The sequence below is a fragment of the Epinephelus lanceolatus genome, chromosome 23 (genome assembly GCF_041903045.1).
Source record: "Epinephelus lanceolatus isolate andai-2023 chromosome 23, ASM4190304v1, whole genome shotgun sequence".
In the NCBI taxonomy this organism is placed as follows: domain Eukaryota; kingdom Metazoa; phylum Chordata; class Actinopteri; order Perciformes; family Serranidae; genus Epinephelus; species Epinephelus lanceolatus.
In genome coordinates this window covers 6162429-6234517 of record NC_135756.1, presented here as the reverse complement: position 1 = coordinate 6234517, position 72089 = coordinate 6162429, and positions in this window count along the sequence as shown.

The following is a 72089-nucleotide window of genomic DNA, read 5'->3' as shown; positions in this document are numbered from 1 at the left end:
TTGGAGCGCTGTTGGAAAGTACAGTTCGTTTATCCAGAGAACCGCACTCTCGGAGTGGCAGAGTGCACTCTGGGCACTCTCTCTGTGGAGACGGAGCAGCAGAACAAAATGTTTCTGAGGGCCACCATTGGCCCGCAAGGCCGCACTTTGAGCAACAATGCCTTATACTCAAAAAAAAAAAAAAAAACCTACCCTGAACTTAAGATTCAAAAAATTCACTTTGGAGCACAACAACCTTCAGGTCTTTGCAGGGACACGAGATTATAGAAATTTAAGGCTTAATTTAAGGGTATTTTAAAAGGTATACTATGCAGGGATTGTCAGCTACTGTGTGTAAACAGTATCACCTGGAAAAGTGAAAGTAAAAGCAAACTCCAGCTTAGTCTGTTTGGCATTTCCCTTCACTATATTCGCCTATTTTCAGCACTTCGTCTGCAATTTTTGTAGCTTCGTAATGGAAGTGTGCTGCTTACAGTCTGGCACCTGGTCACGACCTTTTATAAACCTCAAACGTCCCAAATTACAAGAAAATAGAAACTACAGGCAGAGGGCAGAGTCTCTGCAGATAAATGCACCATCAAACACAGAGTGGGTCACAAGTGTTGATTGAGAGGGATTACTTGTGTATGAGTTTATTGTTTTTTAGGAAAATCCTGTATTTTTACGCTCCATAGTGAGCTAGCAGTGACTTTATTGGTATCTTTATTGTCTTCTGATATCACTTTGATACCCACACAAGATACAGTTTACTGTTTATATAGCATCCTCCACATATATTACAGGATTACTATCGTCCTTTTTGAAAGTAAATGGCTGTTGTTGCTCTTATCCTTTTCCCTTTGTTTCGAAAGACCTGAAGCCTGAAACATGAGGGATGAGCTGCCGCGGCATTGTGGGAGTTCTCTCACTTGTTCGAGACCCCCTCGCCACTTTGAAAAGAGCAGCCTCGCGCTGCATTGTCTCCTTAACAATCGTAAATTTGAACCATAATCTCCCGTCACAACATAGCAGATAAAAGATAATTATCTCTTTTACTGAGGTGCCCTGGGGCTTCTTGGACGGCCTAGCAGACAACGTGCCTAAACCCTCATCCCACACACACATACACACACACACACACACACACACACACACTCTCACAGACTTGCAACAGGCTTGGGAGCCTGCTGCTGCTATGATGAGAGATTCATCAACAGATGAGTTTGAATGCTTGTGTTCGTGTGAATGAGTGCACAAATGTCAAACTGCATCTGAATCTTCTCTAATGTCTCTGGATAAACTGATTTCTGTCTAATTTATGCAACACGGTTGTGAAAAACACAGTGTTTTTCACCTGTCGTAGATTCAGAAATAGCTTTGATGGACTAAGAGTAATGGAGGTGGCACGAAGTTCACAGGTTCACTTAGGGAGGTACAAACCTCAGTCTATGACAGAAAGTGTCAGAGCAGAATGAATGACGACCTGAGAGGGCCAGGAAGTGTGTGAGGTGATGTGTTTAAGGTGAAGAGTTGAGGCATGACACGAAGGATTTGGGTTAAACAGAAGTGGAGAGGAAAGAAAAGGCTGCATGAGTTAGAAATGTTACCAGTAGGGGACTGAGTACCAAATGGTCCTACCTGTACCTAGAGTTGTCTTGCTTTGGTCTGAATCAGGGACTAATTTTGTTTCAAAGTTGTATAATTGCCTAGAGTTGGTTCGTGTTCTCACAGCAGCATTTACAAGAGGACCAGATCAAATGCTTTGTGTGAGAAAGCTGCTCTTGATTGGTCAAAATTTCCATGTGGGGAAAAATCCAGGAAGTAAAGCAAACGTTGAAGAAGAGTACACTTGCAAGATAAATGTGACACTTTCTAATGTCACAATGGAGGGACAACTACGCAGGTTGATTTTAGCGCTGCTCATCGTGGACTATATTGCTGTCATTGTTCATTTTAGTCAAACCATACAGTTTGAAAACGAGGCGCGGCTCCAACTAGAAAACAATGTTTTGATGCATTGGATGTGCTGAATGTGCATATTAAGGCAGTACAGGAGGAGGTGCACATTAATAATCCTCCAGGACTGTAACACGCTCATGTTTAACCCAAACAATGTGTCATGTGACTGCAGTTGGTTCACATCCAGGTCGGAACACCTTCTCACCACAAATGAACCGCACCAGAGTTCGTTTGTAACCGGACTGAGACCACCTCTTCAAGAAGGTCTTAGTGTTGTTGTTCTGGTGCACACCTGAATGCGAATGCACCGCACTTGGGGGGCGAACAGACTTGAGTTTGATTGAACCAAACCAAACAGAGCAGATGTAAAAGCACCCTTAGAATGAGCTGTTGAAATCTACATAGGTAGCAGGTCCTCGTTCATGGAAATCGCCATGTTGCAACACGTTTCTACAGTAGCCCAGAACGGACAAACCAAACACTGGCTCAAAAACACTGACTTTTAATAAGAGACTACTTTAATCAGTGTTTTTACTGGTTTCAATCACCTGATCTGTTTGTTTTACAGAGACCTCTGTGGATAATTCAGCTCCCAGTAAAAACCTCCTGAACAATGAATGCTAAAGGAATCCCAACTGGGAGTTCATGCGTGGCACATGGGAAAAAATTCAGCCAGTTGCAATCTGTAGTCCTCACCGCATTTTGGTTCTTTCAGGAAAACAAAAAATAACTGTAGCAACTTGTTTGGAACCATATTTCCGAATAGAATACAAAGTGTGCCCCTAGTGTTCAACGCAAGGAAATGCATCCTAACGGATAGATGCAAACATTAACACCAAATTTCAGAAAAGTTCATTTTGAGTGTTATTAGCTATCCAGTCTCGTAGAATATGCACATGGACAGTACAGAGATAAAAACAGGACCAATAGCGCATGACGACCAACAAGTGAGGATGTTGGCTTGTCAGGTGTGTCGCCAATGTTGTGAAATATTTTGTTAAAAGTCATGTGATCCGCTAGACATGCACTCTAAATGTTACAGAGTTAGCATGCTACAAATATTAGCCAGCTAAACATGCCGTCAAACTTTTTACTTATAAAAAATGATCTTTTTATGCCAACTTCCTGTTGCGCATTCGGTCTGTCTGAAATCTGATGCAAAAGTAAACTGCTTCATTATACTTCAGGCAAGTTACAGACAACAACAGCAACAGAAGGAGGGCTTTCACAGGACATCGGGGATCATGAAGGTTCTTAGAGGAATGAATGAACTTCCCGCTGACTCGCATATGTGCACAGAGTTGTGGAAATGAGATTCTGAATCAGTTCCTTAAAGATAAAAAGAAAACAAAGTGTTTTTTCTCTTAATATGCAGAGTTACAGAGTCTGTGTTTCTGTCCTGAAAAACTGTAACAAAAAAATTGTAAATAAGCTAGGAGGAAGAGAGAGAAACAACTCCCACAATGCTTCAACCACTTTGTTTTCCCCTATCTGAGGCCTGATTAAACAGGCAAAACATCCTTGGAAATCCAATTTGATTTCTCAGAAGTCAAATGTTTTCCCTGGGATCCCCCTGCAGCACCTCTGGAGTTTATTTCCGTGTACTCTGCTGCACCACATGGCTCTCAGGACATGTTTTACAGCCATGTCTCCTGGTTGGCCCCGTGTAACGGACAGCCGTCTCTCCCAGGCCCGGGGCGAAACTGAACCTCACCTGTCAAAACCTCTGTGGCAGCAGCCCATTTGCATGGGCCTGCATCCACAAACTGTCACTGGGGTTTACCCAACGCGTATGAAGCCTTCACTGCTCTTCACAGCAAACGAGCACTCAGCCAAATCACCTGAGCCGCGCAACAAGCCAACTGATAGCTGACTGGCACCTCTTAGCCGCATCACAAATCCACAGAAAAGTAGAGCAGACAGGTGTTTGTATTCTGTTCATTTGGCTGCAGTGCCAGGGGACATGCATTAGCTAAGCTATGTTTGATGACGTGATCTTGGCACCATCTGCAAAGGTGTGTTTTTGAAGAGTGTGTGTTGAATACCACTCCTTTTATATCTGGGCCAAGTCATGCGTTAATCACCTTTTAATAAACTGAGCAAGAAGTTGATATCTCAGGACAGATGTTGCAGCTTTATATGTCTGCATACTTTTTTAGGGATGAGTTCGCTATTAATCTCTTTTAATTTCAGAGTTGTTTTCTTGTTTCTTCCACGATTACATACATAAAAATAAGTTATTTTTTCACTACATTACAATGAGGTTTAGACTTGCCATGCATGCCAAAAAACTGCATGAAAGAAACATCTGCCATGTTGAATTTCTTGGCAAGAAAAGTCACATTTAAAGATGTCGAATTTCACATCTCACCGCACACCCGATCTCCTGAAGTTATTCCTCATATCTGTGTTAGATACAATAATTTTCTGGAGAGAATGGTTTGTTTTGTATCCAGCTTCTTATAGTTCACCCATCAACTTGTCAACACATCACAGGCTCCACAGTGGGAACCACACGATCAACAAATATGTCTGATACAGCAAACAAAATGATCAAGATTTTTTGTTTTGGGAAAAGAAATGGTTTCACAGGCTTCAAAAAACTCATGCTGTAATAAGCAATAACTTCTAAAGATGAGGTGTGCAGTCAGATTTCAGATTTGCATGGATCCTGTGTGGGTGTTCTCATTTTTTTTCTTCAACAACACATGCACGTGGTTGGGTTTAGACAACAAAAGCATGTGGTCAGGTTTAGGAAAACAGGGTTTGGCTTTACTTTCATACAGGAAGCAAACACCAGCCTCCCAGGTGAAAGTCGCTGATTGTTGAACCCATCCAGCACCCCTTGCACCCACCCTACTTGGACTTTTTGCCCCCTTAATTTACATTGTTGTTTGGCCGCATTTCACCCTGGATGGCTTTTTTCATCGGTGTCTGGTGCAGTAGCTGCCCATGAGATTAGGTTGACCAATGTGATTTCACAGAAATACATGAAATAACCCCAATCTTTTAACACCACATTATGTTTTGGCGGCAGGGTTGGGTTAAGGCACCAAAACTATTTCATTAGGTTCAGAACAAGATCATGTTTTTGGTTGAAATAACTAAATTTGTTATGTATGGGGCAGCATGGTTGGATTTAGGCACCAGTACTAGGTGGTTAAATTCAGAAAAATAACTACATTTCTTATATACAAAGTGGCATGGTGGGGTTTAGGCGCCAAAAGTACTTGGTTAGATTCAGAAAAAGATCATGTTTTTGACTAAAATAACTATGTTTGTTATGTACGGAAGGCAAGTAAATCATAAAATAATGTAAGAACGTCATGCAACATAACTACGTAAAGGATTTAAGTACATTAAGTTAAAAGAAATCAACACCGACTCTTAGTTTAGCGTGCAACACAAACAGTGGTCTCCTGGGTGAAAGTCCTGTGTTTATTCGACCCATCCACCGTCCTGACCTCCTCCCTACATGAACTTTGGCGCTTTTTATATGATCTATGGCGTTGTAACTACGCAACATCATTGAACCAGGGAATTCGTGTGTCCACTTCAACAAAGGAGCCTATCCCATTGGCAATATTTCTGTGGTGGCGTCTTGTAATTTTGACAAAATATTTGCCACTTCCACGTAATGCACTGTTAAGAGGTCGTGGTCATTTCACATTTCTGTGAGACCAGGTTGGGGGAAGCACTTCTTGAATAAAAATGAAACAAATTTACTGCCACGCTCGCAGCTCTGTGAGGCATAATGTTACTTTGAGCTAAATGCTAACACTAGCATGCTAACATGCTCACAATGTCATTGCTAATATGCTGATGATGGCACTGTTTTATCATGTTCACATCTTATTAGCTTGTTAGCAAGCTAATATTTAGTAATTAGCACTAAATTTCACTGGATAAGTAAAAACTTTGACCTGCTGGTGGCGCTACAGGAAAGGTCAAGGGATCACCAAAGTCAATAGGATTCGTCCTTTGGGCAAAATTGAAGTCTGTCCCAAATTTAAAGGCAATCCACTTAGTAGTTGTTGAGATATGGTAGTCCAGACCAGTGGCTCCTAACTGGTGCAGCCACAGGGTCCAGATTTTTCCTTAGTTATTAGTTCAAGGTCCACACAGTTTAATATACACTTAGCGTCTTACTTATGTTTGGCCAACACAAACTGTACAATAAAACAGGTAGCTGGAGCATCACCAAAGAAATCACTCACCAATTTTTGAGATGGCTAGGCCATGTGCAAAGAACAGAGCAGAGCCGGATCATGAGATTCACCTTAAGATGGACACCACCAGGCAAAGAATACCTGGAGGGCCCAAAACCACCTGGCGCAGGACTGTGACACTGAAGTTGGAAAAGATGAACCTGTTATGGGGAGAGGCACAACATGTTGCCAAGGATTGGATGCAATGGAAAGAGCTCATTGAAGCCGTATGTCCCATAAGGGATGAAGAGGAGTAAGCAAGTAAGTTGGGTTTGGCCATGACGTTGAGCCATTTGCTGTCTCTGTCAAGTAACTGTCCGATAGTCAACCTGGCACGTTTTTGAGTCACTCACGGTCAATACAGAATGGACCCACCAGTTGGGAAACACCGGTCTAGACCAAAATGGTGGACTGACCAACCAACAGACCCTCGGGCCATGCTGCTATCATGGCTAAAAACTCCAGTTTAGAAAGGTTTTAAATAAATATACCTGCAGTTTACATGACGTTGGATGAAGGTTGTGTTGCCTGGAAGTTATAAATAAATATACCGCCAGTGAGCAAGACAAGCGCAACAAGGAGTTTTTTTGTCACAGATACAGCAAGACAATGAAATGCAATCCAGGAAGTCCAGTTTGAATAACAAACCCATGAGTTTGAAGGCGTATCAGATGCCAAAACACTACACGGTGGTTTCAAATATTACTGTCATGTTTTTATAGCTCTGAAAAGTTATCAAAGCCACTATCATTCTATCCATTAAATCAACAACCACAAGGTAAACACTTGGCTCATTACATGCCGGTTGAGTAATCCATTTGGTATGTTTGCTTGTTTGTTGTGGCAAAAGTTGATGGAACTTTGCAGTGACAATGTGGTGGTTTCATTGAAATGAATGGGTGGGCTGTATAATTTAATGCTGAGCTAATGTCAACACAACCTTTTGATCAGTAATGTGTCCTGTACACTACCAGCACTTATTATTATTCACAGTGTAGTGCAGGAATAACCTCTTGATACAGCTCACCTTTAAAGATGCTGAATATTGGCATAGGTAACTGGTTATTGGCAGCTTATACCACACAAAAAACCCCCCATGTAAGTCCAACTCTAACTGCAACCAGTGATTGCGTGTGTGATCATGCATGCGTCGACTGCGTAGTAGTAGCTACCTAACTAACAAAGGGACTGCTGTGTCGGTCGGCTGTCCAGAGCCCCGGGGCTGTTTACACATGCCATTGTCTCCCTTGGTCCAATCAGACAACCCTTACTAGGTAAATAAGCCCACTGCAGCCAATCTCTGGCAAGCTCACCGTGATCTGGGCTGGTTATCTGCAGCACCCCAGGAAGTGGGAGAGATGATGAGGGAAGTGACAAAACACATTAGTGCAACCTTGTATCTCCTCCCCTCTGACTATCTACCTCATATCTCATTAGAGGCTTAATTCATGTCTCTGTTCTCATTGGAGGGTTGGTATCTCCCTGCTCGCTCGTCGTCTGTGGCCGATGGATTTGATAGAGAGCCTTAAGCATCACTGATAATACATTAACTGTTGGGAGGAGTGTGAACATCTCCAGCTTTATCCAGATTTTGCAGACGCACTGACCAACACTGAGGAATGTTTGGTTCATGGACTGTTTTTATTTCAGTGTAATGCACTCGAGATGCCAGGCTCACATTTGCATAGGTGTTTTCATGTGTTGGTGGGAACTTCCAACATGTGGGGTTTCCAAGTTGGCTGATAGAGATCACTGCTTTTATACACTGTTGTATCAGAAAACTAAACTCGAAAGACAAAAGATAAACAAATGCTCGTCCTGCAGCTTAACAAGCTAATTTAATCTCAGTTATGATGTTTAGTCTGCAAACAAACATGAGATAAAGATGTGTTTGACTGTTTTCTCACTGTCAAAACACCAAAACCTGACTTTTATGCAACATTGATGCAAATTAAAGTAAAAAAAAAAACATCAAAACTTGATGCTTGTGAGAATATTTTCTATATTTCTGATATATCTGATGTGAAATAGAGAATACCAGACCATCCACATGACATATTTCAGAGTGTGTGTATCAAACATGACATCACACTATGCTTAATTTGTTCAGTAATAAAATGCTGGAAATAATCTCCTGTATTTTTTTCAATCTAACAAGAATCTCTCTTACATCACTTTAATATCTGTTTATTTATTGCAAGTAATATAGTTACCCAACGTATCCTCATACAACTGTTCGCCCGACTTCCTACGAGTTAGCAACCCACCAGTAACGTTACGAACTGAATAAGTTACGTAGGTTAGGTTTAGTAAAAGAAACTTGGTTAAGATGTACCTTCAGATCACTCAAAGTTAGCACTGTTCAGAACATCGTTCTCCTGGGAAAAGTCCTGTGTATTCTGACCCATCCACCACCCTAACCTACCTCCTGAATAGACCGCTTTTTCGTCCCGCCAGCACATTAGTCACATGATTGCAGCTTTCCCAAATACGTGGGTGAATTACTTTATCATTTTTATATGTAATATATGCAAATTTTGATGCATAACTTTTCCAAGGAGAACGTATAAACAGTGCATTCGAACAGCCTGTGTTGTCGCGGGATTCAGCAACGTTATGTATACTTTCCTCATATCATGTAGACCTTGGGTATATTGCCATTTTTCCAATAAAATTTGCTACATGAGCCCCGTTTCCACCAAACACTTTCGGTATGGTACCACTGAAAGCAAAAGTAACCCTTCAGACATGGTACCTAGACCCTAGGTCTGTTTAGTGTTGCCGAAGCCCACAGGAACAACGCTCCACAATGCTTTTTGTTTTTCTCTACGTGAGGATTATATGAAGTCCACATAAACTGCTTGAAATTAATATACATAAATGCTTCAAGATCTACTCATTACTAAAAATGTATGTCAGTCCAAGAGAGAAATAAAAACTAAAGTGATGGTCAAAGTTGTCAAAGTGAAATTTAAGGTGTGCTGATTGATTCACGTTGTCAGCTCATGCATTGAGTAACATTACAAGTAAACGTTCCACCTTAAAAGTCTCCGGCAGTCGGCCCAGTGAATGAAGTTATTTTTTCTCAGACTCCAGCTGCTGTGAGAGGCAGCAAAACATCCTTTCATTTTATAGTTACAGTTTACTGATAAAACTCTCCACAGTATGAACAGTGGTTACATGAGCCTCAAAACCAGACACAACTCAGCCCTGAGCAGAGTGACCGTCCTCTACTGACCAATCAGACTGCAGTGTTCACAGCTCCACCTTTTAGTACCAGATCTGTGTGCTAGGTACCCCAACAGAGGGGGGACCAAACATGGGGACGGTACGGAACGGTTCCATTGGTACCATCCACAACTTTGCACTGTGGAAACAGGAAAAAAGCGAACTGAACTGAACTGTACCGTGCTGCTTGGTGGAAATGGGGGTAAAGAGTCTAAAGTCCTTATCACATGTGCACCACTACCCTGAACTTTTCTAAAAATTACCCAGAGGAGCTGCATGTGAGAACCCAAATGTCTGAATCAGTTGGACCGGACATTAAACAGACCTTTGCCTGCCAGCTCCCGAGTACAAAGTTAATGTATTGTCCAATTTAGCCAATGTGTGAATGGAGGTGCTCATTGTCCTGAGAATTCCATAATTTGCACAAAGACACCAATGCACATGGCAAACTGAAGAGACAACGACACTCCAGAACTTCTGTCGGTAAGGACTGTCGCTGAATCGTCAGGTAAATTCAAAGATTGGCAAGAGGCTTGGTTGTTGATGACAAAATTATGACTGGCTTCATGAACAAACCTTTCCATAGTGTACTTTTTGCGTCATGTCCCTGCACACTCTACCCAGGTGCCTACCCTCGCCAAAACCCTGGTATTTCCAATAGGTGAGAACACACCAGACACAGACTATGACAAAACTGCTTAGTACTACTCCTGAAAAATACCTTGGTATTTCCAATAGTACAAAAGCAATGTTTCAGGTCATCATGCTGGACAAAAAATGTGTGAACAACCAGATAAGAGTGACAATCAGATGTCAGCAGATTAAGATTTACGCACTTCCTGGTTTCGAGACATTTCAAGCAACCAGACCACAATGACGATAGTGATTTATAAATACATGTCCACCAGCTTGTGTTCAGTTAGTAGTTGCAGCAGAGGTATGTTCATCAGATGATGTAATACTGAGAGGTGATGCCACAGCAGCAAAAAGACATCATTTGCCTGTTTAAAAGTTGCAGCACTTGCAGCTTCAGATCACCACAGTGATGCAATCTGAGCTTCTTGCACAATCAGCCCAATAGTGTGATGATCAACAATGTTTTTTGCCGTGCTCAATACCCTACAAGAAGTATGTTCACCCTCCCTGACCCAAACTGTCCGCCTCCCCCTGCCACTGTCCCATGTTCCCCGGTTCTATTAGCCCCTCTCTGCTCCCACAGCCACCCCCACCTCCCTCTGGGAGCCCTGGGAGTGTTTGTACTGGAGGCAGCCAGCGGAGACGGCTGGTGTTTTCATAGCGAAATCTCTTTCCTGAGGTAATGCTGGCCTGGGTTGACCGCTGCAGCACGTACAGACCAGCAGCGGCTCTGGCAAGAGGTCATGGATGGTCTGTGATCACATCACCATGGAGCCTACGGTTTAATGTTTAGCAGCCGATATTTGCGCTATGAAATTCACAAGCACAAGCTGTCTGGGAGGCTCACAGGCCTGAATATATGAACCAGGCACATAACATGTCAGGATAAGTTTAAAAAAGTATCATGCGAATGAATATGAAAATCATGGCATTAAAAAACCATTACAAAAGTCTGGTCAAATATCTTCTGCTCATTATCTGAATTAAAAGAAAAACGATTAATTATGTTTCAACTGACAATTCCAAAATATACAACCCATCTGCCAAGATTAAAAGAAAAATAATTTATGGATAAATAGCTGAACAGATTGCTTGCCTTCCCAGTGCGTATTGTTGCCTGAAGCAGCCTCAAATAGTTGAGTCAGTACCTGTCAGTCCTACCATTAGCTTTGGCAAGCTGAACAAGTCAAGTTAGTACGTGAGCTTAGAGTTAAAAACATCACGGCACTCAGGAGCAAATTCTGTGGTGCAAGATCAGAAATCTAACATAGAAAGTAAGAACCTGCACGCTTAGGTCCAATGCAAAAAAAATAGACTTCAGTCCCACAAGTTCAATAAAGTAATTTTACCTCACTGAACATGGGAGCTACTGTTCCAATGATTTTGGTGTTTTACAGGGTTAGTGTGGATTCACCAAAGTTATACAATAACACAAACTTGATTGAGGCAGTGACAGACCAGCAACTTCTGTGTTCAGCAAGGTAAAATTACAGGTTTTGTCAATGGAGTGTGACTTTAAAGAGAGCATTGAGAAGTTTAACTTTCAGTTCAGCTCCCTGTCTGAAAGGCCTGTCTGTTTGACAAGTGCATGAGATTTGTAAGAGATTGTAAACGGATGTTTTGATATCGGTTTTGCAGTTGTCAAACTTGGTTGCTTCTTCTATTTTTCATTCTTGAGAGAAAAAGTTTTCTTCACGAATTTGAGGTAACACACGGTGAGTAGCTGATATACAAATGGTCATTTGGGAGATGACGTATTCCCACTAAAGACCCGAGGAGATGAGGCCACCACTACAAGTACATAATGCAAATAAGAAAGATATAAGACATCAAAAAGGAAGAAGCAGCGCACCAAAAATCTCAAAGTGCTGCAGCTAAAACTTAAGAACATCAATCCACTCCATCTATAGCACGATGCGAATACGACACACTGCATTTAAACTAGGGCTGCCCACGATTAATTTTCCAAGTCGACCAATAGTCCTCATTTAGGGCCATTAGTCGACTAGTCACCCGCATGTTTATGATATTAATTAAATGATTAAATGATATATTTTGGTGGTTTGAGTTGAAGGTGTGAGAAAGAATAGTATCAGTAACATTGTTAACACTGTGCTACATTACAGAGAAATACAAAACCGTACTAATGAACCTTCATTAATATAGGCCTATATTTTATCTACAAGTGCACGTCATACACCGAGCGAGCCGCCTGTTAATGACGCTGTGGGCTAATGGGCATGTAGCTACTTCCATGTTTCAGATGATACGTCATGTTTGTAGTCGACCAATGAAGATGAGTTTACATATCACCTTGGGTTCGTCCTTCACCTTCTCAAAATGATCCCACACTTTGGATTTCCTGCCCGACATGTTATTAACTAGCCTGTGGAATAACCGCAGGTACCAGCCCTGGAAATTAACCTGACTCCTGTCTGACTGCTGAGCGTGGACACTTCCTACACTTTTTTTCTGCAACCAAGCGACCAGTGAAATCTTGCCGACTAATGACCTTTCTGCTCGACTAATGTTTGGTCGACTATTAGAAGGCAGCCCCAATTTAAACCCATAGGGTGTAAGAGGCCTTGTGTATGCATCCAGCTTTGTTTTTGACATAGTCTTTGACGTGGCTTTACTCTAGAGCAAAAACCGTTTGGCAGAAAATGGAACCAGGCACCCATGGCTGAAATGTTAAAGGGTAACTTTAGTACTTTTCAACCTGGACCCTATCTTCCTGTGTTTTTGTGTCTACATTGCTGATGAGAACAATCGTATTTGAAGTTGATCCAGTATTGAGAGACAGCACTGCAACCAACAGTGGCAAAACAGGCTGCAATGAAACCTCTCAGGGCATTTGTGCACAGTCAATTTACGTACACTAAAAGTGCTTGTTTTTGCCACTGACACGCTCAGATTGTTATTGTAAGCGTCTGAGTACATTTCTGAAAGGATCCCGACAGAGTAAGACCCTTTTTGTTGAAACAAAAACAGCCCCGAAATAGCTGTCACCAAACCCACCAGACTCCATTTAAAAAAAGAGTAATTTTGTCATGCTAAAAACACACTTAATACAAAGTTAATAGAAAGAAAACAAAACTCCCCAAAAACATCTTGGTTTGTCTTTTCACTGCCCAACTATCACCAAGTATGGTTTGGCTGAAATAAACCCTTAATTCACCCAGTTGGATGTGAATATATGCTGTCTCTATACACGCTAAAATTACTGATTACTTAAATGGAGTCTGGTGGTGTACGGACAGCTATTTTGGGGCTGTTTGTGGTTCAACAAAAAGGTCTATCTCTGTAGGGATCCTTTCCATAATGTTGTCAGACACTTCTGAACCTGTCAGTGGCAAAAAGGAACACTTTTAGCGGACAGACATCAACCGTGCACATTTCTTTCTTTAAGTTCTTTAAAACAGTCCTAAAACTTTTATTTAGTCTATAATGGCCATTATAAAAAGTGTAATTTCATTCTTGATATTAACGGATTATTTCTGAAATCAGTGCTAACTGCTGTGACATTAATGTATGTTACTTTTATTCATATAGCAGGAATGGAGGAACCATCAACCACAGATCATACAGCCTAAGCTGCTGCAGGCTTTACATTTCAAACTAAACCATGCACGACAAATTGTTTGATGCTCAGGCCTCGTGTTGTACAGAGCAGTGTGAAGGGGCTGGGACAGGAGGTAAACTTGAGGACGGATGGATTAGGCTGCAGCGGGAGTGTGCATTCACTGTGGCCTCTAATTTACTTAAGTGCAGCCTAAACGGTGAGGAAGAGATAAGAATGCTGCTAATAGACCTTGACCTCTAGTGACAGTCACACAAAGCAGGCAGACAAAGAAACCACCATAACTTCTTTTGACGATCCACTGGCTCAAATGTATCTCCTCCAGATTAAAGTGAGAGCTGAAAACACCAGCTCTGCTTTGGATCACGACAGACAGGCTTTAAAGTTATTAGTAATTTTGATTTGTGGGTTACCTGAGGCCCTCGGGTTCAAATGTCTTTGATGATTCACCTGAGCTACGGCGGCATTGTTTACTGAGTTTGGAGAAATTCTTCCATCAGGGCCTTACTCATGATAATATAAGAGTGGGTGTGGTTTCTACTGTAATAGACAGATAAACAGTTCATCTCACTCCTGCTCCAGGGAAGGCTCCGGAGCGCTGCACTTAATGGTGCCTGCGCAAGCAATTTTTAAGCTGCAGAATAAGCAAAGTAAAGCCACACAAAGACACACACACACACACAGACACACAGAAATATGCTTAACCCCAGCGAGGGAAAGCAATCTGTCAAAAAATGCATTGCAGAGCGCCAGCGCAGTGTGGGGTTGCGTAAGAGAAGAGCAGATGAAAAGCGGGAATGTGTCGCTGTCAACACCCGAACCAAACGAGACAGGGTTTGTTTATCTGAACGCCTCCCGATCACCAGCCGTGAACCAGGAAGCAGCAGGTGCCTCGCTCCAACGGCAGGCCCTGTATTGTTGACAGTGGATAAACAGGTTGGGGTTGGGATGGGGTAGTTTGAGAGAAAAAGGAAGGGGTTAGTGAGGGTTGGTGTTTTCCCCTAAACATTGGAGGAGGAATTAGCCCTGCCTAGTTCGGTGTAAAATTTGAAAGTGTAAGCTGTTTGTTGTTTTTCCCCCCAGTTGGCGTTTATTAGTGTTGTCTTATTGCGGCTCTGCTGAACAAGCCTGGCCCGCGTTGTCGCCTGGCAGGGGCGACAGCGGGATAAAAAACCCAGTGAGGGGAGATGGCTGGCGTTGGGGGAAGGAGAGTTTCCATTGTGTTTCCATTGTAGCTCTGTCACTCTCTGCTGCCCTGGCTCGCTGTCCCCTTTAAGCAGCCCGTCCATGTCAGCAGAAATGAGCTTTTTTCCTCCACTTTTCATCCCTTTCCCTTTTCTTTTCTTCCTCTGCAATTCACTCGGCTGTTTCTTCAAATGTCTTAAAAAGCCCGATCACACGGTCTTAGCACATTAACACATCTGCAGCTTAACCTTGAGAGCTGGCCTATTGTCGCCAAGCGCTGAGAGCAGCGGGACAAACAAAAGTTTGGATTGTCAAATTCATACATGGGTTCATTTTGGAACAATGTTGCTGTAAATCAACTGGAAAAAAAAGTTGTTTCATACAAAACTTTGGCGCAACAGTGAGGGTATTGTTTCCTGTAGTGTTTCATCAGTGCAGAATGCTGCGGATCATCCCGGTGGTTTCTCCTGTTCTTACTCACGGTGCCAGATGGAGGGGGGGGGGGGCTTGCCTCGGGGCAGGTGAGCAAAAGGGGAGATGGAGGTTGGGTAAGCTGAAGGGGAGGACTCGGGTGACCAGTTTTACCTGGGACTGACTCGAGCCCGTCCGGACATGCAAGAGAGAGATCAGCCCGAGGGGAGGAAAGAGAAAGAGAGGGAAGAGAAGGGCAGCAAGTGAGTCTTCAGAAAAGGAAAACACCTCTCATCACTTCTCATCAATCTTTTTCGCTTGGCCTCAATATTTTTTCCTCTCGCTCCCTTGCTCGCCTTTATCGTATCCATCTCCATCACTCCTTCTGTTTGCGTCTCCTCCCCGAAAGCAGGGCTTTTCCCTCACAACATGTTTCTCCATTATGTGCTCCTCTCCTCTCTGAGGCATTTTTTTTTAAATTCCAGGGAGATGAAAATGTTCCTGTAATTGTTGGCCCATGGGAAAGAAAAAGGAAAACTCCCACATACCAAGACATGTTGGATAAATAGAGGTCGGACAAGCCAGACGTTTTTAAAAGCGCTTTCTTTGAGTCGTCTGGCCGTGATGGCGGGTTGTATGTTTTTGTCGTATTATTCACACTTGGCCATTAATCAGGTGTGAAGGTTGAGCAGTGTGACAGTATCAATCAGTGGGAACCGGCGCCAATAAACTTGACTTAATGTGGCTTTTACTATTTCTTTAAACCCAACTGAGGAGTGCATACAGTTACCTGTGAGCTTCACTACAATTACAGCTGAGGAGGACCAATGAAACAGCTGACCAGGTGATGACGTGATTGTCAACAGTAAAAAACGTCCATGCCAGACCTCTGGAATTAGAAATGTATGGTTTCAATGATACAGCTCTTTACAGGACATTCAGAGCATTGAAATAGCAGCAAACAACTATTTGCTATGTAAAGATAGTCGATTAATGGCATCCTGACCAGATAATGAAGTCACGCTTCCTGTGTGTGAGCTGTAATCCAAGCTTTTGTGTAATTGTTGTAGCCAGTCCAGCAGTGTGTGCATGTTAGTGCATGCAAGTCCCTGAGTGTGTATCCCACTGGCTAGCTGAGTTACCGCTCTGCAATGTGCTCATACAGTGGTTTCTGTTGATAACCCCATCTCGACCCACGGTGGAATCATGGAAGTGTAGCGCCCACCCTCTTGATTCCCCTTAAGTTGACACCGTTAGCTCTTTCAGCATTGTTTCCATTGTTAGAACTGTTTATGCTGTTAGCACTGTTAGCTGCTAGCATGGGTGTATAAAGAGAATTGGATATAGTGTAGGAGATGGGGCCCTGTTCATTTTATGTTACACCTCCAAAACACTGGTCAGTGGCAGGATTTCTGTTAAGTGATTCAAAACACACATTAAACACACATCAAACATGGCTTAATAGAGACAATTTCAAACGCAAATACACAAATCAGCTTCACTATAACTCGCACCATTCACAGACAAACACTTGTGTTTATCTGGACACATTTTCCCCACAAATACAACATGCTTTCCAAACAAATATAACATGCTAACGTTATTAGCGCAAGCTTATGGTATTTTACATTGTATAAATTAGCCTAGCGGCTAGCAGACTTTTCCTCTACTCATATGAAGCCAGGGACAACAGCAACATTTAACAAAGGTAACGTTACAAAATTCAGCTCCATTACAACTCACAAGGTTCACTGACAAAACAACTGTCTTATACTAAACACGTTTTCCAAACAAATACAACATGCTAACGTTATTAGCACAAGCCTATTGCATTTTACATTGTATGAATTAGCCTAGCGCTGAGCGGCGATTTCCTCTGCTCATATGAAGCCAGGATAAATCACACACAAGACTTAAAATGCTATTTTTGTGGCGGCTTTATTGTCTTCACAATTTATTGTTTCTTATCTGTAAAATTAAAGTAAATAAAAGCTTAGTTTCCACTGAGGGAAATGGTTTCTGTGTTGCTGCGACATGTAGTTACATTTCTGGGGAGGTGCGTGTAAGGCTACCACGTCAATTCGACACAGAGGTATAAATTGCCAGTCCAAAATGGAGAAAACTATAATTTTAGCTAACACAGTTTGTGGTCAGGATTTTAGTAATTTTTCAAGTAAGTTGCAAAGCAAGCAAAGAGCATTCTGGAAACTCTATGCTCCAGTTTGTGTAAATGTCTTTTTGAGGACACATGCACATGTTCTAAATATTGAGGGGTGGTGTCCTCTGCCTGCCGCCCCTCCCCCCAAACTCTACACCTGTGAAGCTTCGCCACTTCTTTATCAGTCAGCCACTCAAATAAATCTGTTTGTCTTCTGAAGAGTTTTCAAGAGTTTGTTTAGTGACTCACGCAGCAGACTAAACACAAACACTGCAGCAAAACTATTCTAAAAATGGATCACCGCTTCTTGTACTGAACATCGTCCGACACATACTTTGGATTAAATGTATAAATGAGGTCTGCGTTCCCCATCCCACGTGTGTGTTCTTCGCATGCACTTTGTCAGTCAGGGAAAACGAACCTATCTGAACTTTTCTTCACCCGGACGTTGGTGCCTCGCAGCAAATATCTGTGCTGAAGGGTGAGAAGGGGACGGGGTGGGATATTTATGAGTTATTAACACATGTCATACAGAAACTCTACCAGGAGGTTTCTCCCCTCTGAAACCCCAGCAGCCCTTTCTTTGGCTTCTCTCTATATTCTTCTAAAAAATCCTCGTCCTTTTTTAATGTTCCTGCTCTCTTATACCTGTAAAGCAGGTTGAGACACCCACCATGGCTCAGTCACAGTTTAACTGAACGCTGTCAGAGGTTATGGTAATTACAGTGGCAACTGAAACTCGGGAAGACACCTCTACCTTTCCAGTAGTTTCTGATTATATCCCTCCCCCTTCTTTTCCTTTTCCTCCCTCTTTCACTGAAAACACGAAACTAAAATTGAGTCGAACTGTGACCAGGTGATCCAGCACCTGTCAGACTGTGTTTGTGTCAGACCGGATTTCCCCTAAATGGCAGTGCTTCTTGTCATAGAGAATGTCCCTTAGAGAATGTTCACTCACCCTGCTGTAAATGCCACAGTGTTCCTAATTTGTGTGTGATTTATCGATAATAAATGATTTAAATGTGGTGGATTCAAATATGAAAATATTTTCTATGTGTTCACACAGGTCTAAATTCGTCTTGAAAGGAAACAAAAAGTTGCAGCATCACCTCCACACCTCCCTCAGGTGAACGGCAGTTGTTTAAGCGTGCCTTTCTGTGGAAACATTACTCAATCGTAGCCTAATGAACCCCTGAGTGACTAACCACTCTCTCTGAAAGTACAGTTGAAGGCAGAACATGATGGATTGCTGACACGATGACAGGTAGACGAGACCACTTTAAGAGCATTTTTTGGAAGGGGGGGTTTAGGTCGTGTTGTGAAACCATTTTCAGGTTTCTCAGGCGTTCGTATTTGCTGAACTCCCTCGCAAAACACCGCTTGTAAAACATACGAGTCCTCCATGACCATAAGGGGACAATAATGACCTCTCAAATCAATGTCAGCGCCTGTTTAGATTTAATTAGTGGCCTCAGAACAGGTTCTCTGTGTGAGTGCATCCACTTAGAGGCCCCTCATTGGATTTTCACGTTCACAATGGAAAGACTGAAGCGTCAATTCTAGTAATCCTATATCTGCACTTGCTGGCCTGTCCCTCGAGGGCGATGCAATGTAGTGCTCTCCGTGCGCTCATGTTTTTCATTCATTTGTCATAAAACATATTTGGTGCATTTAAATGTGCCTTAAAGTGCGTGTGAGAGCGAGCGTGTGCGTCCGCTCGCACAGCGGTTAGATTGATTGAGCAGTGAATTGCGAGTCCCCTGGGTGTTTTTTGAGCGGCTTGTTGTTTCCGTTTTGTGGCTTCACAATGGGCCTGTGTGTATTGGGGTGGGATTTGTATGCATGTGGGTGGGAAGTGTGTGAGTTTCTGAATGTATGTATGTGTTTGCGTGAGTGGTGAAGGGTTGGAATGAAAGCGAAGCATGCTTTATACTTGCCAAGCTCTTGAGCAACAGGGAATCGAAAATAGATTTTTTTTTCTCTCTCTACCTCTGCTTTGGGTAATTCCAGTCTCAAAGAGACACAGCATGACTGTTTGAGATGATGTAGCAAGTCCTATATTTATTTTACACTCTTGCCTCACATGGACTTGTTGACAGATTGAAGATTCTGAAACGTCTCTGTACGTGCTGTTGACACGAGCGTAGATTCCTGACACATGACTTTCCCCTGAATGAGGATGAAATGCTGGTGAGGCTAATTATTTTCATAGACAGCCCCAATTTAAACAGATGACTTTTCATTGGTGTAAGAAACCAAATCACCAGAGAAAGTGTTGGCAAACCACAGATACTTTACATTTGTAAATTACTATGAAGCGGGTACGTTGAAACTTTATGCTTCAGCAATGCTGTGGTTAACAGGAACTGCCCATTGGTCTGACATCCCATTGTTCCGACCATATTAAACTCATTGTTCCGAAGTCTGTTCTGAAATCATCATGATGCCCTGTGGTTAAGGTCTGGTTAGGTTTAGGCACAAGTTATATTTAGGAAAAGATCATGTTTTGGTTTAAAATACCTGGTTTTGGGGGGCACAATCCCACCTGGAAATGCACTGATGACTTGTTAAGAACAACCACTTGCTGTGGCACTATGCCCCCTGGAAATGCAGCAATGTCTCTGTAAAAAACAATTGCTTTTCATGGCTCTATCCTGGCAGGAGACAGAGGTCTCCATGATAAACCATTGCCTTTTGTGGCTCAATCCTTGCAGGAAACGCAGCAACATCTTGGTGAAAAACAACCACTTGTTGTGGCACTATCCCCCCTGGAAATGCAGCAAAGTCTCTGTAAAAAACAACCACTTGTTGTGGCACTATCTCAGCAGGAAACACAGCGGTGTCTCTGTAAAAAACAACTGCTTTTCATGGCACTATCCTGGCACGAGACGCAGCAATGTCTGGGTAAAAACACTGCTTTCAATGGCACTATCCTGCCTGGAAAAGCAGCAATTGCTCGATGAGATACAATCACTTTTCGTTGCACTGTCCCGGCAGGAAATGCAGCAATGTTTGGGCAAAAAACAACCACTTATCATGGCACTATCCCAGCTGGAAAAGCAGCTATGGCTCGATGAAATACAATCACTTTCTGTGGCACTATCTCGGCAGTAAATGCAGCAATGTCTCTTTAACAAATAACCACTTTTCGTTGCACTGTCCCAGGAGGAAAGACAGCAAAGTCTCAGTAAAAAATAACCGCTTTTTGTCATGCTATCCTGGGAAGAAATATAGCAATGTCTCTGTTAAAGAAACACAAAACAGCAATGGGTTGCTCAAAAACACACGTTTCGGGGACTAAAATGGTGCTAAAACTCACTAAAACTGGTGGAACAGTGGTCTGCAGCTCGGAAAGCATCTCACCTAGGTCACGCCATCCAGCAGCCCCTCCACCTCCTAATGATAATGTCAGCTCATATACTACATCACTTTAAAAACTTTGATTTTCAATGGACAAATGTAATGTATTCATAGTCTGCAGAAACGTACAATGCCAACATTTTCTCCTAGTGACTCGGCTGGCATTAGAGGGAGATTCAAATCTTGTCAATGAAACATCTCCAGGGTCACCACTCCTCTTCCTCCTCTTCTCTTCGCTTGACCAGCCCTGTGTGACCACGAGGTCTGGGCCGGCGAAGGGCTGAGGTTTGCCGGGGATGAAAGCTGGGATTGTTGCAGGGTGGGACAGGTCCCTCTGTAGCACCTGGCCATCTGGACATTACATCCCCCAGAGCCGTAATGGATGCCCCCCCCGCCTCCTTTAACTCCTGGCTGAAGACCCATAACAGACGCCCTCACCAGCCCCTCAGGGGAGCCCCAGTGGGACTTCAGTTTGGGAGGTTTTGCAACTGGATAATGGTCTTCATTTAAAGCTCCATTCACGGCGAGGCAGAGGAGTCGCAAACTGCAGCGGAGGGGTCGCCGGAGGTCACACCAAGGTTCACACAGCCCTGACCACCGGTTGGTAGTTAAAACTCGATCACCACCGCCGACTCATACCATTACCTGCCTTCTGCAACTCTGGAGACAGGTGTAAAGGGGAGGGCCTTGTGGTGCAGGTGTGTGAGCCTGATTCAGGTTACCCGTGACCACGCTACAGCCTCGCTTGTCCATTTCAAAACCTGAGCAAACATGATTAAATCTGAGGGCCGCTGCATTGATCTGAACAAGAAAAAGGAAAGTAGCCGTGCCCTGTTGTGACCTTTTTTTTGTGAACAAAGAGACATGAACAGGTGGGGAAGGTAAAGACAGGTGTGTGTCAGTGTGTACCTGCGCTGGAGACCGAAGGGGACACGCTGCTGCATGAAGGAATGCTTAAATGCAACTGTTCATTAACAGAGAGAAGTCATTGGTTGATTTCGCTCCCTTCGCTGCGGGGCTACTCGCAACATTAACGTTCTTGATTTCCATTTCCATTTTTAAAGCTTGAAGTCACTTGTGTGCACGCAAGCATATAAGCACACACTCGTCCACTCGTATCTGAGCACACACGTGTGCAGAGTACGTGAAAGGTGAGTCACACTTGCTATAACTCACAGTGAGAGGTGAAATGAAGTGCATGAGGACAGGTTTTTGGCATGCGAAGACATATTGTGAGTGTGACTGGATGTACATTACAATTAGATATCTTTACACACCATTAGGCGTGTCTAATCCGCTATTCTGATGCATTCATGACAAGATCTGTCTTTGAAGTAATCAACTAATGTTTTAATCATTTAAACTGTTGAGTCTTACTTTGAAAATCTGAAAATCGGACACTCTCACACTCCTCACATTCCTCAAGTGGTGTAACACATGAGGCAAGATTTGACATGAACAACAGCAAGGCCGAGACTCAGGCTCGCCTCAGAACAGTTGAACTTTTGTCTCGGTTGTTCTCTCAGACGCAGACACTGCTAACTTCTTTAAGAGTTTTTAAGTTGCTCTTTTTTTCTCTCTCCCTCTCTCTCTCTCTCTCTGCCTCCCAATTTTCTCTGCCGCCGCTGGGGAGGTGGGGAAGGAAAGAGTTTGAGAGCAGCTCTCTATCGCCCAGGGGCCTCTTCATCTCATCACCTCACCCCTTTCCCCCCTCACGGGAACATGTCAGGTGTGATTGGAGAAGTGAGACAGAGATATTCCAATTAGCCGGAGCTGCTGCATTACAGTGCGCTGCTCTCGAGTCACGCTGACAGGAGGGCAGCTGGATGGAAGACTACTACTTTATTTAATGGGGCCTCGGTTAAGATGATGGAATGCAGCGCGGTGCAGCCTGCAGTGAAGTCGGAGTCTTTCAGGGAAGCCATTCAGCCTCGGTTACTTTTAAGTTGACCGACGTTTTGAAATCTCATCTGAGATTGTCATGTCAAAAGTAAAGTCTGAGCAGGTAGTATACCCAGTGTAGGATTTGTGCTAGCCCTGCCAGCTGGTAGCGACTGCATCTTACACCTTTCAGTCTGTAAGTGTGGCAATGTTTGTCCATTAGCTTTAACGTAGAGTTTGTCTTTACCATGTGCACTGTATGTTCAAGAGTACTTACACAAACAACCTCACACTTGATTATGTGCTTCCTTGAGTCCTGAGCAACACACCTAGCTCTAGACAGCTACAGATTTATTATGATGTTTAGATATGAAACTATGAAAATATTTAATCATGTTGCTATTCTTGCTCACTGTACCCCAAAATAACGTATAAAGGCCCCAAACGTACTTACAAAATATGCAACTCAACGATATACTAATTACTTACTGTGTACTTCTACTTAAGAGGAAAACTAAATATTTTGGCGGTGGTACATTATTAGTAGTGTTGAGCCGAATACTGAAATGAGTACTCTTGAAAATCTTAATGGTGGGGGAGAACTGGATGGAAGGAGGAAGAAATTCCAGAGGTTTGGGGCAACGATAGAGAAAGCCCTGTCCCCATAACACGTTATCCTGGATCTCGGGACAAACAGAAGTCTTTGCTCAGACGATCTCAGCTCTCACACAGTGTGATACAGGCAAAGAAGCTCTACGATGTAAGAGGGGGCGAGGTCATTTAACAGTTTGTAGACAAACATCAGAATCTTAAAATGTCTTAAAAACGAACGCTAATCCTGTTAGCGGTCACAGGGGGGCTGGAGCCTATCCCAGCTGACATTGGGCGAGAGGCAGGGTACACCCTGGACAGGTCTTCAGACCACCACAGTATGTATTCTGCAGCTAATAGGTAATCAGTGTAGGGTGACAAGAATGGGAATTACAGTACAGGCCAAAAGTTTGGACACACCTTCTCATTCAATGCGTTTTCTTTATTTTCATGACTATTTACATTGTAGATTCTCACTGAAGGCATCAAAACTATGAATGAACACATGTGGAGTTATGTACTTAACAAAAAAAGGTGAAATAACTGAAAACATGTTTTATATTCTAGTTTCTTCAAAATAGCCACCCTTTGCTCTGATTACTGCTTTGCACACTCTTGGCATTCTCTCGATGAGCTTCAAGAGGTAGTCACCTGAAATGGTTTTCCAACAGTCTTGAAGGAGTTCCCAGAGGTGTTTAGCACTTGTTGGCCCCTTTGCCTTCACTCTGCGGTCCAGCTCACCCCAAACCATCTCGATTGGGTTCAGGTCCAGTGACTGTGGAGGCCAGGTCATCTGCCGCAGCACTCCATCACTCTCCTTCTTGGTCAAATAGCCCTTACACAGCCTGGAGGTGTGTTTGGGGTCATTGTCCTGTTGAACAATAAATGATCGTCCAACTAAATGCAAACTGGATGGGATGGCATGTCGCTGCAGGATGCTGTGGTAGCCATGCTGGTTCAGTGTGCCTTCAATTTTGAATAAATCCCCAACAGTGTCACCAGCAAAACACCCCCACACCATCACACCTCCTCCTCCATGCTTCACAGTGGGAACCAGGCATGTGGAATCCATCCGTTCACCTTTTCTGCGTCTCACAAAGACACGGCGGTTGGAACCAAAGATCTCAAATTTGGACTCATCAGACCAAAGCACAGATTTCCACTGGTCTAATGTCCATTCCTTGTGTTTCTTGGCCCAAACAAATCTCTTCTGCTTGTTGCCTCTCATTAGCAGTGGTTTCCTAGCAGCTATTTGACCATGAAGGTCTGATTCGCGCAGTCTCCTCTTAACAGTTGTTCTAGAGATGGGTCTGCTGCTAGAACTCTGTGTGGCATTCATCTGGTCTCTGATCTGAGCTGCTGTTAACTTGCGATTTCTGAGGCTGGTGACTCGGATGAACTTATCCTCAGAAGCAGAGGTGACTCTTGGTCTTCCTTTCCTGGGTCGGTCCTCATGTGTGCCAGTTTCGTTGTAGCGCTTGATGGTTTTTGCGACTCCACTTGGGGACACATTTAAAGTTTTTGCAATTTTCCGGACTGACTGACCTTCATTTCTTAAAGTAATGATGGCCACTCGTTTTTCTTTAGTTAGCTGATTGGTTCTTGCCATAATATGAATTTTAACAGTTGTCCAATAGGGCTGTCGGCTGTGTATTAACCTGACTTCTGCACAACACAACTGATGGTCCCAACCCCATTGATAAAGCAAGAAATTCCACTAATTAACCCTGATAAGGCACACCTGTGAAGTGGAAACCATTTCAGGTGACTACCTCTTGAAGCTCATGGAGAGAATGCCAAGAGTGTGCAAAGCAGTAATCAGAGCAAAGGGTGGCTATTTTGAAGAAACTAGAATATAAAACATGTTTTCAGTTATTTCACCTTTTTTTGTTAAGTACATAACTCCACATGTGTTCATTCATAGTTTTGATGCCTTCAGTGAGAATCTACAATGTAAATAGTCATGAAAATAAAGAAAACGCATTGAATGAAAAGGTGTGTCCAAACTTTTGGCCTGTACTGTATGTGCTCCCTCTTTTTGGACCTTGTAAAAACTCTTGCTGCTGCATTTTTGACTAGTTGAAGATTGGGCCTGTCCCAATACCCGGGGGGGGGGGTATTGGGACAGGGGGCATTGGGTAGGGGGCATAATGAGGGGTAGTGGGTATGAAACTAGCCCTTCAGAGTGAGGGATTTCAGATGCTGACTTGCCAGTGAGGGGTAGACGTCGCCATGGCTACCACCGAGCAAGAGACGGGAAAAATGTTTATACACAGCTAATGTTACTGTTGTCAGGTTGCTTGTTGGCAAGCTAGCTAGCTCGCACTATCTGGTGTCTGTCATCTGTCCTGTTCTGCAAAATTGTCAGATTTTCCACGTTATGATAACACGCCAGCCAGTATAACTATGCTGCCTCGTAATGTTAGCTGGTTAGCTAGCTATCTAGCTAGCAGAAGTCCCCTGTCATCTGTCGTTCATCAAACGAAGCATGATGAATAATGCAAACGCGATCGGTAGGATGAACTCAATTGGAGACTCCATTGTGGATGCCCGGTGGAAATGTAGATGGCTTGCAGCTTCCTGTTTAAAATAGTTACGTATGTGTGAACGTAACCGACGCGGTGACGTAGTGAGTGGTGTCCCAATTCCTAGGGAAAGATTTCAACCCCTACCCCTCGTTGCTTCATTTCGAGGGCCAAGGGGTAGTGGGCAGGACCAAAGGCTAAGGGGTAGTGGACAAGGGGGGGTATTGGGATTGGGCCTTAGTAATTCCAAAATATAGTTGCTATAATCAAAGCGATGATCTGAAATGATTGAAAGCTCAATCCTGAGGCTGTTTTGTAAAAAGTTTTCTAATAATTAATAAGTACAGCAACTTCTGAACAACCCTTATCAATTTCAGACTTTAAATAACAACTTCTGGTATGCCCCGCCATTTCTGGTTTAAGACACCCCCAATTCAATTTTAAACCCCGCCAATTCTGAGTACAGCTACAGAAACACATGATTTAGTTGGCTGAACAGATCAGAGCCCTAGTTATTAGTGTTAAATGTTAGCGGGGGGAAAAGCATGCGACCAAATCACTGCTCCCTGCAGTCAGAAACACTGGTGAAACACACTTAGCACGCTTGACTCTCTGCAGAGCCTTGAAGCCCCGCCCTCATGGCTGCACAGAGCAACAGAGCACTGATGGTTTGTTTACTTAAAGCTCATTATCACTGAACGTGTCGCAAGTACAAAACTGCACCAACTTTGACAGAGCATGTACCCCAGCGATACAACCACCAGGTGTGAAGTAGATTGGATAAATTGTTCTTGAGATTTGCGAAAGGCAGATAAAGTGGTAGAAAATTGGTACAAGGTAAAGTTGATGGCCTTAAGAAGCATCAGTATTATCAATAATCAAAGTGTGATATATCGAACATATGCAAAAACATTTTGTGTTAAACAATATAAGACAAATGTGTCATTAATGCCATGATTAAACTTGGACATTAGACTGAATTTTTAAATGTACCTAATTTGTAGTAGCCTGATTCCAGTAAAATGTAACCAGCTGATCTGCTTCATAGAAGAAAGAAAAAACCTAATTGTCCTCTGTTTAATGACTCAGTCAGGAAAGCCTTCCGCAGCTGCAGAAAAACCATTAGTCCTCCTCCCTCCAACAGTCGAGCATGACGTGTCGGCATGTTTTAAAAACTCCCAGCTCGTGCTTTGATAGTTTTTCCCAAACACATTTTGTCGACCTTTTCTGGGGCAAGGTGACGCTATCAGCACCAGGGATCTTATCAGCTGTGTAATGTGTCATAAGTGGTAATGTAACTGAGGTGTGTGTCTGTGTGTGTGTTGGGTAGGGTAGATGTGTGGCGGAGTGATGGTGATGGTGATAGGTGTGATAAATGTGCCGATGTGTCAGTCATTTCTGATATGCCCGCTAGCCTGAGGGGGGGAACAGGGAAGAGGAGATGGGCTGTGTTTGATAAATATGGGAGAGATTCCATCTGCAAACAAGTGAAACGTTAGATTTCTGATTAGGCCTACATGTCTTGCATGCTCTTGCTTTGGAGGGCTGAGATTCATGATTTCTGCTCAGTGACAGCTCTGTAAAGTAGCAGAGATAGCAATGGGAACGGGATGTTGGGTTTATAACTGGTGTTAGCGAGTGGGCACTGAGAGGAAGATCCGCGGCGCTTGATAAATGAATAAACTACACCGGGTTACAGAGACGCAGATGTAGTGACTATATGGCATGTGAGCAGTGCTGTCTTCCACACACTCCCTGTTTTCTGTGTGTGTGGGTGTGTGTGTGTGTGTGTGTGTGGGGTCATGTGGAATGCTTCTCTACCTGCATCGACAGGTTGCTCAGCTCTTCTTCTTTACCTGTCAGACCCGCAGGGCCAGGTCACAGCTCGGTTTATGTGACTGCGTAGGGCTCTGTGTGTGTGTGTGTGTGTGTGTGTGTGTGTGTGTGTGTGTGTGTGCATGAGTGGGTGTGTTCCGGGGGTCTTAATGTTTACTGTATATACAGCTCAAAGCATGCATTGTTATGGGAATGTGTTTGAGTCCGTTGCTGTGTGTGAACTTTTATTTTCAGTCACTTAATACTGTTATTGAGCAACAAGCTACCTGGCATGCTACTGATTACTTTGCATGCTACTTTGTACGTTGCATTAGCTACTGAAGCTAACACTCCTCTGTCTAAACATAGCCTGGTTACAGATCTGTGAATTTCCACCCACATCTCTGATATGATCAGCGATTTCAAATGGCTGCTTCAGTCTTTACAGAATCAAACGCCCAAAAAACATCACCTCCTTAGCTGAACAGCAAAAAAGCTTTGAATACATGTAAATGATCTTCATCTTCAATCCTCATGATGTCATTGTGAACTAAAACGGGAGTATTCTGCAGTAAGCGCAGATACTAAGGCTGTGCCCGACTTTTTAATACAAATATTTGACTGTTTCTTACCTTTTTAATTTCTTTTTGAGATTTGAGAGTTTCAGCGAGATTCGGCGAGACCTTCAGGGTGACAGTGGCATTCACATAATAAAGTAACCAGTCAAGTTAGCCCTCAGAGCTAATGTATGCTAACTATGCTAACGACATAATTTTTTGCCCGCACTAGATATCAAACAAAAGCTCCATTACAACTCACAAGGTTCACTGACAAAACAATTGTCCAATACTCAACACATTTTCCCCACAAATACAACATGCTAACGTTATTAGCACAAGCCTATGGCATTTTACATTGTATAAATTAGCCTAGCAGCTAACAGACTTTTCCTCTACTCATATGAAGCCAGGGACAACAGCAACATTTAACAAAGGTAACGCTTCTCCATTACAACTCACAAGGTTCACTGACAAAACAACTGTCTTATACTAAACAAACATGTTTTCCAAACAAACACATGCTAACGTTATTAGCACAAGCCTATGGTATTTTACATTATATAAATTAGCCTAGCGATAACAGACTTTTCCTCTGCTCATATGAAGCCAGGATAAATCACACACAAGACTTAAAATGCTATTTCTGTGGAGGCTTTATTGTCTTCACAATGTATTGTTTCTTATCTTATTGCTTCTTCTTATCTTATTCTTATCGCAAAGTATAGTTACATTTCTGGGGAGGTGCAAATAAGGCTATGGCGTAGACTCTGCGTGGACGTAGGTATGGTGTTGATTTGACGCAGAAGTATAAAACCTGCATAACATGTGGTCCAACTCAACATAAAATGGGTAAGTTATAGAGCTTCTAGTGCACTGACACCAAGACAACCTCTACACCCTGCACCCATGACATAGTTCTCCCATCAGGATGCATTTGTATTTACACGACAAAAGATATGTGGTCAAATGCGTCCCAGACCACCTAAGCAAGTGGTTTGAGTGATCAGATGACAATGCGTCTTGGTGGTCGTTCAGGCCATTTGTGGTCACATCACCCAAAACACATGTCAATACCAGGTCTAAGAAGGCTCTTTGAGTTTCTTCAGCAAATGTCCTAACTGGCCTAATGCTGCCTCATCGTTGTCTGTAAATGGCATCAGAGCTGCTTGATACATTAGTCACAAAGTTTAAAGAAATGAAAAATAAAATCTACTGAGACCATAAATGACACAAAAGCAAAGTCAGAGTGAATAATTCGGCAGTAGGCCACTCAGAGTGAAATACCATAGACTTCCCAAATGTTGTCATCATCCTGTGGGTCATTGTTGAGGCTCTGACTGTGTTAGGCCAGAATCCCCACAATGTTTTGCTTTTTCAAATCAAAGTAAAGGCAACAGCTACACATGATAAAGCTGATTGGTTTCCTGATTACACAGAGTGAAAGTGAACTGACTCACCCCACCTGATTTCAGAAAGAGAAGAGGGTGACCACCAGTTTGGAGGGTGTAACTAAAGTGTAAGAAATTAAAAAGTGTAACAATTTCAATGTGGGGTAAAATAATACCACTGGCTTTCAAAGGAGTAACAGGTAGAGAGTAAAGTGGTGGAGGGGTAGAAATTAGCTTTCTATTTCTGTTTCAGCTGCCCTGCGTTTTGGAGTGTTTCTCTTTCAGGGATAGTGTGTCGCTCGCTCTATAGAGGGCCTTGTTCCTGGGCCTGTATTGTTTTACCGGATCGCCCATTGTGCTCTCAGACAGAGTGGGGAGGGAGGGTAGAGGGGTGGCCCGGTGCCAGCCATGGCTACACCGGCTGCCAGCCTCCCGCCAGGACACACACACACACACACAAAGCGGAATCGAGAAGCTCTGGATGCGAATGCCGGCCATGGATGGATCAGAACCACTCAGGCCCAACCAGGGCTCCGTTACACAGGCATGCAAAGACACACACAGACACTCATACACACACAAAGTCGCAGTGAGTATTGAGTTGCAGAAGTAACTATAAGCAGCCATTCACACACACTTGGATACAGACATGTAAAAATATAGATTACATGGCCATGTTCTTACAATTACAGGGGCGAATCCTTCTCATGCTGGTGGACCACCATGAGACCTGAGGGTGCTTTCACACCTGCCCTGTTTGGTTCGGTTCAATCAAACTCAAGTTCGTTTGCCTGTGAATGCGGTTAGTTTGGGCACATGTGAACACAGCAATCACATTCAGGTGTGCACCAAAACAACCGGACCGAGACCTTCTTGAAGAGGTGGTCTCAGTCCGGTTACAAATGAACTCTGGTGCGGTTGGTTTGTGGATCTGAACCAACTGCAGTCACATGACACATTGTTTGGGTTAAACATGAGCATGTTACAGTCCTGGAGGATTATTAATGTGCACCTCCTCCTGTACTGCCTTAATATGCACATTCAGCACATCCAATGCATCAAAACATTGTTTTCTAGTTGGAGCTGCGCCTCGTTTTCAAACTGTATGGTTTGACTAAAATGAACAATGACAGCAATATAGTGTGTGTTTTGTACTGGGATGTATTCACCTGAGCAACAGGTCTTGCTCATTTTTCACTTCCTGGTGGATTAAAAGACCAAGAGTTGCTGGACAAAACATATATGAGACTTTATCATCTTCTGACTGAAGACGTCCCTCTCCCCAGCAATGCTTTCCAGCTCCTCCTGTGGGACCCCAATGTGTTCCCAGGCCAGATGAGATATGTATCCCTCCAGTGTGTTCTGGGTCTGCCCTGGGGAGGCCTTACCAGTTAGACTTGCCTGTAACACCTCTAACAGGAGGAGCCCAGAAGGCATGCTAATGAGATGTCCGAACCACCTCAACTGACCCCTTTCGATGCGATGGAGCAGTGACTCGACTCCGATCTTCCCCCAGGTGTCCGAGCTCCTCCCCCTATCTCTAAAGCCGAGCCAAGCCACCCTCCGGTTGAAACTCATTTCGGCCGCTTGTATCCGCAATCTCATTCTTTTGGTCAGAGCTCATGACCATAGGTGAGGGTTGGGATGTAGATGGACCAGTAAATTGAGACCTTTGCCTTCTGGCTCAGCTCCCTCTTCACCATGATGGTCCGGTGCAACGCCCACATCCCTGCTGATGCCACACCAAACCATCTCGCAGTCCATTTTATCCTGACTCATTAACAACACTCCAAGATACTTGCCCAACCCAGAGGGGGCAATCAAATGTTTTCTGGCGGAGAACAATGACTTCAGATTTGAAGGTACTGACTTATCCTGACTGCTTTACACTCAGCTTCAAACCATGCCAGTGCATTTTGGAGGTCATGGTGTGATGGTGTGTACTATACTTTTTTATCATTTCTACTATTTTATAAGCCTTTTTTTCACTATTTTAACTTGCACTCATACACCTTCGGTATGCAGCCCCAGGTACTGTATTGTGCCATTTAAATGTTGTGACATTTATGTTGCACCTTGATCCTAGAAAAAAGGTCTCTCGCTCTGCTTTGCACAGGGATGTGTTGTAAAATGACAATAAACTGGACTGACTGACTGGTAAGATAATGTTTGTGCCAGGTAAAAACCACAGTGGTAACGAGAGATGTAGGCTAGTATACTAAAGCACAAAATTGATTGATACCACGACAAACCTAACACACATAGCAGCCTGTTCTCATACATTCTTCATATGTTTTCTTATGAAAAATAGAGCAAAAAACTGAAAGCCAGTAATTTGTGTATAATTCCCGTATTTGGGAGGACTATTGCGCTGACAGGAGTAAAGGAAGGAAGGAGGCAGGTCTGGGTGGTGGATGGGTCACAAAAAAATTTCTTTCTCCTGGAGACCGGTATTTGGAACTTCATGAACTTTGATTAAACTTGAGTCCTACTTGAGGCCTAAACCTAACCTCCGTAACTTCACGTTGAGTACAGTACAGTTTGTGGGACACCAATCTGGAAATCCATCAGTAAAAAAAACAACTTTTTTTTTTTCTTCCTTTACCTCTGGAGGCAGAGCCCGGAGTTTTTCAACTAACGGAAGTGCAGGGGCCTCGGCAATCGCTCACGCCCTTCACTTCCGGCGGTGCCCCCAGGGAATCGGCGTGTTGTTTACAAATACTTCGGGATATATCACATTTTTCACGTCACTATATCACCATGTAGACTAATCTGATGTTTGTTAAGTCTATAAACACAATGACTGAACAGATGTTACTATTTCTGTGTGAACGTTTTGTAATTAATAACATGGTTATCGTAGATTAGCTGGGCTAACCGTTAGCTGTTAACGTTAGCCATTAGCTGTTAGCCGTTACCGGTGTCTGTAATAACGATAGACTGTATAAAAATAAGGTAATAACTCAATAAACGCTCCGTGAATAAAATATTTTTTCCAGCGGATATCTTAGTTACAACATGATTGAGCTAGCAAAGCAGTTTTGTGTTGCTATGTGTGGTATTTATTCAGTTATGGGAAATCACGATGTCTAGAAAGCATCAGTGGCTGCAGCTGACAGGGACAGTTACCAAAGCTAACATCAGGATGTCATCTGTTAAAAGCCTCCCGTTGTCGGAAACGACGTGAAACTACTCCAGTTAGCTCAATCATGTTGTAACTAAGACATCCACTGGAATTTTTTTTTTTTTCACGTTGACGAGACGGCGTTTTGGGTGGAGCGGTCGCTATGGACACGGAGCTTGCTGTTTCTGTAGGTACACATTTCCTGGGGACACCTGCACGTCTCGGCGATGCCCCCTCCATTGTGATTGGCTAAAGCGCAGCATCGTTCAAACTCAAAGCCCCGCCCTCCCCCCCTCTCTAGTCATCTTTCACACAGGGCTGCCGACAGATTCTACAACGTAAATTGCAGAATCTGTCTTGAGAGATTAGTGGGGCACTAATTTGTAGGATATCATCTGAACTGTTGCATGAGGATATGTTGCAAGTAGGGACTTTCTTGAATTGAAAAATGATCTTTTAAATTGAGGAACTTCTTATGTGTAATTCATGGCACAATTAAAACGGAATCAAAAAATTATTTGTCTGTCGCTATCGATTACTGTACTTATTTTTTCTGAAATAAGGCCCCATGTGGGACATCGAAAAGGGAGGGACTTTGCCTCTTTATTACTGTTTTAAAGCTTCCAGTTCCATAAAAATCTTTTCAACAAGCAACAGCGCCACGATCTTCGGTATACACATTTGTCTCTCTCACTGACTGAGTTGGATTGCTTGGGCAAGTTTTATTCTCTCATAAAACATTGCAAGTAAAGAACAAAGATTCTACAGAGAATGGGATATGTGCAAGAAATAAGCTCATATGTTGATAATACGCAAAGAATGTATGGTCAACACTTAAAATATAAACACCGAGTTAATGATTAAAATGGAAATTCACATTTTCTTCATTCAAAAGTTTCAGTATAAACATAATATCATTTACTTTTTATCATTAGATTTTATCAGCAACGATGGCGGTCTGTAGTCTTAAACTAAGCTTTTCTGGAACTGTCTTTCATTAATCGATCCTGGAGCAAGTCCATCTCCAGCAGGTCTATTGGTAACTATTCTTGTTCATACTGTGGAAACTGTTACTGATTTCATTCACGCTGCTATAAATATCTTGGAGCTCATGGTTGCTGAGGGCTAATTTTGGATTGTGGTTAGTGAACACAGCTGTCTATACGACACCTTTCACTAGGTGTAACATGTTGTTTATGGCGACAAAGACCTGAGAAGTGTCAGAGAAGAAGGCAGCTAAAGGAAGTCTTCACCGAGCAGCAGAAGCCACCAGCTCAGTTATCACGTCTGATGCATCAAACAACCAGCTCTCATCAAACATTTGTCTCGGTATCTGTAATCAAAGCTGGGAGTAAATATGCTTTAATGCACTGTAAAGCTAATATAGATATGTTATTTTGTAAATTTGATAACTATTATTATGTAACATAACCACTCTCTGCCAAGGCACCCTTTATAAAGCATTTATAGCTTGTAAGTAGTTAATTGTTGATTAAACATTTATTGTAAAAACCTTACTCTAATGTTAGAAAACAATAACCCTTTACTGATGACTTAATTGACGTGTAAATTCAGATTTAAAGGTCCAGTGTGTAGGATTTAGGGAGGTATAGTTGCAGAAATATACTATAATATAGCAAGTATATTTTCTTTAGTGTATTATCACGTGAAAATGAGAAGCAGTTGTATTTTCGTTACCTTACAATGAGCAGATTATATCTACATAGGGAGCAGATCCTCATCTGTGGCAATTGCCATGTTGTACCGCCATGTTTCGGACAAACCAAACACTGGCTCTAGATAGGGTCATTCGCGTTTCCGCGTCAGCCACTGTATTTTCACCGGTTTAAATCACCTGGTCTGTTTGTTTTGGAAAGGAAGAGAAATCTGCGAATAATTTGTCTCCCGGTAAAAACCTCCTGAACTTCTGGATTTTAAGTTATCAGAAAAAAAGTTGAGCACACATTAGCAGGCGCTAGGCTAACAGCCTGCCTGCGACACTTCAAACAGCATGAAAAGAACCTCCATTTTTGTGACGAAAAACAGCTGTAATCAGTGTTTTTACCTGTTTAAATCACCAGGCCTGTTCGTTTTGAGGAAGGAAGAGACCTCTGTGGATAATGTGGCTCCTGAAAACCATTTCCAGAATGTCGAGATCAGAAATAAGTTGAGTGCACATTAGGTTATCAGAGAAAAAACGTTGAGCACACATTAGCAGGTACTGGGCGAGTGGCCTGTCATGACGTGCCAAACAGCATTTAAAAACCAGTGATTTAAAACACTAAAGTGCTTGATTCAATGTTCTCGCCACGTTCAATCCCATGGTCTGTTTGTTTAGGAAAGATGGAGACCTCTATGGATTATTCGTCTTCCGGTAAAAACCTCCTGAAAGTCTGGATCGTAAGTTATCAGAGAAAAAAAGGTGAGCTGCTTGTCTGGGACATGCCAAACAGGGTTTAGAAAAAGCAATTATTTGTGACGTGTTATTCAGTGTTTTAAATGACCTGGTCCAATTGTGTTGGAGAGGAAGAGTCACCTGCATGTCTTTGGACTGTGGGAGGAAGCTGGAGTACCTGGAGAAAACCCACGCTGACACGGGGAGAACATGCAAACTCCACACAATAGGACTCCCCCACCATGGGTTCAAACCAAAACCCTCTTGCTGTGAGGCAACAACACTAACCACTGCACCACCATGCTGCCACAAATGCACACACAGTGTAAAAACAGACACTATAAATAGACACACAAACTAAAGTGCCTACATGATCGATTCACTAAAAGACGCACATATCTACATATCGTGCAGGTGAGTACAAAAACACACACTTGGAGACACAGAGGGCACCCAAGGTAGAGTTCTCCACCCAAAACAGTTTCACGGTTTCTATTTTGATTGACTTTTACAAGAAAAATGATAGACTGTGTGTCTGACTGAACGTGGGAGGTCTGACTCATCCAATCGCTCTTGCCAGGTTTTATTTGAATTATTAAAGATGTAATGATAGTCCTCCTGTGATTGTAAAATACCCAAACTTGGCAACGCTCCAGAGGGAATTGCTTCCTCTGACAAATTATTGTTGAATTTACAGGCAGCAATCTGTCTGTCTCCCCTCATTTTCTACAGCTTCACTTTTTTCTAAATGACTTTGATCTGCCTGTCATTTCTGCTTTGCGATTATTGTCTCATGGTGAGGCCATCGTCGTTACCGAACTGGATTTCTGCAAATAAATTAACAAGTGAAACTATGAAAATATCCTGTGTATTATATCGAGTTCTCACCCCTCCCTGCATGACATCTGCTCTCTTTTCGCTGTCTGTTCTCAGCCACAAAGATCAAGTTGTCAGTTTTTACAGTCTCTTTTTAGCAGCTGTAACTGTGCTACTAGGAAATGTAGTTAAACTGTCATCACCCAACACTGTTCATAGGTTAGTCTAAAATATAACAGACACAGATACATTTACAGTGAAATGTAAAACATTACCTGATCTACAGAGGTGGATTTTTCAGTCTTGAAGGAGGCTAGCAGTCACCCCATGTTTACAGGTGCTGTGCTAAGCTAGGCTAAGCAAATCTCATCTCTCTTTTGGTAAGTCGGCATATACATGCTCAAAAATGGAGTATTGTAAGTCAGATAAAGTTCAGCTGAGTGCACAGACACTTTGGCAGAAGTCATGTAATCACTCGGGGTGTAACAATCCATTGATTCAATGGTCGGTGATCTAAAATCATCGATGCAAAGTGAAAGCATTAATCAATCTTTAAGATACAACTTTATTTTGAAATTCAAATGGCACGTCTATGTCAATGCCAAACAGCAGCAGGCAGATAATGGCAAGCAGCCACGATAAGATGACGAGGATATTTAGTACCAGGAATAAATCAGAAAATATTTTGGATTTTGGAGAAAAGGCAGGTCAACACACAAAGCACATGCTGTACTCAAACGATGCCATTACGTGATGAAATACTCAGGAAACATGGCAAACACCTTGCCTTACATCTCATTTCGCTAACTTGTCACTCTCTGTTTCAACGTAAGCCTGAAAACATCAGCACTGACGCTGAAATTCCACCGTGATTTTCTGTCGGGAGACTCAAACCCTTGGTGAGTAAAACAAAGTAGAAATAATGCACATAAGTTATTAGCTACAAGTAGAGGAAAACCCGGCTAGCCACAAGGCTAATGTATACAACGTAAAAGTGCTTTAACTTAATAATGGTTACTATCAAAAAACAAGCATTTTGTCCATGAACTTTGACAGTTATTATTGAGCCAAATTTAAACTTCTGATGCTCTTGTTGTTTAAGTCGAGATGAAATGAAAAATGCCTTTTTAAAAATGTTTTTGATCCCATCCTCGGCTGCATTGTGCTGAAACTGAAAATCTGTCTTTGCATTCTTATATCAAAATCCAATCATGTTTTCATGCTGTACAACAAAAAATGACCAACTAATTTCAACCAGTAATATCACAACATCTATCCATCAATCAGTCTGCAACCTTTAGCCGCTAAGAGCTAATATTAAGTTAGCTAGCTAGCAACAGCATGCTACGTCGGTGTATTCACTTTGAGGAAAGTTGTATCTGTGACAGCTCCAGATTACAGATGAAAGAATAAAGTTATATTTTATTATTTATTTTTTCACTCTGTCGTCACCTACATATGCATTAAATGGAGACGTGTCAGGGTGCGTGGGCACTGGTGAGCTGGCACCCCTCCAGCGATCAGTCCACACTCCATATTTAGTCTGGAGGGGGACTTGAACGGGCAACCCTCCGGTTCCCAACCCAAGTCCCATGGACTGAGCTACTGCTGCCCCGATGAGCAAGGCTTCATCAACTAACATTCGGCTAAATGGAGCACACAATGGACTTTGTCTCCCTTTCCTGATGGATACGACTATCCCATCTTCGTTAAACCATCGAGACCTCGCTGTTGTTACACGCCCAGCCATAAATGATCAATGCAAACTTGTCCCAACGTTATATCGCGCCTGCCTATCCTGTTAATACGAATACATCACCATTCTGACGCCAGATATTTTCGAAAAGCCATTTCATCTGGACTTTATAGCATGTTTTATTTACATTATATTACTTTATTACTTTATTTTTTACCTTGTATATGTGCCGCTTTTGTCTTCTATGGTCAAAAGCAAAACTACAGGGGTGGCAGCTTCCTCTGTAACCAGTTACATTACATAGGCATATAACATCGTCTCTTATCAATCAAAGGCCCCTGAACTGAATTTGTGATATCAGCAAATATCGTATTGTTGTCTAAATGAATCAAAATAATATTGTTTCATGATAAAACAAGAGATTTTCGCCCCTATTAATCACAAGACTTTATGACTTGTCTCGTCAGTGGTACTTCTCGCATATTCGCTCTCAAAGTGTGCACGCCCTTTGATGTGAGAATATAAGTCGAGATCCCGCCAGTGTTTTCTCTTCTTTACCTCATCTACCTTCTGCCGTGTACTCAGAAATGTTATAAATGTCGATAAAGAGCTCTGATCTAATCACATTGCTCATATATGATTACAAAAATCTTAAGTTAATATCATTAAGCCCTTAGTACATAACCACAGCAATGTATGGGGAGTGCCCTGACTTTATTGGCATTAAGAGGAAACAGTCAGAACATGTCTGCGCCTTTAGGGCTCAGCAAGTTATAGGGCTACAGTTGGAGCTCATGTTGTTGATATCATAGCAGCTTACAATGGCAGAATTAGCTGCATTACCCTGTGCATGAAACATAAGCAATTACACTGATCATTTCCTTGTCTTTCTGCCTTTCTTTGCATCTCCTTTAGTGCTGAACTGCAATAGTAATGAAGAAATCTGTTGAGTAATGCCTCTGAATGGAGTGAATGGTTTCAGAGCGGGACAATAAACATGTGAAACGCTTGCACAATAACGGACGACTAAATCCACGCTTGGGGGCAATGAGGAGGTGCAAGGAGCTTGGCAGTCTCTTCGTATGTCTCATCTTTCTGTCGTCTTCTTTCTCCCCCTCTTCTCTCTTCATAGTATGGGTGCTAGATGAGCCTGAACTGAGAACAAAACCCCCTTGTGTAGTAGAGGTGGAGGGTTATGTTGAATAACACCGGAAAAGTTTGTAGCGTTGCCCTTTGCATAGGTTGTTGTGTGTAAATGATATCATGTCTGGAGAGGACTCCCACATTATTCATGTCCTCTTTGTTGACGGTTTTCTATGATTACCCTGACATGTCTATCGTCTGATACTCGCCTCTCATTGAAAATCACAAAGCCAAGATCCCTCTGGTTTTTTTTCTCTGCCGTTCACTTGTAACCCAATAGCCTGACAAATTGTTGGCATTGTACGTTTCTGCAAACCATGGATACATTACAATTGTATTATGTAGCGGATATGTCAACACAACAACACTGTGGTTATTGTGTGGTTAGGTTTGGGCACATAAACACTTGGTTATGGTTAGGAAAAGATCATCTTAAAGCTTAAAATACCTGCTTTTGGTAGCACAATCCAGACTGGAAATGCAGCAATGTACTGGTAAAAAAACAACTGCTTTTCGTAGAACTATTCCAACAACAAATGCAGTGATATCTCTGTAAAAGACACCTGCTTTTATGGCACTCTTCTGTGAGGGAATGTAGCAATATCTTTTGTGACACTAACCCCAATGGAAACACAACGACAGGTTGCTAAAAACAACCATGTTTGGTGGCCAAAAAGCCACAACTTTCAGCAACTTTCAATGAATGGGTGCCATCTTGAAACATGGTATCCAATTCTTTCAAGTGCTATAGGGAAAACATTTTTTGGTAAGCCTCCCTGGAAGTTGGCGTTGCCCTAAAAGCCAGTGGGGTCTGATTTTGGATTACTGCAGAAAATACGCTCAGTGGCAAACAAAAGTTTATGATACAAGTTTACATGTTTAGCAAGAAAATCTTAATAAAGAACACAACTACAATCGGCAGTAGTAAAAAGCTAACATTAGGCTATAAACGAACTACACAACAGTCACATGACTTTGACTTTACCACCACAGCGAGGCTGTAAAGCCATGTTTGGTGTAATGACGGTCTATTGTCTATATGTTAGCAACCATCTTTTTTAAGACACTTGAAGGCTTTAAAATTATTTGAGAGGGGTATTTCCTGACATATTTTATTTCATAGCACAAAATGTGAAAGTCTCTTAAGCTTGTGTTAACCACAAATCTTATTCCAACACATTCTCACTCTGACCACGTCACATATCAACGTTTGGTCATGGACTTTCTGCATCCTGATACGACACCCAACGTACCCTGGGTGTGTTGGTTGTTACATACAGTCTCTTTCAAAATAAACACATTACGTCAGTACAACACTGCAAAGTGATTTTCTTTGCCTTCAACAACAAATGCATGTGGTTAGAGTTAGGAAAAAAGAACAGGGTTTGGCTTTACAGTCTTACAGGACGCCAACACCATTCTCCCATGTGAAAGTCTGTGCTTGCTGAGCCTAGCCACCACCCATCCCACCTGCCCTACTGGGACTTTCATTGCCTTAACTTTCATTCGTGTCCTGCCACATTTCCTCCTGACGCTGCCGAGCACTATTTAACTATTACAGTGTCTTCAGGCATCTAACCAAAAACCCATTCAAAAGGCCCATTGACCTTGAGACGATGGGAACCAGAAGTGCTAAAATGCTAACTCATTTCCAGGTTTAGAACTCATTCCTGCAAAACTTGGTGCATTAATAGAAACTCTCTTCAGAATATGTTTACAGTAACTGCAAATACAAACATGTTGACTCCTTCTTGCTAGGATGCTAATTTTGCTTGTTAGTGTTGGGTCTCAAGTCAGGGCGGGACTTTTAAGGAGCTAAGTTTAGCTTTGTTGGTCAATAAATAGCTCTAATTCATGAGCTAATCCCATCGTTAAACCAGTGTTAGATACACAAGCTACAACTAAGTATGGTAGCCATGTTAGGAGGAACTTTTGTTGAAGCTAGGTTAGCTGTTTCCCCATGCTGACAGTGTTTGTGCCAATGCAGATTAGCTAGTCTGGTTAATAAAGGCACCAAAACAAAATCTGCATCAAACACCTCACCAAACATTTCCAAAATGAGAAGCCTATTCCTTTTAAGTGCGACCAACATATATGAATTTCCTTAGTCTGGGTTTCAGTGGACAGTTTGAGTGCCCCATGATGCTGTTAATGCTACTTAAGATTTTCTATTTATTCTGTTTATTTATTGTTGCTGCTAAAGTGTATTTCTGCATGTGGTGTACCTGTATCTTTGTTGAAAACATTCAAGTCTGTCATACTGTCAATGTTCATTATAGAACTAAAGTAGTCAAATTAAAACATACCTGCAAGCGCGCACACACACACACACACACACACACACACACACAAGCTTGCGTGATTCTTGGCAGTCACCCACCGATTCCAGAATGGCTAATTACAGGTGTGGATGTTTAAGTGATTGGTGTGTGTCTCCGTGTGTGTGTGTTTGTGAGCGAAGGATCAGGTTGATACTTCAGCGCTCTTGTTGCCTTTCACTCATGCTCTTTGGTAATCCTACAGGCCTTAACAGCAGACACCGCCGCTCAGTTACTGTCAGGTACACCTCAGGCATTCCTCTCGTCAGATATACTAACAGGTTTGTGTGTTTACTCAACTGTTTTATTTCTAAATCTCTTAATGACAGACATCTGGATGTTTCTGTCGGCCTCTTTTATGAGGGGAGATGAGCAGAGACAGCATCCAGCTGGGGAATCACACCTCGATAAAAGACGTGAGAAGGAAAACAAGGACTCTGAAGTGCTGACACAGTTCGTCAATTAGCAATACACTGACAGAAAATTAATAGCCAATAACATCGTATTTTCAGACTTTCTCAAACGGAAATTCAAAACATTGCTCTATTATTACTTCTCTGCATTGTGTATTTGCTGCTTCTGTTTTATCTGGTAATTTTGTCAAACAACTTCCTGTCTTCATATATACTGATTTAATGATAAGTATTTCAAAGACTGCATGTCTTATTCCTTTATTCTTCTATCAGAGTCACATACTGCAGTATCTTCCTGTAACCTTTGTGGTTATTTCAAAGCAATTGAGTTGAAGAATTTCAGTATACAAGATATTTTTAAGCAACACAGTATGCTCAAACTCCTCTTCTGTCTCCTCAAATATGGATTTTTTTTGTAGTTTAAGAAAATGTGACCTTTAATGCCAGGTGTGTTTAGAGACAGTTATAAAATATCTCAGTACTATAACCTCAAGTTTGCCATTTTATGACCTTTGGAGACTCATATCACCAAATGAAAGCTTCACCAGAGTTCCAATGAACCCTTATTTGCAGCCCAGGCGCCAGAAGACAATGCAGATTTTGTACGTTTCTGTAAGCAATGGAAGTGTTATGTATTTTATCAACATTTCTAAAGTGACGTAGGATAAAAGCTGACTTCATCAGGAGGTTGAGAGGATGGTGGATAGTGTGACACTTAGACGAGACACCTGCCAAGCTGTGGACCACTGTTCGAGCCCAACAAGTAACAAGAAGGTTGTTTTTTTGTGAGTTATCGCTGTGTTTCTAGCAGCTTTTTAGTCAACAAACATGGGTGTTTGTTAGCGACCTGTTGCTGTGTTTTCCAGTAGGGATTTTGCCCTGAAAAGAAACTGTTTTTACAGCGACATCACTGTGTTTCCTGCTGGGATAATGCCAAGACAAGCAATTTTTACTGCTGAGATAGTGCTACATAAAGAGGTTGATTTTACCAAGACACCGCTGCATTTCCAGCTGTGATAGGGCTACAAAAAGTGGTTGTTTTTTACTGAGCCATTGCTGCATTTCAAACCGGGATAGTGCCATGAAAACAGGTTGTTTTTCCAAGATATCGCTGCATTTCCTGCCAAGATAGTGCCATGGAAAGTGGTTTTCTACCAAGACATTGTGTGTTTCCTGCTGACATAGTGCCAAGAAAAGTGGTTGTTTTTTATCGAGACATTGCTGCATTTCAAGCTGAAATAGTGCCATGAAAAGTGGTTCTTTTGAACTGAGACATTGCTGTGTCAAACCGGGATAGTGCCACAAAAATTCATTGTTTTTCCGAGACATCGCTGTATTTCCTATCGAGAAAGTGCCACAAAAAGTGGTTGCTTTTCACTCAGACATCACTGCATTTCAAGCCAGAATAGTGCCATAAAAAGCAGGGTTTTTTTTTAACAAGACATTGCATGTTTCCTGCTGAAATAGCGCCACAGAAACTAGTTGATTTTACTGCATTTCCTGCCGAAAAAGTGCCACCGAAAATGACATGATCTTTTCCTCACCATAACCAAATTGGTTTTGTGTCTAAAGTTTCAACGTATCCATTACATTATTACGTACAAATGCATCTGTGGATTGCAGAGGCGTATAATGCCAACATTTATTCTGGTGATTGGGCTACTTGTGCCACAGCATTGAGATTTTTCGCCTTTTAACATTTAAATGCATTGACGCACCCCTACTCTTGTTTTGTCCCATGTCCATATCTTGTATTAACTTACTAAATATAAAGTAGAAAGACACCATCGGCATACTGTATCCTTCTGCTTTTACGTTCCCTATCTACCTGTCATCCTGACTGGTGACAAAAAATCATCCTTTTTCTTCACTTTTCATCACTTGAACGAAAGAGTTTCAACTTCTTAATGTCATTTTTGAGTCTTGGTCTTTGAGCTATCACACCCAAAGGAATCATGAACAGGTCCCATATCGGACGCTACATCTATCCAGAGCAATCCTCTGATTGACACAGATGGAAAAGGTGATGCATGAACCGTGAATCAATCTGCATCAATCCACTCTTCAGCACTTTTTACTGAATGGCTTCTGGTGTCAGCTTCCATAAGAATCAAGTGGAGCTTTCCGCGGTGTAACACAACACAGCTCAGTCATACTAGCCTCCAGCAGCTCTAATAATATGGATCATTCCTTTAGACCCCAGATATAATTTATTAACAGGCCCAGACTAAAGAGGGCCTTGGTCCTTGTGTGTGATGGAGAGAGGAGAAAGGTCTCCTCTCAGATGACGAAGTGTTTGTTTATGCTGGCTAATCTCAAAGGTGGATTTTTTTTTTTAACTATTGTGGAGGCGGTCTTTGTGTTCGCTTAAAAAAAAAAAAGACTACTCAATGTAAATGAATGGGGGATCAGGGTTAACCCCTCTAGGGAGTGAGTGAGAGTGTGGTGTGTGTGTGCATGTGTGTGTGTGAATCTAGTTCAGCCATCTTAATCCAGCACCCAGACTCTTGGCTCCTTGGCTCATCAAAGTGAGAGGCCAGCAGTAGCCAGCCCAGATTTAATCTCTCTGTGTGTTTGTTTGTATGAGAGTGTGTGTGTGTGTGTGCGTGTGTTGGTGTGTGAGTTATGCATTGTGGCCCCTTCATACGCTCAAGGGCTTTGCAGTGTGATAGCAGAGCTGAGCTAACGTTAGCATCATTTCTATCTTTTGGTCAACAGCGGAGCGAGAGAGATCCATTGTTGCATTCACACGCTCGCAGCTGTATGGGGCTGCGTGATGGCGCGGAGTGCTGTCAGCTGCAGATAAACTGACACAGGTCTGAGTTTGCACCTCTCAGCGAGAGCAAACACGTACGAGGTTTCTGTTGGATAAGAGGCGAAGAGGGCGGACAGTTTGTTTTTCTAAGTGTAACCAGCAGAGATACGGGTGGAGGAAATTGACTGTGTGTGAGGTTAGAGTTGGTGCTCAGGTTTAACCAACATCAGTTTGTGAGAGCCAATAATGATACTGATCTTTAATGGACGGGAGCTGCCACAAGCCAATATTCTTAATGAAAAAATATATATGGAAAGAGAAGGTTGATAAATTAAAGGATAAACTAACATCAAGTGTCTTCATAAGATGCTGGGCCACCATATGCTACCACAACAGCTTCAGTGTGCCGTGGCATTGATTCTTCAAGTCTCTGAGACTCTACTGGACGGATGGAACACCACTCTTACAAGAGAAATTCTTTATTTGGTGTTTCAATCCGTCATCATCCCAGCTCGTTAAATCCCGCCAATTTGTCAGTGGACCTACACGTCGAAATATGACGCATGAGGTACCCTCCTGCATCAATTTTGGATTGACTTGTTGCATGCATTGGGTTCCATGAATACAGTCTTTTTCAAATGAATTTATACTGTTGGTAAAACACTTCCTTTTATATGGTTATTTCCTTAAGTGCCAGCAACAAAAGTCCTCGGTAAGGTTTATGCAGGATTTCTACTTCTGCGTCAACCCGCCTTTCCGTACGTACACCGTAGCCTGACGTGCACCTCCCTAGAAATGTAGCTACACGTCACAGCGACACAGACCTCCTGTCTGTTTCTGTAAGCTGAAACCATTTCCCTCAGTGGAAACAAAGCTTTTATTTACTTTAATTTCACAGATAAGAAACAATAAATTGTGAAGACAATAAAGCCTCCACAAAAATAGCATTTTAAGTCTTGTGTGTGATTTATCCTGGCTTCATATGAGCAGAGGAAATCTCCGCTTGTCGCTAGGCTAATTTATGCAGTGCAAAATGCCATAGGCTTGTGCTAATAACGTTAGCATGTTGTATTTGTTTGGAAAACGTGTTTAGTATAAGACAGTTGTTTTGTCAGTGAACCTTGTGAGTTGTAATGGAGACAAATTATGTACCGTTACCTTTGTCCCTGGCTTCATAACGTTCAATAACGTTAGCATGTTGTATTTGTGGGGAAAATGTGTCCAGATAAAGACAAGTGTTTGTCTGTGAATGCTGCGAGTTATAGTGAAGCTGATTTGTGTACTTGTGCTTGCAATTGTCTCTATTAAGCTATGTTTAATATGTGTTTAATGTGTGTTTAATGTGTGTTTTGAATCAACTAAACTTTACAGCACTTCACAGCTACGGCGCAGGCTTTGCATAGAGCTAATGCACAAGTACAAATCCCACCTCTCAGTTGGATAACTGGTTAAATGCTCCTATTATGTCAGCAACATGTCAAACCTATCAGAGCTGGATAATATCAGAATTTGTAGAAAATATCTGCAAATTGGAACATAATCTTTTGTCTGGGTGCATTCTTTTGCAGCCACATTGACAGATTCGGTCCTCATGGATGAAATTCAGACACCAAAGCAAATGGAAATTCATCTGTATTTCATGTTGCTCTTCATGTGTGACTGCTCACATTACATGACAGCTTCCTTTATTCTGCAAAACCATGAGTCATGCTCAGGTTTAACTGAGATTATGAAGCATTGTTTGCAACCTCACTTTACTTGTGGGGTGAGATACTTTCACCTCTGATTCCTGAGAAGTTTTCCAGGGTATTTCTGGAACTACTTTTCTACAAAAGGTGTGTCATTCATTTTACTTTAACAAACATGCCGTCAATCTGCAAACGTCTAAAACTCAGTGTCAGTGCAGTGGATACTTTTTGCAGTGTGTTTTGTCAAATGGAAATATATCTGCTCATATCAAGCCTTTCGTCACACCGGGCTGTTGCCAAGATACATAGATCACTTTATATTAAATTCCTTTAACTAACCTGACACACAGCTGTAAATCAGAGCATGAAAGGAAAGTTAATCTGCTGCGCTCTCTTCTTCTTTCCATAACTTTAATGTCTTTTAGTTAATATGCCAAAAATGCCTGGACTGTTTTACATCTTCCAGCGTCGAGGGCACTGAGGGTCAAACCACTTAACAGTCTCCATTTTGCCTTTTTTAATAGTTTTGTTTTTGGCTTGATTACGGGTGGATTCCCACTCTGACAGATGCTTTCATCCTTTCTCTGTGTATAATTATGTATAAATGATTCAGACTGAAATGTGCTTTGTTAATTTCCCAGCGTTCCCTGGGGTGTTATTTACCCATGTGTCTGAGGTATGATCAGCGAGGCTTTTCGCCTCATTAAGACGCAGGCTAAATGGGTCAAAGCCTGATGAACGTTTCCAGGGAGGAGAGTCCATGTTTCCTCAAAGCCGTATCTGCAGCTCGCAGTTTTTCCTGGGCTGACACTTTCGCCACCGACATGGCAAATGAGAGAAAACTTATGTAACTTTCCTTCTCAAAACATTTACATATTTTTTTCCAGGGGCCGGTGCAATGCTACTTGATTGGAGGTTATTGTGGAAATTAAATGTCATGTTTTGAGTCAGGGGGGCTCTTCATTACATGGTGGAGTTTTAAGGGTTAGACTAATATTTGTAGATGATATTGGCTTTATTGGTCTTATTGAGTCAGCTTTACTGAGTGGTTTTGTTTTTTTCTGTCAGAGGACGTTTCACTTTGCCTTTGAAGCCTCGCTGAAGTTGATTAATCGTATTGCACTCATTTGTACATACAACAAGTGATCAAAGTGAAGTTCAGAGAAGTTCAAGCCTAGCTTACACTCAAACTTCCACACACCTGGCCTATCACTGTGTGAAGCAGGCGTGCTTGTCGGATTGCCAGTTTCAGAAAGTTACAAACATTGGTTGGATGCAACCCCCCTAATTCTGATGCATGCTTGCCAACCTTGAGACCTCAAAAATAAGGACAGTTTCTGAGGGTTCAGAAACTTTTACAGGATGAAAATAACAAAAATAATAAGCACACTGAAGTGGCATTTTTATATATGTTAAGTTTACTTTTAATTCTCAGGAAAGAATACAGAATAATTCACCTCTGTCGTGTGAACTTGCTAGCCTGGAATCTACCCAAATCTAGAAAGATTTAGGGTCTGGCCATGAGTAATGCAAATGGCCCAACTCGAGGGGCGGCACCAAGCATGCATTTGTAAATATCACTGCACGCAATTGAATAACACTACGATCAATCAGAACAATACATGGGGTGACGTATACATTTAGCTACCAGTGGAGCTAACTGGTAGATTAGACTCTTGCCGTATCCGGTCGGCAAAACAGCAAAAATGTCCTTCTTGCAAAGGAAAGACTCGAGCGCCGTCTTCTGTTCCTCTTTTAGAGAAAAAGCCAAGTCTAACTCGTTCATTGTAGCAGCCAAAGCCGTTTCAAACAACTGGTGTTCATCCATAGCCATCTTGCAATGTTTACTGACTGATTCCAGACTTCGTTGTCACAGCGCTGTCGTCATCTGTTTAGCTCGCCTCTGGCCCGCCTATATCAGATACACCGATGTGGTTGATGCAGCTCGGTTTCATGGGCATCAAATTGTGCTCTCGCGAGAACTCTGGATTTCTAGGGTATGAAGTTGCATGAATCACTGGCATAAACTAATTGGTTTCCTGCAAGAAACGGGGATTCTTCTCTCTAGGACGCCTGAAATTTGCTCAAGTATTTCCTCCTCTTAGTACTCTCCATATATCTCTCTTTGTCTCTCACTAGGATGAGGTGTGAGCCACTTTCTTCCTCATTATCATTTGGCGTAACTTTACTGTTATCGGGGGGGGGGGTCTGGAAAGTCTGGACATGCCTGTCATGACATTTAAGTCTTTCAAAATATACCATATGTGGTCCTTTACACAATAATGGTGAATAGAGCAAGATCACTTGGCAATTTTACCCTTCGCCTCACAATGACAGGACTATCATACATTTTGTAGACAGGCATCACAGAGTAATAGTTCATTAAAAGATAAAAATGGTTGCTTTTGTCTCACTTTTTTTAAAACCCATTTGATGTGAGAATCAGTTGGCCCCTAGGTATTTTCATGTTGTTTGATCTGGCCCCCATTCAAAAAAGTTTGGACACCACTGAGTTAGGATAATGAAAAGGAAAAAAAGGTTTGTCATAAATTGGGAGAAAAATAGAAAAATTGTGATTCTAGCAGGAATTGTGCAAGGGAAATGAAAATCAGGAGTCTACCTGGAAAATGGTGAGGGTTGACAAGTACGGTCTATGTAAGAAAGCTGTGGGTGTAGGGAGGTCTCTGAACTAGCTGACAATCCGACAAGTACTTCGTTTGATGCATAGTGACAACTTTTGTACTGACAAAAATGTATTGAAACAATAAAACAATAATAAAAATGTATATACAATTTTTTAAATTCCCATTTGTTATAAATGCATTCTAAGTTATGGCCCCACAGTTCCCATCATGCTTTAGACTTTCAAACCCGAGGTTAAAGGTTGCCATGGAGTTTCTGAGTAAGCTTTCTGCTACATCTATTTTTGATGAGGTCATGCTACATTACCAAAGAATGGTTCCTGTTTGCACCTTTACCATGGACACACAAAAAACACTGAACTTGTTAGACTGTTACACTACATGCCACATTCATCCACCCACACACATTCATACGCTGGTTGCCGAGGCGACTGTACAACGTGCCACCTTCTGTAGGTATCCGGTAGGGGTATGTGGTCATATGTGCAGGTGGTGTGTGTCTTAATCTATGTCGCAGGGCTGGTTTGGGAACGAGTCTTGAAAATCAGAGCAATGCAGGACTCTGGGTAACACTCTTACTACAGCTGATGAGCATTGTCCACTAATTGGAATACTGGTGGTTTGATCTTTGGCTCCTAAAGTCTGTATGTCGAAATGTCTTTGGGCAAGATACCTGCAGGTACTTTACCCGCGGACTCTGGTATGACGGACATTCTTGTATGACTGAATTATGACTCAAAGTGACATTAAATGCTAAATAAAATATTTTTGGGTGGATTTAAGTTTGTGTTTTGAATGCTACTTGAGGTTTTGTTGCAGGTGTACTGATTTCATTCATTAAATCAGACATTAAATATTGCTATCTACCCTCAACATCCTCCTGGATCTGCAGCCCTGCTGATCAATCAACATCCCCGTCCTGGGACAGCCGCACAGAGAGGATTTAACCACTGTCCTGTTCAGTCCAGCTCATCAGATAATTCCCACGGTCCGTCCTTTCTGTCCTTTTGTTCCTATTCATTTCCTCCTCTCCATATCTGCAACTGATGACACTCACGCCACTCTTATCGTCAGGTCCAGGTTGTTTTTATTTTAATTAGGGTGAGGCTGGGACACAATGCTATCTGTGATGCCCACCTCCATGGATCCAGCTGTTTTTAAAGGGTCATTCCCTTCATCATCTAACCTGTTGTCCCACTCTCTGCTCTTTCTCCAGAGAACCGTTTGGGGGTCCTGGTTCCCAGCGCCTCGGGCTCTCTCAGGAGACCAATATGGAGTGATGGGCAGATAGCATCACTGCTCTGCTGCAGGAGGGAGGAGGTGGAGGGGTGGAGGAGGAGGACTGGCGAGTTAATGAGACCAAATGAGGGCCAGGAAAGGAGAAAGGGGTGTGAAAGGGGTTTTGATGAGGGATAGTTAACCATTGTTTTGGGAAGGGGGCTCACGGCTGAGTCCTCATATCGATAGTGTTTACCCACACAGGCTGCAGAGGGCTCGGACTCTGACCCCTCATAAGTAACCTTGACACAGGATCAACATCAATGAGGCAATGATGGCCAGGGAGCATAAGCTACTGCCTGACAGACAGATTTAAGGATTTAAAAAAACTGTTGCCTGCTTCTTGGAATTAAATTCAACAAAAAGCTTCCTCAAACAGCCAGTTTAGTTAAAGTTGAGCCTCATAAGGGAAAGGACACTTGGAAATGTCCATATCTGACCATAAATGGCATAGTAATAAATGATAAAACAATCATTTGCCCATTACTATTAGCTTAGCTGAGCAGTGTTAAAGTAAGTTCTTAGTCACACTGGAAACAGAATACATTTGGACATCCCCGTGAAACAGGGGATGCTGATATGTACAGTAACATGATGACTACAGGTGGGTGGTATAACACTGCTAATATAGTAGCTTCCTCCACTTTGGAGTCAACGGTTCTCTTTGTTCCCCAAAAGGTCAGCACTATTCAGTCATCAAAGTTCAGCATAGGAAGAACTCTACCTGAAAGCAAATGTTCAGTTCCTTAGTGGTTGCGGCAGTTCTATTGAAATGAATTGATTTTCCCTTTTGGTCAAAGCGCTGAGTCAAGAGTACCAGGTGATAGCAAGAGTAAGAACTTCTTGGACGACTCACACTACAGCGACAAAATTATAAAGGACTTTTGAAACTGACTGCAATGTTCCTGACAAGATCAGGAGTGCAATCAAACAGGAAGCGTAACATTTTCATAGACAGGACTCCAACATGACCTTGCCACCAAGTGGAAAAAACAAACTTTGATTTCACTCCTCTGTGATATGGAAAGTCTAGAGGGCCTAACTCTCGGTTTTGGCTCCACCAATTTAGGTGCTTTCAAGAAATACTTCTACGACTACAGCCTATTTGGAAATAGATAACTTTTGGACATGATGACAAAGCAGAAGCAAAGAAAGCAAGCCGTATTTGTTATATTGCATTTAACTCTCAATGAATCTGAGATTAAATGTAACTAAAGAACGTCAATACTGGACAATTCTGTAAAACCTTAGATTATCTGCACTGCCAGCATTTTAAAAATGCACTTTTTGGAATATCCAAATTATGGTTGCTGTATGTTCAGGGTTACGTAACAAACACTTGATTAATAGAGTGTGCCAGGGCTGACGTCAAAACCTGGAAGTTTAGCATCGCGCTGGTTCCCGGAAGAGAAAGTGAATGTGATTTTTGCATTGCGTTTTGGATTATGTCAGAAAATAAGCTCTGTGGCTAACACAAGTTTATGATACTTACAGGTTTTGCTCAGCGAGATAATCTTTACATATGAACACCTTTCATACCGTATTTGAAGCTTAAATGTAATCGCCAGAAGTAAAAAGCTAACGTTAGGCTTTAATGGACTACAGGACTACTCCTTTTTTATGACACGTAAAAGCTTCAAAATTCACAAGTAGGGTATTTACTGACGTGTTTTATGTCGTAGAACCAAAATCCCATTCAAAAAAAAAACGTACTGACTTTTAGACGAGAGAACCGGAAGTGCTAAAAGCGCTAACGGAGTTCCGGGTTTACTGGCACACTCTATATCATGGAAAAATTGTGGTTATGGTTACAGAAAAAAAAACATACAATGCAGGTCTACAAAAGACGGACTGGCTACACATCCATCCATCCCGGCTATGTCTTCACGTTTGCTTTTCACCTTGCCTTATGTAGGGCACACCACTTCCGATATTGGCATTTAATGATGGCATTGGATCAAGCAGCAGCATCTGGGACAAAAAATGAAGCCAAAACAGAAGTGCCAACAACTGCAGTTCCTCTGATGGCCACTTCAGGCTGGCTCCAAGAGTAGTAGACCCTCATGTTACAATGCCCAACTTAACAGCAGAAATAAACATGTTTACAGCCTGGTCCCAACGACGGTTTTGGTCTCTAGCGCTAATTTACCCATTCATGACAACTGTACGGGGGTCGATTTTATTTAACTCACCCATTTGAATGTTATTAAGGCTTAAAGTTATGCCTTATCACGGGCGTGGCCACTTTGAGTGACTGTCTGTTGACAAGTTGCTACAAGTTGGTTAGAGAATGTAACCATGGCATAACCCCAGATTTAGAGTAGAGTATAGGCGTAGCCGAAACTGTCACTATTCCAGTATGTTTTCAGTTTATCAAAGTTAACTGTAACACTTTTGTCACTTAAAAAAGTCTTGTTTAAGTTTTGGTTGTACTAAAAGATCCTCTAAAGAGTCGGATGCTCTGTTTTTCCTATGAGAACATTTTGTTTTAGTGGTGTTAGGCTAGTTTTTCACTGTGAATGCTGCGTGCTAACCAAGCTAGCAGCTAGCGTTAGGGTTATCTCCACCCTCTCGTCCAAATATAGTCATTTCTGGCTCCAAAAATCCAACATGGAGATGGCCAAGTTGTTAGCTCGGGGCTTCAAAATGGGAGTCCACAAACCAGTGGGTGATGTCACGGTGCTACGTATATAATTTTTACACATTCGATGTAACAGGTGTAAATTTAAGATGGATGCCTTATGGTTGCTTCAGTGACAAACAAGTGCTGCTGGCCTGATTTGCAGCTTACCTCACCACCCTGACTCATGTATTCTGTTACTGCCTCTAAAAACTTTGACAACAAAAAAAGTTTTATTGTGCTTTTTGAGTTTAGAATGTAGATGTTTTTAGACTTTTTTGAACTTCACAATCACGTGATGTTTTTGTGTCCGAGTCCTGGGAGAGATGGGCGGAAAGGTCACATTGCCACGTCCTCTGCGGGCCAAGCGACGACTGTGACAGATAGCGAGGTTTAAATTAGATAGAAAGGACGCTGTCACAGAGACGATAGCCTCTCTTGGGATATCACAAGCATCGCTTGTACATAAATAATCTGAGATTCCTCTAATGTGCGACAGATGAAAGCCACAGATCCTCATTTCCTCGGCGTAAATAAGTAGGTCACCTCTACGAGTCATTAGCCTCATCAGTTTCCATTACATATTCATTGAGAGAAATTAGTTTACATGTGGACCCCCCCCCCCCCCCCCCCCAACCCTCGTCAGTACACATGAAAGCCCGGGCATAAACGGGCATTCTCGTCGTGGACTGATTGTGCATCTCCCCTGTGGTCCTGGTTTGTATCAGAGAGCATTCAGAGCTCCCAGAGGACTGCCTCCTTTGTCGGAGCTCGGAGGAGTTAAATCGTATATAAAACAAATTAATTGCCCCTGTTAGATCACTCAAGCACTCACCCAGGGGAACATGTGCTTATCACACACCCAGGACCGCACGCACACACACACACACACTCTGCTCTTAGCGTTCCTGTGCTTGCCAGCCTCAGCCCTCTGTGGAATTGGGATGGGAGGGGAGGGGTTACTCCTCTCCATCTGTTGGTCTCCTCAGAGCCCCGACTCCTGCTTTAATTACGTACACCCGTCCCTACCTATCCCATCTCTGCACTCCATCTGTCCCACCCAACTCAAATGTGTCTGATAGGGACCCCTCGTGTGGTTTATGGGGCCAATCGGCGTGGCTCTTTAGAGCAGAGTACAGTGGTGATGAGAGATTTTACAGCCCGCCAGGCCTGCTGCTCATTCAGCTTGATTCTCTACTGTAGAGGTCACTCTGATTGCAACCTTTACGGCTAACGCTAACTGCCGTCATGGCAGACAGCACAGGAGGCCTGCCGACTGGCCTTTATGGCCTTAAGTGTGTGTTTGTGTTTCAGTGTGTGTGTTCTGGGGTGCCTGTTGAGGCGTTTATTGCCTCGTAAGAGTGTGTGTTTAACAGGATTAGACTGATATGTTGTGTGTTGAAAGGTGGAGGAGCAGAGTTGGAAATGAAAGTACATTTATTCTAGTGGACTTAAACACGTAATACTTGTACTTTACTTGTGTATTTACACTTGCAAAACTTTATAATTTTATGTTGCATATACATTTTATAGCGTTCACTCATTCATCTGATTTGTTTAGTTTGTAGTTATTTTGCAGATAAAGATCTTACATGCCAAACATATTGCGTGAAAACCTTGTAACCAGGATGCAAAATAAAGGTCAAATTTTACAAGCCAGATTGAAGAAAATCTAGCAACCATTTAGAAATGCAATTAGCATTTGGCTAATGGATGATGCTAATTTTGTACCCTACCTGTAAATCAATGTTTAATGGAATTTTTGGAGCTACAATTGAGTGTTAAATCTGATAAAGGTCCATGAACAGAGAAATATCGCATCTCTTGTATGTAAACGTACAGCTAGATGAACGCACCTAAATTATTAAAAGTACTCACAATGCAGAATATTTGGTCCTATCAGAGATATTTATGATATAATCAATAACTATAACCCACATTGGCATGTAAACCGCACTTTAATGTTGAGATGGAGCTGAAATGACCAATCTTACACAATGTCACTGTTGTTTTTTATATAGAGTCATGTTTTATAAACTCATCATGTGATTTGTGCCTAAGTTCTTGATCTTTATAGTTACGAAGGGGGTCAGTGAAGTAAAAAGTTCAGTATTTCCTTCTGAATCGTCGTGGACTAAAAGAATGAAATCGTACAAAAGAGAAGCTTAGCTTAGCTACGTTCCATCACTGATTTTTCTAATGTAACTGGTAGAATTTAGGCTAAAAACAACACTTTTACATACAGATGGTTAGTTTAATTTATAATAATCTATCTTACTCCATAGACTGTATCAAATAATGGACATAGACACTGTGACATCCCCAGTTAGTTTGTGGATTCTTGCTTTGAAGCCTCATTCTGGCCCTACTTTGCATAACTTTAAACCTTAATGAAAGTTAATTGATTAAAATATATAAATAATTTCAGACTGATTATGGACAAACAATCTTTTTAGGTACAGGTAAAGTACAAAGATAGATTTAAGTTCAGTGGTATGTTTAAAGATCTGTGACATCAGAAATTTGGACTTTAGATAGATAGATAGATAGATAGATAGATAGATAAAGATTTTTTACAACCAGTGAAGGAAGAAGCATTCAATTCAGGGCAAAGTAAAGAGTAACTACAGGTGTCATGCAGTGGAGTAACTATAGTGAAGTGAAAGTGTGAAATAGCCTGAAATCTTCAGTAGAAGTACCTCAAATTTGTATTTAAGTATAGTACTCCAGTAAATGTTCTTAACTACATTCGAAAGCTTAGCTAGCTGATATATTTAAAGATAAAACTAACAAGTTTACATAAAGTTGGAAGGCTTTAATCTGTGATTGTGTGTTATATTTTAATAGGGGAAGGAACAGTTTGTAGGTAAAAAAAAAAAACCTGTAAAGTACTACAAAACACTCAAAAATACTTGACTACCTCAAAACTGCACTGTATTTTATATTTACTGTAGAACTGATCAATACGACACTGGTACACTGATTCTTATCAAAACTTTTCTTCTGATTTCACATGTATGCTGGTTTTTGTGGATAGTTATTGAGTTTAAAGATTTTTAAAGGCTTCTTCAGGCACCTCTACATTATGACAAAACTGACATATTTCCATCCTAAAAGATTAAAGGCACCAGTTGTATAAACTCCTCTGTCAGAGTTTAAAAGGTCCAGTGTTTTCCGTTGATGTCTGCCCTGGGTGCGCCAGTGTTGGCAGGTTTTTTGGCAGTATTTGTGTGGACTGTATTGAGTCTCATTTACCTCCTCCTGTGTTTCTGTGTTACGCTGCTCTGTCATCTGTCTCAGGGGTCGAGTGGACCTCCAGCATCACAATAAAACCAAATTGGCTATTTGTCTTCTGTGGCTCTGGCTGAGTAGGGGGCCCTGACGCCAACTATCAGCCCATACAGAGCCATCAGAGGGAGGCGCACACACACACAAGCATAATGTTAATGTAGCCCATGTAGTTTTATTCCAGCTCCATTGTTTGGCAGATTGACTTGTTGACTTGTTGCATCAGGGTTGTGTACTGAGAAACAAACTGATCATTATCTTTGATTTCAGGGATGTGGTGAAAAAGGAGAACCTGGGTCATTTATGACAACTGGCTGAATGAAGGGGAATTATATGTTATTGAATTAAATTTGTGGTTGAGCTGTGTCTGATGGTCAGAATAAAAAAAGTCTTTATTCGTTTAAAAACAACACATGCTGACCAAACTATCTCACATTTTTATATCAGGCTTTTCAAAATAAAATACAGAAAAACAGAAAACAGAGACGAGATAATGAATAAAGGGGTAAATTAAACAATTTGACATGAAATAAAAAAATGGTCCATGCTTAGCAGATAATAGCACAAATTGCTACACAGAATATTAACTATGTGAATGTATGAATGATTTTACCTTGTCTGACTTTTGTTGGAAAATGTCCGTTGTTTTATATATTTATTAAAATGGTGCTGTATGAATTTCAAAAATAATTCTGTTAATATTAATTTCAAATATTTTATTCTACACTTGGTTTTACCGAGTTTATCTGCAATTTTTTAAAACTTTTTTTATTTTTGCCATTCAGAACCGATCGACTCACTAATGTATAAAAAGTGTAATTTTTCGTGTCACTAAAAATGCTTATTCCACACCTTTAATCTTAAATCTAAAAGTACTTTTCATTTTAACATGTACAACCTGTCTTCATTAAAACTGCAACGATTAATCGATGACTTGTCAATTATCAAAATATTTGCCAACTAATTTCATAATCGATTATCGGTTTGAGTATTTTTTTAAGAGGAAAAAAAGGCAAAATTTTTATAATTTCAGCTTTTTAAATGTGAATATTTTATTTTTTCTTTACTCTTTCATGACCGTAAACTAAAAATCTTTGGGTTTTTGACAAAAAGTGACATTTGAGGACATCACCTTGGGGTTTAGGAAACACTAATGGACATTTTTCGCCATTTTATAGACCAAACAGTTAATCTATGAATTTATAAAGTAACTGATAAATTAATCAACAATGTAAATAATCGTTAGTTGCTAGTCTCGCCACCAGACAATCAGAGATCTCCGCCTTCTGATAGTCTGGGGACACTCCTTTCTAAAGTGTGTTTAACAAACCGGAGAAAACGGCCGGCAAAAAGCAACGCCTCTTGCATTTTTGAAAAGGACACGCCCTCCCAGAAATGTGCGCTCCCCCTTTTCTCGTCGGCAAGGAAACAAACACACAGAGAGCTTGAAAATGGATGCCGAGAGATTTAACTCTGTTTTATCAAACGTGTGCTCAGTCCACAAGATTGTGGAAATGAAGGACTTACAGCGACTTTGTTTAAAACTTTTAACGCACTCAGACTATGTTTACGAGCAGTTCAGCGAGCCACCGAAGAACCACCCTGCAGATTTACTATTGGTTCTGCAACGTAGGGAGTTTTTTAAACTTGAAATTGTATCCGCCCATCTAAACACAAAATCAGGGAGAAAGACATCAGTCTTTAATTAAGCAAAGCGTCTAAAGACTGACTTGTGAGTCTAGTTAATTGCAGCTCTAGTCTTCATTCAGCTAAAACCAGTCACTTTTGTCCCAAACATAGACTAAACTTTGGCTGCAGACAACTCTTATGAAAATGCACTCTTTCAGTCTGAAATGCCCTTTTTTTAATAAAGCAGAACTTTATGTTGGTCATTGAATGAACTAATTTAAAGATTTTTATTAAGCAATTTTTTGCAGCTGAAAATGTAGGCCTTCATAATTAATCATCAGTGTAAACACAGGGTTTGGGATCAGAGGAAAGGTGGGGAGAGAAAGGCAGACACAGCAACACCCTGCGCCGAGCCGAGCCGGTCGGGCCAGTCGGCTCTTGAGAGATGTGGAGGGCTGGTGGCCCCCAGCAGGACTAAACACACTCCTCAGTCAGAGCCTTAGCAATGCAAATGGATGTAAATACCATAAACGTGTGTGTGTGTGTGTGTGTGTGTGTATGTGTGCTAACCCCACTGTGAATGGACCGGCCCCAGGGGGCTAACGTACCCCTGTAATCAGTCGACCCCAGAGCAGTGTGTGTGTGGTGTGTGTGTGTGTGTGTGTGTGTGTGTGTGTGTGCGTGTGTTCCTGCTTGCCTAATAAGCTCATTTACCCCAAGGGGCCATGAGTGTGTTTATCAAAGACATTCTTCTGTCTCATTCATCCATCTCTAAACTCTCTGAGTGAAATTACAAAGAATTAACAAGTATAAAGAAAAAAGTGTCAACTCACTCCAACCCCCACGATGAGTCAGTAAAAATCTCAGTGTACCTATCCATCAATAAAACCAATAAAAACCCCTTTTAAACACAAGAACTTTTACAGGAACCAAGCAAACTTTTACAGGTACTTTACCTGCATTTCAAAAGCAGGAACCTGGTTCATATGTTTTGTTCATGGATCAAAGTTGCTGCCCCACGAAAAGTCCCAGCAGCTGAGGCAGGACTTTCTGGTGGCCCAGGAACTACCAGGGTGGAGTTTGTAGTACCTGCCGAACACAGCTTAGTCATCAAAGGTATATATTCAGACAGTGATGAGGCACCAACTGTTGATAGTATCAATAGTGAGACTTGGGGTGGGAATATTAACCAATACTTTACCCACAAAACAACACTTTGAATATTATTCATACCCCTGTTCCACCAGAATTCACATGTAGGCGGGGGGGTTTTAATTAATAATTTATTTATTTATTTATTCCATCTCTCTTTCAAACTCTGTGCAGACTAATTTGGAGCAATGTATGAGCGTTGCTTGGGTGGAGACGGATGATGTTTTGTGGTGGCGTGTTATTGCATCTCACAAGTAAGGAGGCTAAAATTTCGTTTGGAGCCGGAGACGATTAATACCCGTGACTACTGCAACGTCATTTGACCTGAGTGGTAATGCTGAGTCAACCAAACATAAGTCGACCAGAAAGGTCATTAGTCGGCAAGATTTCATTGGTCGCTTAGTCACAGAAAAAAAACAAAGAAAAGTGAAACTCTATCAGGAGCTGCGCCTTGTCAAAATAAATCAAAACCTATCTGACTGGACCATGTGGGACTTTAATTTGAAAGGACAGACACAGGAAGTGTCCACGCTCAGCAGTCAGACAGGAGTCAGGTTCATTTCCAGGGCTGGTACCTGCGGTTATTCCACAGGCTAGTTAATAACATGTCGGGCAGGAAATCCAAAGTGTGGGATCATTTTGAGAAGGTGAAGGACGAACCCAAGGTGATATGTAAACTCATCTTCATTGGTCGACTACAAATATGATGTATCATCTGAAACATGGAAGTAGCTACATGCCCATTAGCCCACAGCGTCATTAACAGGCGGCTCGCTCAGTGTGTGACGTGCACTTGTAGATAAAATATAGGCCTATATTAATGAAGGTTCATTAGTATGGTTTTGGATTTCTCTGTAATCAACTCAACTCAAACCACCAAAAGATATAATTTAATAATTACATTAATATCGTAAACATGCAGGAGACTAGTCAACTAATGGCCCTACATGACGACTATTGGTCGACGAGGAATATTCTTAGTCGGGGGCAGCCCTACCCGACTGTAACCTGGGACCACGTTAAACAACAGCATGTCAAAACATCCATTTACAAACTCTCACACAACTCATGCAGTATAATCCAAGTCTCATTTATACAGTCATTTGCTCAATATTTCCCAAACACATGCATTTCTGCTGCAACCTTTCTATTTAAAACACTTCTACGTAAACAGTCTCTCACACGGATGAGCAACTCAGTGGAATGCAGACTTTAAATACAGACGGCATGAGTTGTGTGAGAGTTTGTTAATGGATATTTTGATAGTTTTGCTGTTGTTAAACATCCTTTTACGCCAGTTTATCGAACGTTTTCTCCTTTTGGATTCTACGTTTGCCATGGAGCCGTGTAAGAAAAACAAACTTTTCTTCATGAATTCAACAGGTTGAATAATTGATACCTATTTAAGGGTGCTTTCACACCTGCCCTGTTTTGTTCGGTTCAATTGAACTCAAGTTCGTTTGCCCCCTCAGTGTGGTTTGTTTGGGCAGGTGTGAACACAGCAATCACACTCAGGTGTGCACCAAAACAACCAGACCGAGACCTTCTTGAAGAGGTGGTCTCAGTCCGGTTACAAACGAACTCTGGTGCGGTTCGTTTGTGGTGAGAAGGGTTTCGACCTGGATGTGAAGCAACTGCAGTCACATGACACATTGTTTGGGTTAAACATGAGCATGTTACAGTCCTGGAGGATTATTAATGTGCACCTCCTCCTGTACTGCCTTAATATGCACATTCAGCACATCCAATGCATCAAAACATTGTTTTCTAGTTGGAGTCGCGCCTCGTTTTCAAACTGTATGGTTTGACTAAAATGAACAATGACAGCAATATAGTCCACGATGAGCAGCGCTAAAATCAACCTGCGTAGTTGTCCCTCCATTGTGACATTAGAAAGTGTCACATTTATCTTGCAAGTGTACTCTTCTTCAACGTTTGCTTTACTTCCTGGATTTTTCCCGCATGGAAATTCTGACCAATCAAGAGCAGCTTTCTCACACAAGGCATTTGATCTGGTCCTCTTGTAAATGCTGCCGTGAGAACACGAACCAACTCTAGGCAATTATACAACTTTGTGACAAAATTAGTCCCTGATTCAGACCAAAGGAGACGACTCTAGGTCTGAAAGACAGAGAGAAATACTGAGAGAAACTAAACTTTGTCTTCTCTACTCAATTGAAACAAACATCCTGAATCAAAAATGACATCTCAAACTAAGCCACCACTATTAAACTGCCTAATGTCAACACAAATGTGCATTTTTTCATCAGTCAGTTCCTGGGACTGTTCAGTCAAAAAAGGCCCACAAGCCACTCAGGACACAGAAGGAACCATTAAGAACAGTCACAATTAGGAAACAATGTGAGGAACAGTAGCAGGTCCCAGGATTAGACAAGAGGTCAAATGTTAATGTCCTCTTTTTGTTGTTTTAACGCAGAACACGTGGAGTCAGAGGTGTGTGTGTGAGTGTGTGTGTAACTGGACAGGCTTGTTTGTCTGGGAGGGGGTGAGAGAGGTCTCTCCATGCATACAGAAGTGTGCCACCTTAAATATTCCACCTTAAACACAAAGGAATGTGAGCTATGTCCATGTGCCTTCAAAACTAACTAAAGACCGTATTAGATCAGAGCAAACGTACAGTAAAAGTTGTGATAAACATTTTTCCAGCTGAATTAAAAGAGGCAAAGTGTATCTTAAATTTTTGGGGACTTGAAAGCGTTAACACATTTGAGTTTTAATCCGAATAATCCATTAAAAACAGCTGTTTCCCCCTGCTCATTATTATCATTGCATTATTTTGTCATTATTTCTGTCTCTTCATCCCGTTAACTTCGGATTTATTTAAGATGACAACATTGTTTTATTACTTTTTGCAGCATTTCTTCAATTCTTTATCGGCTCTGTATCTAATTGACAGTGGTGAAATGTAAAGCAGTGTAGCAGTGGCCACAAATATGAGGAGGATTAGGTCCCGGCATCAGTCCTCTGTTTAAAAAAATAGAGGAGGTAATCAGTGACACTCCTCTAATTGTGCCTGGCAAGCTTCTCCAATCTTTGCCACAGCAGTGTGTGATATGTGCCAGCTGACAGCTTCTCTAATTACAGGTTTTCTGGGTCCTGCATGTTGTGACGCTCAACTCTGCCTGGCTGATTTTAATACTTGGCTCTGGTCTTTTTTTATTTCTGTCTTTTTTTTTTTTTTTTTATCCCGGAGCAAATTTCTGCCTTCTCATAAGAAAATGAGCAGTTCCTCCCTGCCATCGTTTTAAAGACCTGCTTACATGCCGAAATTACCGGCATGTAATTGATGAGCAGGTGTGATACGTGCCCCCCCACCACCACACCATCACCACTGCACACACACACACACTCAGCTGTTTTCTCAGATGTACAGGAAAGTTGGCACGGCAAACAGCAGTCCCAGCTTTACTTTACAAGCTCCATGACTTGCACTCTGTTATTATGTTGATGTCCCCTCTCTGTGGTTTCACTGAATATGTTTTATTCCTCGTGGGTTTTCTTTTAGGGTTGTTCTCTCACACCTTTGCTTTGTTTTAGTACTTTTTTTAAATAGTAACTCAACACCCCATTTTAACTTTTATTTTTTTGGACATGGATTTGTGAGCAATTTAATCAGGCGGGGATTTTCCCTCTTAAGCGGGATTTAAACCTCTGCATCAAATTGATGCAATACCTACGTCGATGCAGAGCCTATGCCGTAGCCTGATGTGCACCTCGTCCAGAAATGTAACTACACACTGTGGCGACGCAGACCTCCTGTCTGTCTCTGTAAACTGAAACCATTTCCCTCAGTGGAAACAAAGCTTTTATTTACTTTAATTTCACAGATAAACAATAAATTGTGAAGACAATAAAGCCTCCACTAAAATAGCATTTTAAGTCTTGTGTGTGATTTATCCTGGCTTCATATGAGCAGAGGAAAAGTTCACTAGCGGCTATGCTAAATTTCACAATGTAAAATGCCATAAGCTTGTGCTAATAACATTAGCATGTTATAGCTATTTATTTGGAAAATGTGTTTAGTATAACACAGTTGTTTTGTCAGTGAACCTTGTGAGTTGTAATGGAGCCAAATTTTGTAACGTTACCTTTGTTAAATGTTGCTGTTGTCCCTGGCTTCATATGAGTAGAGGAAAAGTCTGTTAGCTGCTAGGCTAATTTATACAATGTAAAATACCATAGGCTTGTGCTAATAACGTTAGCATGTTGTATTTGTGGGGAAAATGTGTCCCGATAAAGACAAGTGTTTGTGAATGCTGCGAGTTATAGTGAAGCTGATTTGTGTACTTGTGTTTGAAATTGTCTCTATTAAGCCATGTTTAATGTGTGTTTAATGTGTGTTTTGAATCAACTAAACTTTACAGCACTTCGCAGAAACCCTGCCACAGACTAGTGTTTTGGAGGTGTAACTGAAAACTAAAAGTGCTGCAATAAAATGTACTGTGGAACCAAACAGAAATGTCCTCACTGTAAAGAAGAGACAAGGTAATTTGACTTTCTGCTAAAACATCTGCTTCATCAGTTTTAGGGATTTTCATGCTTTAAGATCAGTTGCAGAGGGAAAGAAAATAGAAGAAAAAGAGTCAAAAAGGAAGCAAGGTACGGAAGAAAGAAGGAAGTCAAAAGAAAAGAAAAGCAGAATTAAGACGGTTTAAAGGAAAACAAAAAGGAAAAGGTCAAAAAGTCGACATGTTATTGAGTTGTTTTTTTAAAGCTGACACCTTATGATCTTATCTGTAAATGAATCCACAACTATAGCCGCCACGTACATGTAGTGGAGTAAAAGAATACAACATTTACGTCTTAATATTCTCTGTCCTCTGCTTTATTTCAGAGAATATACAGTTTCCCTGCGGTCGGCCTGAGTGGTGTCCTATCCTGACCCCTAGCTTGTGTTAATCGCTCCTCTCCCTGGAAGCACCAGCCCAGATAATTACTCTGAGAACCCCAGATCAAATGCAAACTCTTCGAACAAACAAGCTTTCCCATGCACCCAAGCGGCAACACATCTCCCCGGAGCTCCACGTTCCCTCCCTTCACCCCGTCCATCAGACCTCCGCCGAACAAACCGTGGCCTCAAACATGTAGCCTTAGAGCTTCCAACTTCCTTCCTCCCCCCCTCCACCCCCACCCTCACCGCCATTTCTCTGTAATGAGCGTGATTATCAATCCAAACAACAGTTAGAATAATTGCAGCATTAAAGGGTGGCCATCTCCCAGGCACTTCCCGTGCGGGGATGACTGACATGCGAGCAGCTTCCTGCTTCCTCTCTGAGTGAGTGGGAGTACAGGAAAGGGCGGGGCCTTCCGTGTTGGCCCGCTAGGAGCTAATGGGCTAACGAGATTTAGTAATGTACCATGACATAATGAGATTATGTCATTCTATAATTATATATAGAGAGCATTATAGACTGTTGATTGGCTTGATATAGCAGCAGAGTGAGGCCTTATCTGTTGGTGTTGCTTTCAGGGAGTTGTTTGCGTGTTTATGTCGTCTAGTTTTCCTCGAATGCAACTAATATTTCAGGCGTAAAAGTGCATCATGTTATCTTGTTTCAGCACCATCTCACTTTGATGATGGCTGATGTAGAATTAATTTTGATGGAAGCTTGTTTTAAGTGTATGTCTGTGATTCAGTGGCAGTAAACATGCTTTGAAAAGACGACTCCAGTGTCTCTCCGTCTGGCAGAGGGCTGACCAGTTCCACCGTTTTCACGCCGTCTGTAAGCACCTGCACGCCTGCAAACCGACTAAAGTTAACCTGGCTCATCATCAGCTATTATTACCCTGAGAACCAAAACAAAGGAGCCTGTCGCTGTCGCGCACACACAGGCTTTCTCACACTTTCTGACATGTTTACACTCCAAACAGAGCCGGGCAAGAGCTGCTGAGAAAGACTCTCGTCAGCAGGCCTGCCCTCATCGCTGAGCTGTCACACACACCCACACACACACACACACACACACACACACACACACACACATGCCTCCAAACATGCTAGCGTGTTTTCCATCTTTTCATTCTCACCCAGCTCAGGACAGATTATGTGCGGACACGATGCGCATGTGGCAGGTCCGTCACTTCCACAATCCACGTCTGCGACTGTGCAGTACGTGTCTGTCTTGAGGTCAGGGCGCTGCTGCGTCGCATGTCACACACCAGCCCATAGTCTGCACTGCTGTCATGATGTCATGGCGAGGGTATGGGGACATTAATCACTCTGTGGCATTTTGTCTCTGTCGCAGTGAAGCACTTGGACCAGCATCAAGGAAGTGGTTGCACAGTGTTTTGCTTTTTGAAGAACGGGTTACCAACTGCAGGAACTGCTTATAAGAAAGAAGACGAGGAAGGTATTTGTTTACAGAAGGGGAGGTCCTTCTGCCAATCTGTGGTTAGGGTGCCCACATGGCAAGATGGGCAGGCTCATACATCTTAAGTACACTTAATGAGGCATATTTAGACTCAGGGAATACTTTTGGTGAATGCACAAGAGCAGGCATGTCCAAAGTCCAGCCTTGTCTTTCAAAATATACTATATGTGGCCAACCACACGTTATTGGTTCATCAAGCAAGTTCACTTTTATTCCCTCACAATGGCAGGACAATCACTTAGTTTGTAGACATTCGCCATGTAGGATCTACACAGGTGGAACTAATGGGTTTTCATAAACAGACAGGAAACAAGCAAACTGATGGTTTCGCAGCTGAACATATTTCACACAGCAAAAAAGCATCAAGACGGAAGCAAGGGTCGCTGCATTTAGGAGCGGTGAAAAGCTGAATATCATGAAAAGATGTTGCTAAAAACTGTTGTGTTTGACTCAATTGTATATGATGTTTTCATTCATATAAAGTATATGATGTGAGGCGCAGCTGGCCCCCCGGTATTTTCACGTTATCTAATCAGACCTCTACTCAAAAAAGTTTGGATGCCCCTGTACTAGAGTAAAGCGTAAGTTATCGTTTACGTTTCAGGAATATGCCTTAATACTACCCGAATACCACCACACTTTATACCTCCATTTAAACCCCTCAAAAACTACATCTACATCTGTAAGCCTGAAATGTTTGGAGAATCATTTAAGTGCATGCTAAAGGGGGAGTTAGTATGACCATTTTAATGTTAACTTTGTAAAACGTTAGTTAGCTAATGCAATGGACCTACATTTTCTAACATCATACAGAAACCTTTTGTTAAAGTAATATCATACGTTTCGACTTCGGTTCATGCTGGTTTAATAACTGTGGCTGTGAGCGTATCTATGTTCCCCGGGTTCTATGTTCCCCATTTAAACCTGCAAAAAAGGTTCTATATTCCCCTCTTACTTAAAAAAAAGGTTCTATGTTCCCCGCTTACACAAAAAAGGTTCTATGTTCACCGCTTACACAAAAAAGTTCCTATGTTTCCCTCTTACTAAAAAAAAGGTTCTATGTTCCCCGCTTACACAAAAAAGGTTCTATGTTCCCCGCTTACACAAAAAAGGTTCTATGTTCCCCGCTTACACAAAAGAGTTTCTATGTTTCCCTCTTACTAAAAAAAGGTTCTATGTTCCCCGCTTACACAAAAAAGGTTCTATGTCCCCCGCTTACACAAAAAAGGTTCTATGTTTCCCGCTTACACAAAAAAGGTTCTATGTTCCCCGCTTACACAAAAAAGTTTCTGTTTCCCTCTTACTAAAAAAAAAGGTTCTATGTTCCCCGCTTACACAAAAAAGGTTCTATGTTCCCCACTTACACAAAAAAGGTTCTACGTTTCCCGGGTTCTATGTTTCCCTCTTACTAAAAAAAGGTTCTATGCTCCCCGCTTATCCAAAAAAGGTTCTATGTTTCCCGGGTTCTATGTTTCCCTCTTACTAAAAAAAGGTTCTATGTTTCCCGCTTACACAAAAAAGGTTCTATGTTCCCCGCTTACACAAAAAAGGTTCTATGTTCACCACTTACACAAAAAAGTTTCTATGTTTCCCTCTTACTAAAAAAAAGGTTCTATGTTTCCTGCTTACACAAAAAAGGTTCTATGTTCCCCACTTACACAAAAAAGGTTCTACGTTTCCCGGGTTCTATGTTTCCCTCTTACCAAAAAAAGGTTCTATGCTCCCCGCTTATCCAAAAAAGGTTCTATGTTTCCCGGGTTCTATGTTTCCCTCTTACTAAAAAAAGGTTCTATATTCCCCGCTTACACAAAAAAGGTTCTATGTTTCCCGGGTTCTATGTTTCCCTCTTACTAAAAAAAAGGTTCTGTGTTCCCTGCTTATCCAAAAAAGGCAGGAAACATAGCAGTTGCATTAATATGTTGTTTTAACATCTCTAAACACACACAACAGAACATAATGGGGAGAAATTACAATCAGAAACTTACCATCTGGGCGATCTATGATGGGCAATCTGGGCAATTATATCCTTTACAGAAGGTTTTTTAATCCAGCCCTTAAATGCAGCGTTTCAGTCAGTGCAGATTTCTTCGAGCAGCCAAAGACCAACTGGTAAGAAAAGAATAATTGTCATGGCTGAAATAAAGATAAATAAGCTGTTAAGTGCAGCGTTTTTTCGGGCACTCTGTTCAGTAAATCCACCATGATTATTTATTAGTTTTGTGATAAAAATAAATGCGTCTATGCATTTGATCACGGATGTTGATATCAACTGTTCAGTTTCATACATGTTTCCCTGTACCCATAAGCAAACGGGGAAACACATTAACTGTACATAAATATTTATCTTTATTTCGGCCATGATCAATATTCTTTTGTTTACGAACACTGGTAGATAACTATCTTGCCACATGTGGTCTTTGGCTGCTCCTGACACTACCGTCATAAAAACAAGAGAGGAAGGAATCTGAGTATCTGATTGGTCGAAGGACCGAACTGAACAGTTGATATCAACATCCCTGATCAAGAACATGGGCGCATTTATTTTTATCACAAAACTAATAAATAATCATGGTGGATTTACTGAACAGAGTGCCCGAAAAAACGCTGCACTTAACAGCTTATTGTAATTTCTCCCCATTATGTTCCATTGTGTGTGTTTAGAGATGTTAAAACAACATATTAATGCAACTGCTATGTTTCCTGCCTTTTTTGGATAAGCGGGAAACACAGAACCTTTTTTGTGTAAGCGGGGAACATAAAACCTGGGGAACATAGGGATGACCCCCTGTGGCTAGCATATGCTCCGGTTTGCATTGTTAGCACAGGTCAGCTAACCTAATGCTAATTCATTAGCTTGCTATTTAGCTACTTAACAAGCTAACTCAATGAAAAACAAACTTCTTGGACGGTCTGTTATTGTAATTAACCGCACAGTAAGCCATATTATTTGTCCAAAATTTGCATGAAAAACTCCCAAAACGGTAACCCTAACACACAAACACGGCCAAGAGGTCAAGTTCAATGACAAGCTGAGGCGATACCAAGCAGACAGCCAGCAGCTAATGACGACACCTTCCTGTCACAGTAAAGAAACCTGGAACCTCCAGTGCAGAGCGGTGTTAGCATTAGCATAGCTAAAGTTTTCACAGCAAACATTGTAGAGTGTGCAGTTTTGGGATGTAAACTGGACCTTGGAGCTTCCTTGCACTAGCCTATCTCCCAAAAACCCCATCATAGCAGATATTATTGTACGTTTTGAAAACAATAATGTGGTAGCAGCCATTGCCAGTTAGCCTACAAGCTACATCAAAGATGCTAACTGCACTAGTTGCTGGTTTTGGTGCCAGACTCCTCACCTGAGTCTGGGTCTGACTGAGGCTTAAACATGTATCACTGAATCTCTCTGATGTTTCTTCTAATGCTATCGCTAGCAATCTTGATGCTAACAGCTCATTCACTGGTCAGCATAGCATGAGCAGCGCTGGAGAAAGTGGAAAACAAAAACTACTGCAAGTAAATTTCTCATTGAGGAAGAAAGAGCAGATTTGCTTCCTGTCCCGTTTCAGAGTTTTTTAAAACTAGAACTTGGGAAAACCAAACGAACAAAACATCAGTATTAGTATAAACATGTCTAAATAGGGACTTGAAGCTTCAATAAAATTCAAAATGGGTCAGTTCTATAAACATTCATGCACCCAAACAGTTGTTATGACAAAGTAATTTAGCTAGTTCTGCTTTTAACATGGGCGTCTGCAGGATTGACTCACTTTTGGAGTCAGCCTCAAGTGGCCGTTCAGGGAACTGCAGCTTCTGGCACGACCGCATCAGCACCATTTTTTAGCCTCCGAGGTTGTCGCTTAAAAATTACACATCTGACTTAAGAATTTTTTTTATCTTTATCTCCACAGAGGCAGATATTTCCGTATGGCTTCATGCCACAGTCCGTCTACCTGCTCCTACATTCTTGCCTCTATTCAAACAACCTGTCTGCATTCTGGCTCCTCAACCGAGTGTTCAGAGTATCACATCACATCTGATTACTCACTAATCTTGTTGTTCTTGGTCGGAGTTTCCTCATACGATCTGGATGGAGATAGCGTGAGAGCTGATACCGCATCATGCTACTGTAACACTAGTCACCCATTTACCCAGCTGTATGTCATACAGTAGGGCCGACCCCTGCCCTCTATAACCGTGCTTCCCCCCTTCCTCCCCTCATTACCTGTCCTCCTCGTGCTTCATTTGCAATGCATTAGACAGCCGTTGAGCAAGATGTGTCACTCCCCTGTCATCACCGCCGTGTGTGACAAATAACTTTGGAACATGAGAAACAATGCCCCACAGACTTGTTTCTGTGCTAACATAAATAAACGGTTAACTCAGAGGAATTTCAGTGGAAGTTGTCATACAGGAAGAAACCCACATTAGCGTTGATTATATTATCATCTTTCCATGTTTTTCCCCCCAGAATCTGCAGCTGTTTGCACTTCGCTCAGCGAGACTGACAGGTACACAGTGACACATGCCAAAATACGCAGTGCAGTTGGCGCTGGTGTTGCAGGAGCCTTGTTTGATCACCTAATCCTGTAATTAGTTGGTTGTGATAGTTGTCTGGGGATGCTTGATTGCAATCACAATAGTGGACCTGCTGTGCCGTCGCTGCATAGCAACGTGGTGATGCAAGCGGAGGCCGCTCTGTTGGCTTTGCTTCCCTGCCATGAGAAGACGTAGCCGGGTGTGAGGTGCCTGTTTTGTGCTGCCTTCCTTCATTCATATGAGCTGTTAAATGTATCACAGAGTGTAAATGTGTGTGTGGAGGGGGGGGGTTATTCACACCTGCCAAGCACTGGTTGACCACTGCTTCCTCTTGTGCTACTGACAGCACATACTGTGTGGATTCTGTATGTATTTTCTACAACTGTGTGCAGCTGAGGATATTTTTCACCCCGACTTGAGTGAGAAACTAAGTTTTTTTGGGTGTCATGAGCCTTTAAAGGCCGCCTGGTGATACTCAGCGACAATAAACTCGAGCAAAAATGTGTGAAATGGAATATTTTCTGTCTCGTGTGGCACATCTGTTTGTGTGTGGCGTGGGCTGTCGGCAAAGTGGAGCAGTTTGTGTGAATGCACTGTATCTGTGTGTGGAAGTGTGTGTGGGTAAGAGGTAGGAGTCTGTAAATATGCGTAGGTGAGAATATCAACCTCCCAACCACACCTATTTTTAGAGCTATGTCAGCTTAAACCGAAAAATGACTTGCCTCGCAAAAAAAGAAAAAAAAAGAGGAGTGAATACGCCACTTCCAGTGGTACAATCTGCCAGACTGCACACAATTTTACCATAACAAACAAACAGCCCACAACAACATTACCTCCTATAGAGATATGAAGCAGGAAAGACATGAATACATTATTAAAGGGGATATGGTTTATTGTCTAGCAGAGGAAAAATTGAGCAATAACATCCTAAATTATGTGGCATATCCCAAAGAGCTGCAGGCTGGGACTCACACGGAGGTTAATGTGATGGAAGATGAAGCTTCCTCTTTCACAGTTGTTCTTATGCCACAATTTCCCAACATTTTCTCCCTCCCCCAGCTGCTGATGTCTACCTCATAACCTTCACCCACTCCTACCCTTCATGTCTTCTTCTCAGTACAGTAGCAGAGACGGTGAGCCACTTCAAGGTGTGTGAAAGCAGCTTTCAAAAAACGCTGCCTCCCTTCAACCTCTCCAACGCCCCCTGAGTGTCAAACCAGACCTCTCTCTCTCTCTCTCTCTCTCTCTCTCTGTCTCTCCCTCCTTCACAGGAAGTTGTGGTCGACATGTCAGCGTCGTCAAACTACTTCAAGTTAATCATATTTTTTCCCCAAAACCTGTGCTGAACAGATCAGTTCATGCAGGGGAGAGATCCACAAAAGAAAATGCCAACTGCTGGCTTTATAAATCAGCAGTATACATACTTTGATTGCTACTTTATTAGAAGTTTGAGCAGCTGCCTTCAGTGGGTTGCAACAGGATGCTCAAAACAAAAACACACAGTGGTTTCCAACCTTTGCGACCACTGAATAAAACAATATCTACTTGTGACCTCCTTGTCACTATTGTATCTGTCTACCAGTTGAACCAGGCCAACTGTTTCCCCCTACTTTCAGTCTTAATGCTTAGTTAAGCTTGAATGGAGAGGTGGGAGAGTAGTATCCATATTGTCATTTAAAGGCTGATTCTTATACAGCTTTATCTAGAGCCTACACTGTAGCCTACGCCACTGTGAGTATTAGTACTTGTGCAGTGATGTGTCTGTCGCTCTGCAATTACATCTCCAAACCACTAGTTGGCGGTGGAGTTTATATGCCTACTCTGTCACGTTTTTGTAAGTGCAGTAAAGTTTGATTGATTCAACACATAAAACACATAAAATACACATAAAACATTGCTTAATAGAGACAATATTAAACAAAACAAAACTTTACAAACAAAACTACTATCTTTTGTTAGTCAAGTTTTCCCCACGAATACAACATGCTAACATTACTACCTTAAACCTATAACATTTTACATTGCATGAATTAGCCTGGCAGCTAGCGGACTTTTCCACTACTCATATGACAGGAACAACAGCAACAACTAACAATGTTGCTAAATTTGACTCAGTTATAGCCCACAAGTATTTCACAAACAAAACTATTGTCTTATACTAGATATGTTTTCCCCTCAAATACAACATGCTAACATTATAAGCATAAGCCTATGACATTTTCTATTGCATGAATTAGCCTCGCAGCTAGCAGTCTTTTCCTGCAACAACAGCAACATTTAACAAAGGCAACGTTAAAAAATTTGGCTCCATTACATCTAAAAAAGTTCTCTGACAAGACAACTGTCTGTTGCTAGACAAGTTTTCTCCACAAATACAGCATGCAAAAGTTGTTACTATGAGCCTATAACATTTTACATTGCAAAAATTAGTTCAGTAGCGAGTGGACTTTTCCACAACTCATCAACAACAGCAACAATCAACAAAGGTAACATTACAAAATTCGGCTGTTACAACTCACAAGGATTACTAACCAAACTATTGTCTTATACTAAACATGTTTTCCAAACAAATATAACATGCTAACATTATTAGCATAAACCTATAACATTTTACATTGCATGAATTAGCCAAGCAGCTAGCAGACTTTTCCTCTACTCATATGAAGACAGGAACAACAGCAACATTTAACAAAGATGATGTTACAAAATTCGTCTCAATTACAACTCACAAAGTTCACTA